Source organism: Poecilia reticulata, chromosome 8 (genome assembly GCF_904066995.2).
Source record: "Poecilia reticulata chromosome 8, P_reticulata-male-v2, whole genome shotgun sequence".
Lineage (NCBI taxonomy): Eukaryota > Metazoa > Chordata > Actinopteri > Cyprinodontiformes > Poeciliidae > Poecilia > Poecilia reticulata.
In genome coordinates, this window is record NC_088837.1 from 3847245 (window position 1) to 3919333 (window position 72089).

Here is a 72089-nt window from a genome sequence, read left to right on the forward strand (position 1 = left end):
ATCTTTTCAAAAACTAAATTTCTAGAATTAATTTTTTCTGTCAACCTCCTGTTCACACTCCAGTCCAGTTGGTGGCAGTAATGCGCTTTCATAGTTGGTCAGGCAACCGCCATTAAACTCCAGAAGAAGATCTGCACCGGCGTTAAACCTAACGTGATCGAAAATGTCCGTGATTTTTGTGAAATGGTGAAAAAAGTATTATTTCATGGAGTTACTTTTTCAGTATCGTATTGTAAGCAATGTCCCGGCGGCAAACAACAGATGACACCGCGATGACAAGGCCGAACTCACGGTAAGAAAGCTTTTTATAAATAGCGACTTGTCACGTATAGCACGAGCTTCATGTGTTTTTTGCTGAAAGCGGTCTGTTGTTTTAAAAACAGGAGAATAGACAACAATTTTTTCCCAGGTTGACTGTGAGCTATTATTGTTACAGGTTAGTTACAAGTACATAAAAGTAAATCTTAAAAGTGCACAAATTAGAAAATTTGGGCCGATACTGATATATAGTATCAATACTGTTGTATTAACCAATATTTTATCAATTTAATAATAAAGCAAGACACTTATAAAAATTCCATAGTTCAGTTTTTTATTTATATTGTCATATTCAGTCAACTTACTAGATGAACTGTCACTTTGCCCAGCCATTTACATCTTCTGTGTCCATGTGAGCGAGAGGATTTGGCTCCTACATAGAAACAGATCTACCAGCCATGTACACGCCGGTCTGTTGTGAACAGAATGGGTAGGCATAAATCCCGATCTTGGAAAAGTCTAGAATTGCCCCCCCCAAACAAAAAAGAAATAATTGAATAAACGTTTATATTTAAATAATATCAATATCAAGATGAAAAGGCAAAAGAAAGAAAGAACAAACTAAATCTGCCATTTATCTCAGAAAAAATAAATACATTTTTAGCTCCCCCCCCCCCTACCCTTATTAGAAAAATGGTTCAATCCAAGGTGTAGGAGGAGCAACAGCTGGGCCAATCTGCTCAGGCTCTAGAGCCACTGAAGTGAGGAGCTAGCTGTTAGCTGTAGCTCTGCATCACAAATAAAAAACTCTCCAGTAAGTAAATACTTAAAAGACATGGAACACCTTTTATTTACCGTATTTTCCGCACTATAAGGCGCACCTAAAAACCTTCAATTTCCTCAAAAGCCGACAGTGCGCCTTATAATCCGGTGCGCCTTATATATGGACCAATATTGAGCCACAACAGGTCTAGCAACTACGGTAAGCAACTGCCGATTTCATTTTGCCCGTAGGTGCATGCTGGGATAGTCTTCAGAATTCTGGTCTGTTAGACTGACCTATCTACCTACGGACCTGATTATCAGGTCGTCTGCAGGTCATTTAGCACCACGTTCTCCACCAACATGCTGTGCGCGAACGGAGAAGGGTGACCATCGTCCGGCCACGCCCTGGCCCAGTCGCGGAAGGCTCTCCTCGCCGACCGAGGAGGGGGGTGGGGCGGGGAAGAGAAACAGAGACTGCGGCGGCAGTGTGTCGGTTGGTCTGTGTTACCCAGAAAGCAGTTGGGCACAATATCGCAACACCAACACCGTGAGTGAAACAATGACTGGGGCAGACTACTATATAAAGTACTCGGGGACCACTTCTTTATTATTACACATCCACATTTGTACGGGACGGGTGGCAACCCTAATTGTAGCGTCTTTTCTATGCGCCTTATAATGCACGGTGCGCCTTATATATGAAAAAAGTTTTAAAATAGGCCATTCATTGAAGGTGCGCCTTATAATCCGGTGCGCCATATAGTGCGGAAAATACGGTACTTTCACTGCTCAATAAGAAGAAACACATTAACAATACTTTGGCTGAATGATAAGCTACCTCATTAGCAAAGCTGCTACACTCCTTTCATAGACTTAAGCTTTTTTTGTCAAAGGTAGCAAACATCTCATTCATATTTAACTCTTTAAGTTTTAGTTAATGAGAAGAATTTTAAACAGGAGGGAGGGGCTGAGTAAGTGGACCAGCTCAGAGTGTGGGAGCCAAGAACAGAAGAGAGAACAGATAGAAAAAAAGGAAAGCTATGTCTTTATTTCTCACTGTCTTCAATGAAGAGCCTTTAAAAGAACAAAATAAAATCTGAATATTTTTCTATATAAATGTTACGTTTAAGGTACAATACCCCCCCAGATATTAATTTCTATCTACCCGTTGGTTCTCTGTCACCCAGAACATGGCAAAACTAAAAAAAGGCTTAAAAATAAAGCAACTTAACAAGTTATAATTTAAATAGTCCATAACTTATATTAAGTATTTATTTCAATAAATCAATGTTTATGAGAAATTGTATTAAGAGCAGTTACTCACTAAAGCTTTTTTATTTAGAACCTTACAATTTTGCAAAGGTGTAGCAGAGGTTAGATCAGTCAGACTGAACAAAACTCATATAGAAGCATTTAAGTTTAGTTTTATTTCTCAATAGGTTACTTACTTAGAAAAACATGTTTGATGTGCATCACTAGTCATTTTTGGTCCTTAAGTTTGAATGTGGTTTAAAAACTCTTTAAACCACATTTTACATTACATTTCACTGTAACTTTGCCAACCCCCTCCCCAAAACTGGTCTTAAGAAATGTTCCTGTTTATGGTCCCCTCCAATAATGACATGGGATCTAAGCCCTTGCAGAATGGTAATAAATTTATTTTCCAGTTTGTCCATAAAGCTACTTTTACACTAACTACAGCAGGACGCTGTGCTCTGTCTATCCGCTTCACCTGCATCTTTGATATTTGCTCTGAACAACCTGTAGGCTGTAGTTCAGGGAGAAAAAAGGTTGTCGTAGTCTTTGCATCGCACATTTTTTAATCATTCATTTTAATAATGTCTATTGGTCTCCTTGGAAATAATAAAAACTTGGACATCAATCAGTGAAATCACCCCGTGTATGGCATGTTAATCACCTATTTCATAACATACTTTGGCACAAAATACACATCATATGCTACATTCTGTGTACATATTTTTTTTCCAAGTGCTTTTAATTTTTTTTTTCAATTGTTTCCAAGGGTTTTTTTTTTTTTTTTTTTTTTTTCATTAAAGTTTTTATTTTCTGTAAGAATGTATTAATAGGATGTCTTATGTGTGCATTCTAAGCTGGAAGTTGCCAAACAATTTCACTGTAGTTTCATAATGACAGCAAAGATGCCTGTAGCTCATAATGATTGTCGGTTCTGTGTTAACAACTGATGGAAGAACGCAGAGAGGAGGATGGCACCTATGAGGGGGAGTCAGGATGGATGTTGGTGAGGTGGAGACCCCAAGTTCCCTCAGCCAGGAGCTCAGTGACCTCAGGTCTACACTAAAGGAGAGGCATCAGGTCTACACTACAGGATAGATGTCGGGCCTGTCCTGAACGCAGCACAATGTTGGATCATGTGGCAGATGTTAATGCTATAGTACAAGTGTTACACAAAGAACATGCTGCCAGTGACCAGACTGTTCTCAATCTCAAGCGAAGTCTTCCCAGGAGCTAAGCTTTGATTTTGGAGACTCACCTTTATCCACTGAATGGAAAGAGTGAATAACAAAAATGCTAAACACCATGCCAAACGTTTTCTCTCAGAATGATCTGGATTTGGGCCATACTGATAAAGTGAAACACAGAATCAAGCTCAGTGATGAGACGCCTTTTTCAACAAAGAGCCTGTCCCATACACACCAACGATGTGGAGACAACATCTACAGGAACTCCTAGATTCTGGAGTCATACGGGAATCTGAGTCCCCATTCGCTTCCCCAATCGTTGTGGTTCACAAAAAGAATGGTTCTGTTCGTCTGTGTGTGGATTACAGAAAGCCTGAATATGCAGACCATTAAGGACGCCTATGCTCTTCCAAAACTGGAAGATGCTTTCACTGCACTTGCTGGTTCTAAGTGGTTCTCCATCCTAGACCTCAAGTCAGGTTACTATCAAGTCAAAATGGAAGAAGCAGACAAGATCGCATTTGTGTGTCCAGTTGGATTCTGTGAATTTAACAGGATGCCCCAAGGAATAACAAATGCGCCTTCAACCTTCTAAAGACTGATGGAAAAGTGTCCTGGCGATATGAACCTAAAAGAAGTTTAAGTATTCATTGACGACCTGATTATTTTCTCATCATCACTGGAAGAACATGAACAGCACTTGCAGCGTGTCCTTGAACGACTGATGACATGGTTTTAAACTGGCACCAGAGAAGTGCAAATTCTTTCAAACATCAGTAAAATACCTTGGCCACATTGTTTCTGAGAGAGGTGGTTGAAACTGACCCCAAGAAAGTTGAGGCTTTAAAGACATGGCCGATCCACACAAATCTTAAAGAGCTTCAATCCTTTCTAGGATTTGCTGGATACTATCAACTGTTCATTCAGGGGTAACCGGATAACCAAAAGTTAGTTCATTAAGTGGTTTATTGTAAAACCACTTAATGAACTAACTTCTGGTTATCCACCACTCAGAAAACTGAACAAGAGACAGAATATAAATCCAAGCTCAGAGTATCGTAACCCAAAGGAGTCCTTTAGTCAGCGGTGGACATCCCAATGACAGGAAGCCTTTGATGACACAATAAGAAAGCTAACATCCGCTCCAATCTTGGGATTTGCAGACACCCAGCTTCCGTATTTCCTACATACAGATGCCAGCACTGTTGACCTTGGGGCTGCATATATCAGGTTCAAGATGGTCAAACTCGAGTCATAGTTTTTGCGAGTCGAGGACTTTCAAAGAGCAAGAGAAAGTACCCGACTCATAAGCTTGAATTCTTGGCCCTTAAATGGGCAGTCACAGAAAAATTCTCTGATTACCTATATGGTACAGACTTCACAGTAGTGACTGACAGCAACCCACTTACATATATTTTAATACCGCAAAGCTTGATGTTGCAGGGTAGAGGTGGTGGTCCAGTCTTTCTACTTACTCATTCAGTCTTCAGTACAGAGCGGGGAAGCCAAATCTAGATGCTGACACACTCTCTCTCGCGACCTCATTATCCACCAAAGGATGATTATGCATCTAAGAAAGAAAGTGAGAGAATCTGGCAGTTCACAATGTAACATCTGAGTAATCCTGACAGTTCAGAAACTGTTCCCCAGGAGGTGAGTAAGGCCATTTGTGAACGTCATATGGTCACTTCGGCTGTAGCTGATGTTCAAGCCACTGATCCTGGGTTGACATTAGTTGAATCCCTCACTCACCAGTCCACGGCCATTCCCGACTGCTTCCAGCAGGAGCAAGAGGATGGGTCCCCTCTTGTCCATTCATTTTCAGAAGAAGAGTTGAGGCACAACAAATATTAAATCCTGCTATCAATGCAGTCATTGCATGGATCCAGTCATTGAGACTTTTGAAACTCCATGTCCCAGCCTCAGGTTGAAGTTGCCAGAACTAAGGTAACGGTTGAAGATGCAGAATGGAGTGCTCTATCGTAAGCGACAAGATGGGCCAAACATCTCACCTCAGCTTGTGCTTCCTGTGGAGTTAAGAGCTACAAAACTTATGAATCTTCATCATGATAAGGACCATCTTGGAGTCGAATGAACAGTAGATTTGGCAAGAACCAGATTTTACTGGCCGAAAATGTACATTACCATAGAGAAAATGGTTAAAGCCTGTTAGAGATGTATTCGATGAAAAACACATCCAGAGAAAGCCGCTCCACTTGTGAACATTAAAACCTGCCGACATCTTGAACTGGTGTGAATTGACTTTTTGTCAATAGAGCCAGATTGCTCAAATACGAAAGCTGTACTAGTAATAACTAATCATTTTACAAAATATCCAGTGGCTATACCAACTCCAAACCAGCGAGCACAGACCGTAGCAAAGTGCCTCTGGGAAAACTTCACTGTCCATTCTGGTTTTCCTGAAAAGCTCCTTAGTGATCAGGGTGCTGATTTAGAATCAAAAACCATTAAGGAACTCTGTGAACTTATTATCATGAGGAAAGTGTGCACAACCCCATACCACCCCAGGTAAAATCCGGTTGAAAGATTCAATCGCACTTTTCTTCAGATGCTTGGAACACTTGATAATTCAGATAAACTCAGCTGGAAAGACTTTGTTAGACCTCTGGTACATGCTTATAATTGTACAAAGAGTGCTGTAACTGGATTCTCTCCGTACTAATTAATGTTTGGGAGACAACTGTTAAGAAAATATATTTAAAATAAGCTATTTTTAAAATTTAACATGGCTTGATTGAAATAGCCTAATTATAGTTTTAAAATTCTAACTTATTTTAGCCTATTGATCTTTATTTTACCTGTAGTTGTTGGCCAAGATCTCTGATCTGCCCTTTGTCTGTCTGGGAAACAATCAGTAGGACGTTCCAGCTTTTCACACTGATCTGTGAAGGCCATGGGACGTGCCCGGAACACCTGACCAGGGAGGCGTCCGGAGGCATGGACCTTACCAAGCTCCGCCCAGAAACGGCCCTCGAAAGTCCCACGTGACTTCATGTCTCACATTAACCTCCTCGCAGAGCTTAGCTTCTATGGGATTTTTGGTTTCGACTGACTCTGCAGAGTATTTCTGAGTCGATTAGTTTAGCATTTCTGCCGGATTTTCACAAAATATCAGCCACGACAATGGACAAGGAAACCAACAAGTTCATGTCATCTTTTTTGGACGACGTCAAGATGTTTTAGCCACGCAATGCCTCTAACATTGTGCGAATTGCAGCTAAATGATACCAGTCGATGAGGAAAACAGCAGATCCTCAGACCCTCAGCATAAATGTAGCTGTGGACAAGATCACTGATGCCTATTGTTCTTGCAAGGCTGGGTAAGTCGGGCATTCATGGTTTAGAGGGTTCGAATGTGCCTAGGACTTATACACGGTACTCGGTGCTAGCTTGGCTAGCACCGAGTAAAAAGCCTTTTCAGGTGAAATAAAATCTTTAATATATGTCAGATACGGTATACATTGCATATTGATCTGTTCAGCTAACGTAAGGCTGTGTAACAGACAGGCTTCAGGATGTAGAAGTTGTATCAGTACTGCCATTATGCTGTACTTGGCTAAAAGGTTTTCATAATGGATGTGTTTATTATTGACTTTATTTTTTCATTCACTAAACACAAAGAAAGCAAAGCAATAATACTTACGCCAGCAGACACTTTGTTCTTATTGATCCTACGACGGTTGAGCTGCAAATGCGGTCGTGCACAAGCTTTGATCCAAGCAAGGCTTTCCGTTTCAGATTTTGGAAATCTGTGAATTTTAGTTCCACAAACACGATCAGGATACCTGACATTGTCTGTACAGATACCCCACTGACGGAGAACCATTTTTTTTTTGAGTCCTGACGCAAAAACTTTCTGTCGGTCTGGTAGTCCACAATGTACATTAGCATGAGTTTGTGAGCCAGTAACCCACGTGATAGCTGCGCTGTGATGTAAAATGGGCATTAGCCAATGAAAGGCGGGCCCTGTGGTAAGGTCCATTCTTACCAGATGCCCAAGCCACCTCAATTGCTCCTCTCGACGTGAAGGAGCTCTACTCTGAGTCCCTCCCAATAACAAAACTAAATGCAATCAAATAACCATTAATCATTATGAATGATGTGTGTGAGAATGTGGTTATTCTTATTCTTATTTATTAGTTTTATTTTATCACCTACTTGTTATGTATTTCTTACAGTTTATGTAAAGTGTGACACAAGTTTTTCTTTCTTTTAGCATATGCACTGACTTGTGGCACTTTTTAAATTTCGTTGTTCTTGTGACAATGACAATAAAGATTTATCAATTTATCAGATGACAGAGCGACCTCGTTCTTTTCAGTCATAACACAAAGCTCATGACCATAGATGAGGGTAGCAATGTCAATCGACCAGTAAATCGAGAGCTTCGCTTTTTGGCTCAGCTCTCTCTTCGCCACGATGGATGGGTACAGCGCCTGCTTAACTACAGACAGTGCGCCAATTCACCTGTCAATTTTCCGCTCCCTTCTTCCCCCATTCGTGAACAAGATCCCGAGATACTTAAGCTCCTTCACTTGGGGCAGGACATCCCCTCTTACCCAGAGAAGACACTCTACCCTTTTCCGGCTCAAGACCATGGCCTCAGATTTGGAGGCACTGATCCTGATCCCGGCCGCTTCACACTTGGCTGCGAACTGCTCCAGCTAGAGCTGCAGATCACGACCTGATGGAGCCAACAGGACCACATCATCTGCAAAAAGCAGAGATACAATCCTAAGGCCACCAAAATGGATCCCACTGGCATGTGTTCATAAAGCATGGTATTCCAGGGTTTCCCCCAGTGTAATAGGCCTGGCGGCCCGCCATCCTTTACTAGTGCCACCGCCAGGCTAAGCCTTTCTTGTTTATGTTTTTAGGAAACTAATAATTAAGAATAAAACGTTTTTCTTCTTTTTTTAAGCCGGACTGCTAGCGCCTCTGTTGTTCTGAGCCCTTCACTGGCGGAGCAGAATTATTCCTAAAAGATATGTTCATAGAAGATAGGTCTATAGTTTATGCATTTAAAGCCGGACCAATCACACCGCTGCCGCCTCTGCGCGTTGCCTCGCGCGCTGCATTGGCTGGATTAAGTTTACTTCAGCGCGGATCCCGCGCGCCTCCTTTCACTCAAACTGGACACAGGGATGTTTACATCAAGCCCCTATGAGGAATTATGATTCTTCCCAGAGTTTTTGATCAAGGTAGGACTTTAAACACCACTCTGGTTAGCTCTGGTTGCGCAACTCTACATGAACTGTAGGAATAACTTGTAGTCGCGCTTTCAGAGGTGCGTTGAGCGAGCGGTGAGAATGATTTATATTTGTGAACAAAGAATCTTTTGCGGCTTTTCCATCTCAACACGCTGCCCGGCGCCCAGCTCTGCCTGCGCTGTTAAAGTTTATCTATGTGTTCCCGGTTGGCCGGTGTATTAGTTAACGGAAGTAGCTCTAACCTGATCATGCAGGTTCAGTGTAAGGAATGTACATGCAGGACATTGCAGGAGTGCTTCTGGGATCAACATTATTTTGTTTTGTCTGTTTGGAGAATACATTTTTGAATATGATCAGACTTGTTGCACTCACTGAATAGTATACATACGATTATACTTGTTATTGTATGAAACTTGACGAGATATTTGATTCAGTTTGCACCAACCACACACACACAAACAAATACACAACCCTAGTTTTCATTGTGCTGAGGTGAGCAGAATTGCAATTTAACTGTACTAGCACTGATTTTATTGCCAGTCCCAACATGTTAATGTGTACACTCTTCTTGCACTTAATGTTGCTGGAGACCACAGGTTTCAGCACATTAAAAGATCAAAGAGGACCAGTGGTGAATGTGTTGCGATACCTGGGGAGTTTACTGTGCACATAAAACCCAGAACTTCTGACTGAGGACTTTCTGAGTAAGGTCAGCTTGAAACAGAAATCTAGAATTAAATTTACCCTAGTTTTCAAATACAATATGTGTAACTTCTAAGTATTTGTTCCTCCCTTACAATTATAAGGTTTTTCTTCTGTAATCTTCTGCTTTAGACCAGAAATAAAGATGCTGTACATATATTTGTAAGAATCATGAAAATTATTTATGTATGTAAGTTTTTCTAATATGGGATTTTAAAACTAATTTTGCGATCATGGAACCTACTAATTTAAGGGATGCAATGTAATTAATTAAAGCAATCTTAGTCATATGTTTTTATATGAAATGACATCAGGTCACTCAAAGATACCTTACAATGAAATTAGTCATTCTCATTTATGCACACATTTACATTGTTGATGACAAGCTACTGGACTATAGTCATAGCTATGCTTGAGCAGTCTGATAGCAGTGAGGCTGCCATATTGCCTCACCTGCCCTTCTGACCACCAGCAGCAGGCAAGGTCAATAAAATGAATCTTGCCAAAGGTCACAACAACAGATCGATGGGGCAGCAACCCAACGATTTTAAGACAAACTCCTACCTCTGTTGCTACCATCACGCCGGATGTTCTATCAGTGATTCTTGAGAAGAGGGACAAAATGGGTTCATTTTCTCTTTCTTTGGCTTTTATTTTGTATTAAAAAGTCTGTATTACAAAGTCATTTTTAATTCTGCTATGTAACACCAAGTCAAACACAGGCACACATTCAGCCTGAACATCAGCAGTTACCTGGCTGCCACGCTGGCTTCTTTCAAACCTCTAATTGTTTTTATGGAAGGATTTTAAATGACCCCCTGTAGAAATTTCCAGTATGACATCAGGGGGCCATAGGTCAGCTCTTCCCCTTTTTTCTTTGCGTTTCATGTTCCTCTCTTCCTTTCAGCAATTTTTAACAGTTGCTTCTTTCCATATTAGCAGCCCTGAAAGCCAATTAGCGTTACCCCTCTCTTCACCCCAAACTGCTGAATACCTCCAAACCCACTGCTGGTTTCTGTTAGTACTTAGCCTTATTAGCAGGAGGATGCTGATAAAGAGGCTGTACCTACAGAGGCCATGAGGTGGAACTGCTTACTTTGTATCTGCACATTTTTTGGAAGTTTTATGTTAGTGTTTAAATAGAATTTCTGAGGCTTTAGGTTACAGAATCAGTCGTTTATTTTAGTAGTTAATTTTAAACAGGCATTTAGCCTGTTTAAAATTAACCACTTTGTTTTTGTTTCCTCAATAAGGATGTTTGTTTTTTTTACATCATAAATCCAGCAACTCAAGCTCAAAATTCAAACTTGTTGGACTACTTTAAATTCACTATGATGTTGATTTACATAAACTTTAAGATTAAAAGTGTCAATTTACAAATTTGTGTTTTTTTCATTGAGTTTTGCTCATCTAGATATCAAGGTGGTGAAGAACCACCAAAGATCTCCAAAGATCTTCCTGAGTGAAACCCATACTGAGACTTGAATATGTAATTCCATCTAATTTAGGTGGAAGATAATGGAAGATTCCCTCTCCCCAGCCACTTGGGCCAGCGCCTCTACAGGAATCCCAAGGCGTTCCCAGGCCAGTTGAGAAACATCGTCCCTCCAGCATTTTCCTCTGGGTCTCCTCATGGTGGTCAGGAGGGTGGCTTGGGCACCTCAACTGGCTCCTTATGAAGAAGCAGTGCCTTAATTTCTAGATCTTCCCAGATTAACAAACTCATACAGATGAGACATTATCAGATTTCTGCACATTATGCATGTGCAGAATAATTACATGATCATTTTTATAATTAATTTAGCCTTTGTTGCCTTTAATGTTATTAATATAGTAGAAGAGGATGGTGATGTACCAGACTTTTTGTATGTTACATCACTGTTAATTAAAATGAAAATGTATATTTTTCAATGAAAACAATAGGCGATTTTGTTGTGGTTGTCAACAAAATCAAGTTATAGACTCAAGTTGTAGCCTCTGTTTCTCTTTTCAATCTACTAACATTCGGGGTTGACAGATGAGTCCATGACAATATCTTACAAGACAGAAGCTCACAGCCTTGTTGAAAAAAGAGACAAAAGTTGAAATCTTATTAAAACATATTTATATCTGCTTAATCCAGACAAAAGATTTTGGAAAAAAAACTTTTGTCTGTACATTTTCCCAGTCATACCTGCTGACAGACAATGGTAGAGGGTAGAATTAATGCAAAGTAATGTAAATGACCAGCCTTTAACATCCCCAGGTTGATTGCCAGGTTTGTTGAGAATTCTTTTGGAGCGTTGAGAGCTGCTTTCACAGAAATCTGGTTTCCTGACATTCAAATGGGCATGTTTTCGTCATTTCTCTTTTTTTCTTTTGCTTTTTTTATTTAATGTCACTAGAATCTATAGATTCTGGTTATTTAGAATCTATAGAACTTGCTTATTGCTTTGCTTCGGTTAGTCACATTCATGTAAGCCAAAATGTTCTGATATGTTCTCATTTGCACACAGGATTTATTTGTCTCCAATGAATCATATTTAAATTTGTGGTAAGCTACCACAAATGTTTAATTTGTGAAAAAGCTTAATTTGCTGTAGACCTTAGATAACTTTTAGCAAATAAGACATCTTATGGCTTATCTTCTCCAAAAGATAGATTAAAGGCTAAATTTCAAGGAAACAAGTGTCCTATCAATACATTCTCTGACAGCTGTACTTTTTTACTAAAAAGTTGACCTGAGAGGTTATTTAGTGGAAAAGGCATATTTTTAACATTTTTATTTGTTAAAAATGTTAAAATAATTTTTCTTCAGCTCCACATTTGTGTCACATATAATTGCTAAAAAAAGTTCAAAGAGTTTTAATGCTGATTAAAGTTGAAGATGAAATCTTGCCCGATGTTATGATGCTCATTTAAATGCCATATTTAACTTTTGAGTAAAATATCCTTAATTTTCTTTAATAACTTTGTAGTTTGAAGGATTTGTTGGACTTTTGGGGTTTGAAGTGAGAAGAAAGATTATGATGGTGTTTACAACTTTCGACTGAATGAGAAGCAAATAATACAAGATTAAATCGTTTTCCATGCTATCAAGGAAATCAAACCTTCTCACTGAAGACCATTAAAGTCTAAAATCTTTACTGTGCTTTCATAACTAGGAATTACTTAAAATTGATTTTATCATTGATTTTAAAAATGGCAGACTTCTTTCACCACTGTGCTTGATTCTTTCTTACCTTGGTGTTTTATTGTTCACAAGAAATATTTTATTGTATTATTTCCAATACAATACAATATTTATTACTATGTCATCAATAGGTTAGAATGGCCGTAAAATGAACTTTTACTGACAGAGAAAACCACAGAAGGTGGAGCAATAAGTTGAGTGGGTGTCATCCAGTCTTACTGGTACTGTATGGTTTGCATCATCATATATAACTGGCTGCCGTGGCAAAGACACATCTGAGCTGCTCGATCCTGACTTGGCTCTTGGTTGGTTGGAGCCACAGGAAGTCATCACACTTAGATAATGTGTTACTGATTACTGGATACAGCCTGAGCAGTCTCAGTTTTCTCTCCGTTTTGTTCTTACTATTGTCTTACTGTTGTACTTTGCTCTAAAAGAACAGACCTCTACAGATGAATTTAGACAAATATACATATTTCTATCAACAGGGCACTAATTACAGCTTTCATAATATCAGAAAAATTGCCTCAGGTTTGGTCTTTCCGTGTCTATGCCGTATCCATTCTGAATTCCATCTACAGACCCACTTTTCGGATATCCGACTGTAACTTCTTCAAGAAAATCTGAAACTATTACAGTTATATGAAATCAAAGTAGGTTTTGTAAATTACTTGCCATAGAAGGGGGAAAAAAGCTTCAAATCATAATAATGCATGATAAATCAGAAAAGTCCTATAATCCTCATCAGTTTCATTGAGTCTGTCCCCAGAATTCATTCTCTGAAAAATGATGTAGAGTTAGAATCTGTTTCTTTAAAACTTATTCTAGAGTTTTACCAGTTGAAGGAATCTCTGCTTATTACATTAGACATAACTGCCTCAGCATCACCTGGTGGTTGAAATGAAAAACTGCACTTTCCCAACCACAACTCCCGTTCACACACAGAGACCCTGACAAACTTACAAGTCGTCCAACCTGCTGCCTTACCGGTAATATTACAGATTTAACCTATAGAATAATACTAGGATTGCAGAAACAACAGCCTACAGATTTTCACAATTAAAAGCATTTAATAATGGTGAGAATATGCTGTCGATTTGGGGTGAAGCAGGGAGAGAAAGGTGACTGATAGTGGAGCTAAGCAGCAAGCAGAAGGAGTGGCTCACAAAAAGAAGGCGGGTCGAACAAAAGGCTCATTTGTTTCTGCAAGAAACAAGAAGAAGATATGAAGGACGAATTTCACTATGACTGATGCTGCCTTCATGTGTTACAAAAAAAGTGTCATTTTATATGTTAACATACACAAACAATACTAAACAGTATCCATTCCATATAGTTGAATATATAAACTTATCTGCTTATGTTACAGTAAAGTATTCACGCCACTTATTTTTCCTCAAAAGTCACTATTATTTTGGGGACATACACAAACTATATAATATAGAAAAAGGTGTTCTGGGTATACTAAATAAAACTTTTTGTTGTTTATGTAAAATGATGTATGTGGAAGAAAATCATTAATCCATCCATTATCTACGGGGCAGGGGGCATGGTGTCCATCTCCAGCGGTTAATACCTGAGGGGTAGAGTACACCCTGGACACGCTGCCAGTCCACCACAGGCTGAAAGCAATCTGGCACAGCATATAACCCTCCCTACAGCATCACTGTAAAACGAGCTGGTGGCAGCATCATGCCATTAGATTGTTTTTGTTTCTATAGTAGGGCCAGGGAAGCTGGTCAGAGTTGTTAGGAAGATGTAAGAAGGCAATGATGGAAGAAAACCTGATAAAGGCTGGAACATGCCTGAGATTTAAATCTGTAGTATGTAACTTCTATAAAAATAAAAAAAACACTGTTTCATGGTCTTGTTGAAACTGTCACTATGTTGTCACGGTATAGTGCAAACTATATATTTAGCTTTTAAATGAAATGTTTAGTTAAGAAACTAAATATTTAGCTTTCAATCTAAATATTTGGTTTAAAATGATTTATTTTGCTAACTCAATATTTTTTTCCAAACTAAATATTTAGTTCCAAAGTATTAAATGAGGCGTCTTGCTGAGGATGAGGAGGTGGTGACCTTATGAGCTTTAACACAGTGGTGGACTTGAGTTTGACGGATTGACTGTGTGTGTCCAGCAGCGACAGCAGAGCGAACACAGCGTTGCTGCTCATCTACTGATGAAAATAAGGAGGCGTAAATTCATTACCCTGGTTTTGTTCACCTTCGCTGGCTCTCTTTTTTACAGGCATAATTTAAGGTTTTATTGATTGTTTTTAAGTGTTTAAACTCAATGGGTCCTTCTTACTTAAATGAGTTCTTGGAGACCCACAGCCCACCCAGAACCCTCCGGTCAACTGACCAGCTTTTACTGGCAGTCTCTATAGGCTAAAAAGTAGAGGGGACAGAGCGTTCTCTGTGGAGCAGCCTCCCTCTCTGTTAAGCTGTTTAAGTCAGTCGGTCAGTTAAAGTCCAGACTGAAAGCTCATCTATTCTCCCTGGCCTTTAACACCAGTTAAAGAGAAATGGTAAAGGTAAAATTAAGCATTGTTTTGATTTTTATTTATACTATTAGTTTTTGGTATCATTGCAGATTTTATAATTGTCTTTTTATTTTTACTAAACTTAATTTTATTTTCTATTTCATCATTTATCTACCTGTGATGTTTGTTGTGAAGCGCTTTGGTCAGCTGTGTCTGTTGTAAATGTGCTACATAAATAAACTTTGACTTGAGTATAATAATAGAAAGGTTCTGTATTATATTAAATATTTAATAATATTAAATATATTAAATACCTCTGCTTTCCATTTTTGCATCAAAATTTACTTCTCCACCCAGTTGAATAGATGCACTTATCTCCCTTAATCTGCAGGAAGAACTGGTCATTGAATTCAAAGTTGTTTTTTCTTAAATTAATGTTGTATGTTCCTTGTCTGGCCTTTTAATATTGGGATATTTAATACATGTATTTTTATAGAATTAACATCCTAATTGACATCTACATTACCACAGAGTGTATCTGTATCTGTGGTAAATAATAATGACTCCCTGGGAGAAGTTATCTGTTGAATTGTATTGTATCATACATCACATGTAGCTTTAACACAACTACAATCTATAATAGATCATGGATTTAAATAACAATATCTGTTGCATAATACATGTTTCCTCTACAATTAGATGCCATGTTCCTCTCTGGAGGATGTCATGTGACTCACTCCAATTCTCTTCTCCCTTATTGGGCAGAAAATAGAACCTCTTTGATCTGGGCTCTGATGAGCCTTTCAAGTAAGTCCTTTGTTTGGTATTAATTTATTTTTATGTGAATTATCATTGAGTTTGTGTGCCATGGAACAGTATTTTTATATAAAGGTTTTTTTGTTTGTTTGTTTTTTTATAATAAGTGGTGCTCAATATTTTTTTTATTTCTAGGGGTACACCAACTGCAATTTTCTGGCCAATCACAGATTACCGATCTTTAAAAAGCCTGACCTGTGGAAGAGGTAGGTCAGGTGCTTCCACTCTGGCTCCAGGGAAGCTGTCCACCTGAACGAGAGTTGCTTCTGTTTGCTGACCTCTAGTCTGTGGCTTAATGGGACCAGCCTGATCTTCAGTGTCCTCTGCAGCTTCGTTATCTAATTTAGATCAGCTGTGTTTTGTTTTACTTTAGTTCAGTTCATCTTAGAGTTTCTAGTTGTATTTCCTTCTTCTAGTTGCTCTAGTTTAATCATTTCTTGTGTATAATTCTTTCGTGTTAGTTTTATTTTCTGGTACCTTGTGCCCTTTCCCTTGCCCCCTGTGCCTCTCTCTCACTTTCTCCCTCTCCTCAGTCTGCCTCTTAGTATCTCTACTCACACATGCAATCAATTAGCTCATCATAGGTCTTTTATTCAGCATTCAACCTCCCCAGTATTTAAGTGTCTCATTTTCAGTCACTCCCTGTCGAATCTTTTCGTCTACTCCTCGTTGCTCCCAGTGTTCTCTTTGTGACCCCTTGCTGGTTTCCTTTTTATGTAGTTTTGTTCTGGCTCCCTGTTCCCCCATGTATTCTTGTATATTTTTGTTCTCATATTTTCATTAAATTAGTTTTTACCATCCACTTTACGCCTTTGTCATCTGCATCTGGGTCCACATATAACTACACATCAATATCTGTGGTGCAGGTCGTTTGCTGCACAGTGTGGTGTCTCACACGGAGGCCCAGTCCCAATACTCACACTTCCATTCTCGTTCCGACCAAATATGAATATGCATTCATGTTGAAGGGTTTAAGTTTGTAGTGTGTCCCAATTCTCCACACAGCCTTTGCCCCGCTCCTTTTGGGTCTTATTTTGGCACTTCTGCTAAGCCTGTATCTAGGTGGACTTTGGCGAAGTATATTACCCACAATTCATTGCTGCATGTGATGTTTTGAGTTAAAAGGTGGAATATCTCAATGGGTGTTTTTTTTTTATCTATTAAAAATTCAAAGAAAATAGCATGACAAGACAAATATTCGTAATAAAAACATCTGATATGGTAAACTGAGCAGGAAAAAGCATAGTCACAAAAACAGATAAGATAGTCTGATAAGCATTTGGAAAAACATTAAATATATATTTAGCTCTGGAATAAATATTCCTGTTTCCACACATCTTTTTGTGTTATTACAATCATATGAATATATTTTAAGGTAATTGGAAAATGAGTTTCTTAATCCGTTTACATTCCAATCATTTTTCATTTTAAGAAGTCTTATGTCAACATTTACCTCAGGAAATATTCATAATCAGATCAGCTATGAAATTAAACAGCATCAAATACAAATCCAAAAAAAGTGCTTTAACAGTCAGTAAACTCTGATTTGCCCATGAGACAACTTTGAGTCATGACTCTATTTTGAAATATGCCAACTCTACTGTCCAGTTCAACAGCTATGAAGTATTCATGTCTCTGGTCTGTGACAGTCTTTAAAGCTGTACATGAGTAGAGACATGAAAAAGAAACATTATTTCCAGAAATTTACACTTAAATAGGCTATGGATGAACTTACAATGTAACCTCGTCTCATAAACAACACATATGATGTTTGTTTCTTTTTGTGTGAACAGTGTTATATTAAAATTACATATGTATAAGAATTTTAATTGTTTTTCTGATTAAATATTTTTTATTAATAATTGTATGGCTGGCCTGCACAGTGGCATAGTTGGTAGAGCTGTTACCTTGCAGCAAGAAGGTTCTGGGTTCGATTCCCGGCCCCGGTCTTTCTGCATGGAGTCTCCATGTTCTCCCTGTGCATGGTGGGTTTTCTCCAGGTACTCCAGTTTCCTCCCACAGTCCAAAAACATGACTGTCAGGTTAATTGGTCTCTCCAAATTGCCCCTAGGTGTGTGTGTGTGTGTGCATGGTTGTGTGTCCTGTGTGTCTCTGTGTTGTCCTGCGACAGACTGGTGACCTGTCCAGGGTGACCCCGCCTCTCGCCCGGAACCTTGGCTGGAGAGGCACCAGCACCGTCTGACCCCACTGAGGGACAAGGGTGTAAAGAAAATGGATGGATTGATGGATTGTATGGGTTTTAAATACTTTATTTTGGCTGGGCTTGCTTGAGCAGGCGTGAGCAAAGGACCATCCATTGTTCCAGGATGGTCCTTTGCTCCCAGCTAGTGGCCCAATATAGAAATTACACTGACAGGTAAAAGAACAGAATCTCATTCCCCGGTTGACTTAAATCTGTTTTTGCAGTTATTTATAAAGTGTCTCACAACCACAAAAAGAATCACAACAGATTTAACAGAACTTCACTAGTTCCTCAAATTTTTACCACTTCAGCTGTTTTTGCCTCAGTATGAGAGAACTCTGATACTGAGGCATTCTACTTATAGGCTTATTTACATACTGAATGGTGATTGGATGTTTACTTGAGGGCTGGGGGCACAAGATCACCATCCAGCTGCCTCCCAATGAGATGTGTACTAGACAGAGCTGCAGAAAAATGTTTGACCATTTTTGGCTGATTTGATCCCTGAATATAGTCGGCCTCACCAGTTAGATTCTACTCAATCCTTCTTGAAGGACTTCTATTTGGACTTCTATAAGATCTATTTTTCAGCTCACCTCTGTTCTGTGTGGATTCCAGGTTTCCCTCTGGCCACCAAACAATCTCCCAATCAATGCCATCGTTATGCTTGTGAATACCCAGATAGCACAGAATGATTGAAACAACATTGAATCAACATTGAACGTTGACATTGAAACACTGAAAGTGGTCGGTGACTTGAATGTTGAATCAACATTAGGGTTTCAACCATAACTGACATATCGATGTTGATTCAACCATCATTTGATTTGCATAAATTTACATGCATATTTGTGTTGATATTGCATTGAATCAGTTAGGAATCAACAATGATTCAACCTTCATCTGAATGTGGTTCTGCACACATATTTATTTTACATTGAATCATTGCTGATTCAACACTCATATGACTGTGGATCTGCATGCATATTTGTGTTGATTCTACAATGAATCAGTCAGGAATCAACATCGATTCAACCTTCATCTCAATGTGGATCTGCATGCAGATTTGGGTTGATTTCATATTGAATGAAAGCAAAGGATTTATGTACATTTATATTTATTGATGGGTCTACATAACATGCCACTAAAAGTTTCTTCACTGGTGTTAAACACTATATTATTGGCAGATCATGGGTAAACTGTGTACAAAAGTTTAAAAATGACAACATAGGTTTGATATAGCATTTTATTTAAGAAAAGAGGGACAGATCTTTAAACATATTTGACTCCTTTTTGACTGTCAGAATAACAGTCTATTGTCCACAGAAGAACAGAGTCCATGAGGTTAAGCTTTGTACTGTATGAACCAGGGAAACAGTACAAGTTGTGGTAACCCCAGTTTCATTCATATAGTTTCGCATGTGCACTCAGTTAATTTAATTTTTATCTTATTTGTTCATAAACATTTATCTTAATGTTTACGTATACAACTACATTTACCTATGAAGCTGCAGTCTAGTGTAGGATTTATGATGCTGCACTCATGTTAAAATGAGGGAATCAATATTTAAAATAAAGGCTGTTTATCAGAAAACCTAAAGATAAAACTCAGGGAGGATCAGGGTTTATTTAACACACCAGAGACATAAATAGAGCAAAAGGTGATTTATACTGTAGTTGGAAAAATTATTTATAATTTTTTTAATATATAATTAAAGTTTTTATTTTGTTTTATGAACATGTAACAAAAACAACAAACAAAAACAAAACCAGTGAGGTATATAAACATTGGTGATTGTAAGGCCGCATTCACATCCATCACACATTGTCCTGGTTCCACCCAATTAAATAGACTGGACACCTAATTAAGTCCAGCTTAACTTGACCAGTCCTGGTCTTGCCCGGGTTCAGTTCAGAATTTGGTACCCCTAAATTTAATATGTTTATGTGCAAATGTGAATGCAACCTAGATGTTATTCCAAGTTATCACTGTTGCAATGTAGTAGAAACATAGGCACTAAAACTGTCCCATTCTTCTGTTACAGCCTCAGAGTAGTTATTCAGTCATCCAAGCATTTTCAGTCATTCTCTCTCTCCATGTCTGTGGCATCTTCCATAGAGTCAAAATGAGACGGGCACAGGTAACAAATCCAGTGTTCAGTACTCTGACAGCTGCTTTATGAACACCTGGGGCCACACCTCTGTCCCCCAACAGGCACAATCTTGGTGAAATAGGTAGTTTACTTTTTAACCATCCCTCCATGTATTTTATAACACTATTCCATAGTGGAGAGATCAGCAGACATTCCCATGAAGCATGCAGCAATGTACCTCTTGCTCTTTGGCATTTCCAGCAAAAGTCATCTTTGCTAAAACCCATCTTATGCAGTCTTAATGGTGTAAGATAAAACCTGTTCAAAATTTTTTATTGAGTAAATTTCCCTTTGGCCTCTCTTATATAACGCCTGCTTTTAGAAACAATAGAGTCCCATGTTTCATCTTCAAAAGTGCAGCCCAAATCTCTTTCCCATACTATTTTAAGACTTTTACTTGTATTGTTTTTAACCCATGGACACATGTTGTACCATTTTGATGCTTTACTAAGTAAAGGTGGAAGTTGTAAAAAAAACTCTATCAAATTTTTCTCCAAGTGAAATTTTGTTTTGTCCTTCAAACAGTCTCTAATTTGTAAGTATTTCCAAAAATGGCTTTGTCCCTCTAACTTAAACTTTTCTTTCAGATCATTATATGACATAAATGTGTCTTATACAAATAAATCATCAATTATCCGTACACCTTCCTTTAACCAATGTGACCAATAAATTGACTGCTTGCCGATATTGATCTTAGGATTATGCCACAGGGACGCATACCTCTGGACATATGGAGAGAGCGCAAGTTTTTTGTGGACCGTTTGCCACAACATTTTTGAGAATTTTAATATGGGGTATTTTATTCTGTTTATTATCTATCTTTTGAGTCAATACCTCGATAGGGGTGAACGGAGAGGAAAGTTCCCGCTCTATTGAAACCCAGTCTAAACCTGATTTAGTTTCTGGCCAGTGTTTGCACATCTTGGACATTTCAAATGAAATGCTATGTTAGTTAAGGCAAGCCCCCCTTCTTTTTGGGTTGACATAGTTTGCCAATATTGATTCTAGGTTTACCACCGTCCCACAGAAAATGTTTAATCATATTATTATATTTTAGAAGAATTTGAGCTGGGATACAGATTGGTATCATTCCAGTATAATAATTTATCAAAGGAGCTATAACAATCTTTATTGTGTTTATCTTACCCCATAATGTTAAATGTAACTTGCTCCAGTTGTCCAAGTTAGATTTAATTCTAGTAAGCAGTTTTTCTATATTTTCAACCATGATTTCATTAATATCTGGATTAAGTGTTATTCCTAGATATTTCATGCCTTTTTGTAACCACTTGAAATTGAAAGTGGATAATAAGTTTGCAGAGCAGGCTGTTGATACAGGCACTGCCTCTGATTTATGCCAATAACCTGATAAATTAGGAAAGTCATCTATCACCTCTAACAATGTTTTAACGGAATTAGCAGGTTCCTGACATAATACCAAAATATCATCGGCATAATAATTTGTGTTCCCTCCCCCCTCCGTTCATCCCAATGATTCTAGCATCTTCCCTGATTTTAATGGCCAATGGCTCCAGGAGAATGGTGAACAGAAGTGGACTAAGGTTGCAGCCCTGACGCGTGGATCTGGAGATACGGAAATAATTGGACAATATTCCATTGGTAAAAACAGCGGCCTTTGGGCCCGAATACAAAGTGCTAACCTACCTACAAAAATTTTCACCCAGTCCAAACTTCGACAGAGCAGTGAACAAAAAACTCCACTCCACCCCATCGAAGGCCTTTTGAGCATCAAGTGATATTACCACTACAGGGTTTTTGTTGTCCTTATTTCCCCATAAAAGATGCAGAAGTCTTTGCATATTATCAGCTGAAGAACGACGCTTAATAAAGCCTACCTGGTCTTTGTGAATAATCTGTGGTAACACAGTCTCTAATCTCGTGGCTACAATTTTTGACAGTATTTTGCAATCAACATTGATCAAACTTATGGGACGATAATTGACTGGATCTGTAAGATCTTTATCCCCCTTTGGTATGAGAGTAATTATAGCCTGATTGAAACTTTCAGGAAGTGAACCACATTCAAACGCTTCTCGATAAACATCAGTTAAAATTGGTGCAAGTATATCTACAAATTTATGATAGTATTCGACTGTAATGCCATCTACGCCAGGTGATTTCATTTTCTTCATTCCAGCAATTGCTTTTTTAACTTCGGCCTCATTTATGGGTGCTTCCAGTCTATCTTTCTCATCCTGGGTAATTTTGGGTATCTTTATTTTGTCTAAAAAGGATTCCAATTCTTCTGTAGTTGCTACATTTTCTGATGTATAAAGATCTTTGTAAAATCTTTGGAAAATTGTATTAATATGAGAGGATGATATCAATTTGTCATTTTCTTTAATTGCTGTGATCATGTTCTGATTCTCTAACCGCTTCAGTTGTCTGGCCAAGAGCCATCCCGTTTTTTCCACCATTTTCATAGAAATTAGTTTTGAGCCTAAACAATGCATATTCTGCTTTGTTATTATAAATTTCATTTTGCATATTCTATTAAATTCGTTTTCATCGTAGTTTTCTGCCAGTTGTTTTTCCAATTCACTTATCTGTTTTACCAGTGTTTTGACTTTTTCTTTCCCCTCTTTTACTTTCTTAGAGCTGTATCCCAAGCATTTACCCCTAACAAAGGCGTGGTCTGTTAGGGCAATTACACCTATTTCACACTCCGCTACTAAGTCAACACTGGTACTAGAAATAAGAAAATAATTGATGCGGGAGTAACTTTTGTGGGCATGCGAATAAAACGTATATTCCCGCTCCACAGGGTGTATTAGTCTCCAGATGTCCACCAGCCCAATCTCTTCTTTATAAAGGGCTGTCGCGGATTTACCTCCACTACTAAAACTGGCACTCATTACACTTTTATCAATAAAGATATCTGAGACTTCGTTCATATCTCCTCCCAGTTAATGTGGCCTTTAAGATTGCTTATTATGTTTAGGATGGAATGAAAAAAAAGTGGCTCTTCCTTGTTCAGGGTATATATATTGCAGAGGACAACTTTCACATCATTTAAAAGTGCTTGTATGCATAGCATACGTCCCTCTGTATCTTTAAACTCTTGTAATAACACAAAATTAAGATTTTTGTTTATAAGAATCATAACCCCTCTGCTTTTCCTGGACACAGAATTGTGAAACACTTTACCAACCCAACCTCTTTTGAATTTTAAAGCTTCTATTTCACTTTCAAAGTGTGTTTCTTGTATGAACGCTATATCCGTATCATGAGATTTCAAATAGTTAAGAACCTTTTTTCTTTTGACTGGTGTACCACAACCATTAATGTTCCATGTTACAATATTTATACTTAATTTACCCATTATTCTCCAGCAAAAACAATATCAGACCTGAGTCTTGGATTCCACTACTTAGCATACATGAGCAAGTTGGTGCAAACACAACATAGATTCTTACCTCACTGTTTTCAAAACAATGGAACAATAAATCAAAGTAGAAAATGGACAAATAAAACACTGCTCTAAAAAAGAACAACGCAGTGAAGCCTTCCTGAATAAAAAGTCAAGTCTTATCTGGTCCATGTAGGTTCTGGAGACGACCTCTCTGCTCCTCCCGTCGTCTGGATCCTGACCACGCCGCAGTGTCCGTCCATGCCCCGTCAGATGTCGTGTTTCCTCCGCTCTCCTACTCGTTGATATCAGCAGATGCTGCCTCGCCATCTCCCGCGATCTGTCTTCCCGTTGTGGTTCCGCCGTCTTCTGCGCTCTCAATGTGCTTTCGTACAAAACTTTCTGCCTCCTTTGCATCCGTAAAGCTGAGCCATTTTCCTCTCCATGTAAACCTGAGTATGGCCGGGTGCGCCAGCGTGTGCTTCACCTGCTGCTGCCATAACCTTTCATCACTGTGGAAAACATTTTGCGCCGCACTGAGCGCCCCATGGTCATGTCCTCAAACAGTGATAGACGACAGCCATCCCATCGTATCCCCTTCTTCTTAGCAGCAGCCAGGACTTTCTCTCGGGCAGTATATTTGAGAAATCTCACCAGTATGATGCGCGGAGGCTGATTGGGATCCGGGCGAGGACCTGAGCTTCTGTGGCAGCGCTCAATCTCATTGTCACCTCCATTCAACTCTAGACCACCACAAAGTATTTTCTGCACATAGTTAGCTAGTGGCATTCCAGCCTCTTTCCCCTCTTTCAGTCCAACCAGTCTAATGCTATTACGACGGGCTCTATTTTCCTGGTCATCAACTCTCTCATAGAGTTGTTCAACTGCTTTGGTTAGCTTCATGTTGTTTCTTGTTAAGTTAGCTATAGTGTCCTCCACATCAGAAATGCGTCTCTCAGCTTCAGTTAGCCTTGTTTTCATTGCACTCACGGAGTTCTTGAGTTCTGTTGTGTCCGATTTAATCAGAGTCACATCACTTGCAACTCCATTTAACGTCGCTCCCACCATGGCAATCTCTGCAAACAGACCATTTATGTCCGTTACTTGGCTGTCTTCTTGGCTAGCAATGTTAGCTGAGTTAACTCCTCTGGTAGCAACAGTGGGCAGGCGTGTCTGCACACATCGTTTTCTTTCACTTACCGTCGTCATATTTCGGTCAAATTGCTCAAATATAGTGAGCGTGCACACAAGCTTCAAGTAGGGTGTTGGTAGGAGAAGTTTCAAAGTTATTTGTTTAAAATAATGTTGACGGGGTTAGCTCTTCTACAGCACAGCCATTCCCTTGCACCTCACCACTTGACTCGCCCAATTATTTATAATTTATACAGAATAAACTTTCATCAAATAGCTGGTTTAATCTTCAATCAGCTACAAATATTTCCAAATAAGTTTATTAAATTCATTACAAAGTGTCCATATGCTGATAAAGATCCCACACCAGTAATAATAGTCCAGTTCAGTTTAACCAGTTACCAACCCAAGAATAAACAGACTGAATCAGTCATTAGCAGGTTTAGTTCAGTGTTTCACCTGCCTTACATGTTTTAAGTGTTTCCTTCCTGCCTCACCTGGATTGAATCTGTGGATGATTAACAACCTTCTGCACTTCTTGATGGCTGCAGACGGTCATGCAATCATCTAACTCAGTTGTTCTGGAACAGAGGCACATTTAAGCACATCATACTAAAAAATGAAAAACAAGTGATTACTATCGCAACAATTTAAGGCCCACCTGGAGCAGCCAGCCTTACACTTCCTTGTCCACCACATGCTCTCCCAGACCAAATAATAGGCCCCGCCCTATTTTAAAAACTCAAATCTCACAAAATCTTGCAGGATTTCACACTTAGGCCTGGAGCGGTGGCAGGATGAAAATAATGCAAAATGAGACATGACCTCAATTATTAAAAATATCTGTTTTGCCCCAAAATAACCAGGATTACTATGGGCACAAAACAATGCCCTTATTTTTCATTAAACACATCTAAGATCAAAGTAATATTGAAAAACTTACCATAAAACATGGAGGAATTCAAAGGTGCTAAACTCATGAATTAAGAGACGATACACAAAACTCCATTCTCTCCGGCTCACTGACAACCAGGAAGACATTTAATGCACATCTGCGGAATCACATATTACATTTTCATCATCTCATTTTCATCGTCTCATTTTCATCGTCTCAGTATCCAAAATGTCTTGTCTTTTGCTTCTGGCTTCGAGCATTTATACCGTTTTCAGTCTGCTATTGTGTATTGGAAACCGTCTGACCAATGGCGTTCTGAATCTTGCTTCTGGCTCTGTTTTACATTGAGTGTGTGTTGGAAGTTCCGAGAATTCTGGGCCGACCTCGTGGTAGTTAAATCTGCTCCTTCAGAGGACCATTAGTCAAATTGTTAGTTCTTATCTGTCCAAACAGAGACTCTGGCCGAGTCCCTTGCATGCCAGGAATTTCTCGTACAACACCTTATTTGGTGTTGAACCAGCACAACATAATACATTCCTTTTCAGTAAAACATATCTTAATGTGAATTAACATAACTTTTAACTATTAACATAATTATATTCCTCAACAAAAACTGCTCAGAGGAGAATTCAATTCAGAAGCTGGTTGCAAACAAACCAGCAGCAAAGTGGCTGTTTGGTTGGGACAAACCACTAGTGTAAAAAGGGAGAGTCAGACTGTACAACTCCTAGTAGAGACTTTTGTGTCAACACATTATGTACAGTCAGTAATAATATTTACAGACAAGTAAGAAAATGTACATAAAGAAATCACAACCCACTGTTCTCAACATGTAGTGCGTAATTTGAAACATGATTAACCCCCACTTAGTAATAAAATGTTCTGACCCAGAGCTCAAGGATGGGGGAGGGAAGAAGGGATGAGAGGGGGTAAAGAGGGGAAGGCTGGGAGGAGCAAGTGGGTGTGGGGAGTTTTGGGAGGGAGTAAGGGGAGATGAGAAGGTGATGAGGGGTGCAACAAACTGCACAGATTGCACACAATCTGTGTGCAATCTGTGCACACTCTGCACGGGCTTGCCTTAGGCAAACCCGTGCTGTTTTATAACTGTTTTATAGTTGATCCACCGTCAGTTGTTGACCTCAACCAAAAATCAACCATTAATCAGACCTCGGCATTTCAGTCATCAGATTTCAACCACAAAACAACATTGATTCAATGACACAGTTTCAACGGTTTGATTGGATGGTTGTTTGATACATCGTCATTTGTTGACTTCAACCAAAAATCTACGATTCTAACTATTTTTCAGCGTTAATTTAAAATCATGTGCTATCTGGGTAAACTTTTTAGAAGTTACTGTTGTTTTGAGATTGCAGGTTGGTCAGAAAGACTACCTAAAACTATAACAAAGACTTAATTAATACAATTTAATTTGTAGCATACTCTTCCCTCCATGCTCCACCCCTTCAAATATTGGATTGAACTGAATGCTTTATTAATGGTAACCATGGTGACACTAGTTAAATTCTGTCTGTTTCATGCTTTAAGGTGCCACTTTTTTCACAAATAATTTTATTAGAATGTTTCTGTTATACAGACTCAAAAACATAACAAATAGACAAAAAATACCTTCCTCGTCCAAAAAAAACCCCACTCTGTCAGCAATAACTAAAATTGAGTTTACATGTCACTGTGTGGCTGCACAGTGGCGCAGTTGGTAGAGCTGTTGCCTTGCAGGAATAAGGTTCTGGCTTTGATTCCCGGTCTTTCTGCATGGAGTCTCCATGTTCTCACTGTGCATGGTGGGTTTTCTCCAGGTACTCCGGTTTCCTCCCACAGTCCAAAAACATGACTGTCAGGTTAATTGGTCTCTCCAAATTGCCCCTAGGTGTGAGTGTGTGTGTGCATGGTTGTTTGTCCTGTGTGTCTCCATGATGCTCTGCGACAGACTGGCAACCTGTCCAGGGTCACCCCCACCTCTCGCCCGGAACGTGAGCTGGAGAGGCACCAGCAACCCTCCTGACCCACTAAGGGACAAGGGTGTAAAGAAAACGGATGGATGGCTGTCACTGTGTTTAACAAGATGTAGGAAGCAGGGGTGAAAGTAGTTTTAAATTCTTGGGGGTACTATGACAAAAAAATATATATATATATATATTAATTTTTTTTGCGAAGCGATAAAAGCTGGGTATCTCTTGAATTGCTACAAAATAAAGCTGTATTTCCCTTAGGACTCAATGTTGACACCTTGAGTCCTAATGAATAACTTTGACTCCTTCCAGTCTGGTTTTCGTGCTCACCACAGCACGGAGACGGCCCTTGTAAAAGTGTTCAATGACATCCATATAAATACAGACTGTGGGAGAACCACAGTGCTGGTTCTGTTGGACCTCAGTGCAGCTTTCGACACTGTTGACCACGACATTTTACTGAATCGACTGGAGAGTTGGGTTGAACTCTCCGGTCCAGTGCTCCACTGGTTTGAATCCTACATAAAGAACAGGGATTTCTTTGTTTCAATCAGAAACTTCTCATCAGAGAGGTCAAAGGTCACGTGTGGGGTACCCCAAGGTTCAATCCTAAGACCCCTTCTCTTTAATATTTATATGCTCCCACTGGCTAAGGTTATAACAGGACATAGGATTACCTACCACAATTATGCGGATGATACACAGCTCTACATCACGATGTCACCAGGTGACTCTGAACCCATCCAATCACTGAACAGATGCTTAGAACAGATCAATGTGTGGATGTGCCAAAACTTTCTCCAGCTGAACAGAAACAAAACTGAAGTTATTATCTTTGGACCTAAAGAGGAGCGAACCAGAATCAATGCGCAGCTTCAGTTATCACATCTAAAAACCAGCGATCAGAACGAAACCTGGGAGTAGTGATGACCTCTGACCTGAACCTTCAGAACCACATTAAGACAGTCACAAAGTCGGCCTTCTATCACCTGAAGAACATCTCCAGGATTAGAGGACTGATGTCTCAGCAGGATCTAGAGAAACTCATCCATGCGTTTATCTTTAGCCGCATTGATTATTGCAACAGCGTCTTCACAGGTCTGACTAATAAATCAATCAAACAGCTGATCCAGATGCTGCTGCTCGCGTTCTCACTAAAACCAGGAAGATAGAGACATAACACCAGTTTTAAAGTCCCTACACTGGCTCCCTGTAGCTCAGAGGATAGACTTTAAAATACTGATGTTAGTTTATAAATCACTGAACGGTTTAGCACCACAAAACCTTAAAGATCTGTTACTGCTGTACCAACCGTCTAGACCCCTCAGACCTTCTGGTTCTGGTTCTGCTCTGCATCCCCAGAACCAGAACCAAACGAGGAGAAGCAGGATTCAGTTTCTAAGCACCACAAATTTGGAACACTTTCCAGAAAACTGTAAAACAGCTGAAACACTGGGTGCCTTTAAATCTCATCTTAAAACCCTCCTGTTTAGAGTTGCTTATGGCTAAATTGAGGGTTTTGATGTCTTCGCTTTACTTTTCATCTAGTTATTAACTTCTTTTCATTTCTCTTTCACACTGTCTATGTAAAGCCCCCCGGAAAACGTCCCAGTTAAACGAATTTATATCTATGGGTGTGAGAATCCTTGTTAAATGACATCTTAACTAAAACTCTGAGGTGTGAGAGGCAGTGCACAAAAATCCGTGTAGGACAACGAAAGTCCTAGCGTAAAAATATTTTGTGTAATAGGTGGACGGAGCCTGGTGCTGCAAGGTTCGAGACCTTGTCCTGTTAGGCGGCGGGGCCTGGATAATACCCGTGATAAACGGACTGCGGAGTCCGGCGAGGACAGGAGCTTAAATTCCGTGAAAAACTTTTAGGTGTGAGACATTTAACTGAAGTCCTACAAGGGTACGGGTTTTAATGTTTTTATCTTTTTAACCTTTTTTCTTTTTCTTTAAAAAATAAAATCTCTTTGTCTTTCTAACTGTTTATTCACTGTCACATGCTGTTTTTATTTTAATTATGTAAAGCACTTTGAAATGCCTTGCTGCTGAAATGTGCTATACAAATAAAATTTGATTGATTGATTGATTTTTGGTTTTTCTGTGTCCTCCCAGTTCTGAAGGTGCTACTTTGTTGAGAATCTCTATTGTACAGGGATATGGTCCTACTATGGGTATAATTGGTTTATCGTCTAGATAGTATATAATAGTATATATCATCTCTAACAGTGTTTCTTTGACATCTTCTTTCACTTCAAGATGGGAATTGTAACACTATAGCCATCTCTCCCACCATGATGGTACTTTTCTTTTAGTATGGTTACTCTCTTCTTAATAGGATGCTGCATAGCATGTAAACTTTTGAAACAACACAATATGCACATTTATCCTCTGGTATATCTTGTGCCTTCATAATTTCATATAAATAATCATGGTGGGCCACCATGGCCAAAAGTACCGTAGGTGTTTTGTGGCCCAAGAGTCCAGCCAAGGTTACAGCAACCTATAATGAACAACTTATAGCCATAACAGGCTATTATAAATAGTCTCTGTATGAGGGTTAGAAGAAGATGTATTAATGATACGAAAGAAAACTGAAAAAGGATTATTCGTGGGTCTGTAGTGCAACGTTTTACTGTTGTAGTAAACAGAGAACCCAATAGGAGGCGGTAGTAAAACTTGATGGATATCATGAGTCGTAACAGACCAAAGAAGAAGAAGAAGATGTGTAGAAGGAGGAGGAAGTAGTAGAAGAAGAAGACGGAAAAGGTTCGTTTGTTGCTGAGGCCTGCACATCTCATCTTTTGCATTCTTTCCCTTTTCTTATCTATCCCAACAATAAAGTAAGAACACAGACGAACATCGGAAGATGCCTTTGCCTGTGCAAGTGTTTAACTTTCAGGTAAGTGAACGTTAGAAATTACGATACTCAACGTGGTTGTATTTGGTAATGTTCAGATGTATCCATCATATTTCGTACTTTATAACACTCAACATGAAGATTTACTGAAAGGTTATGTTAAATAAAATCAGTTATTACTGCAAATGAAAAAAGTTATCAATACAATTTTTTGGTGCTTGGGTGACAACACGCTGAGCAGATTACCTTAAAAATGGCAGCCGACATAGAAAAACGGATTTGTTTGTTAACAATTAGCATGAAAAAAAGGCATAATCCGTTCAGCTACAAGAACGGAAAGAAAAAACTATTCATAAGGCATGTTCGCAGCGAGACCCCGGTAATTAAGAAGAGGGGTTTTAGAATACTAAAAACCGAGTGGTTTCCCGTTTGTTGTAGAGGCAGAACTTAGCTTCTTTCTGAATACGACGTTTACTACCTTGTTAATTAACTTTAGCTAGAAACCTTAAATTCTTAGACTGTTCACCACAGAACTGAGTTCTTCTCAAAATTATGCAGAATAGCCCAAAAATGTGCGTAAGTTACAGTGTCACTACTTCAAGGATGTTTTACTGAAGAAATTACTGAAGAGTAAAATAGTATTTGGTAGAAAGGCTTCTGAAGTACTGATCAAAATCCTATTTTAACATGTACGAGATAATGTATTCAGACAGCCAAAAAATAGTTGTGTGCAATTGTGATATTTTTATTATTTTAAAGACAAAATAAAAAAAATATGAATAAATAATATGATTACAAAATAACAAATTCAGAGCAAAGGAAGCCTTTTAAAAATCTTATTTTTTGAAGGTAACTTTATATATATATATATATATATATATATATATATTTGCACAGCAACTGCTCAAAAAAAATAAAGGGAACACTCGAATAACACATCCTAGATCTGAATGAATGAAATATTCTCATTGAATACTTTGTTCTGTACAAAGTTGAATGTGCTGACAACAAAATCACACAAAAAATCATCAATGGAAATCAAATTTATTAACCAATGGAGGCCTGGATTTGGAGCCACACACAAAATTAAAGTGAAAAAACACACTACAGGCGGATCCAACTTTAATGTAATGTCCTTAAAACAAGTCAAAATGAAGCTCAGTATTGTGTGTGGCCTCCACGTGCCTGTATGACCTCCCTACAACTCCTGGACATGCTCCTGATGAGGTGGCGGATGGTCTCCTCAGGGATCTCCTCCCAGACCTGGACTAAAGCATCCGCCAACTCCTGGACAGTCTGTGGTGCAACGTGACGTTGGTGGATGGAGCGAGACATGATGTCCCAGATGTGCTCAATCGGATTCAGGTCTGGGGAACGGGCGGGCCAGTCCATAGCTTCAATGCCTTCATCTTGCAGGAACTGCTGACACACTCCAGCCACATGAGGTCTAGCATTGTCCTGCATTAGGAGGAACCCAGGGTCAACCGCACCAGCATATGGTCTCACAAGGGGTCTGAGGATCTCATCTCGGTACCTAATGGCAGTCAGGCTACCTCTGGTGAGCACATGGAGGGCTGTGTGGCCCTCCAAAGAAATGCCACCCCACACCATTACTGACCCACTGCCAAACCGGTCATGCTGAAGGATGTTGCAGGCAGCAGACCGCTCTCCACGGCGTCTCCAGACTCTGTCACGTCTGTCACATGTGCTCAGTGTGAACCTGCTTTCATCTGTGAAGAGCACAAGGCGCCAGTGGCGAATTTGCCAATCCTGGTGTTCTCTGGCAAATGCCAAGCGTCCTGCACGGTGTTGGGCTGTGAGCACAACCCCCATCTGTGGACGTCGGGCCCTCATACCATCCTCATGGAGTCGGTTTCTAACCGTTTGTGCAGACACATGCACATTTGTGGCCTGCTGGAGGTCATTTTGCAGGGCTCTGGCAGTGCTCCTCCTGTTCCTTCTTGCACAAAGGCGGAGGTAGCGGTCCTGCTGCTGGGTTGTTACCCTCCTACGGCCTCCTCCACGTCTCCTGGTGTACTGGGCTGTCTCCTGGTAGCGCCTCCAGCCTCTGGACACTACGCTGACAGACACAGCAAACCTTCTTGCCACAGCTCGCATTGATGTGCCATCCTGGATGAGCTGCACTACCTGAGCCACTTGTGTGGGTTGTAGAGTCTGTCTCATGCTACCACGAGTGTGAAAGCACCACCAACATTCAAAACTCACCAAAACATCAGCCAGACAGCATAGGTACTGAGAAGTGGTCTGTGGTCCCCACCTGCAGAACCACTTCTTTATTGAGTGTGTCTTGCTAATTGCCAATAATGTCCATCTGTTGTCTGTTCCATTTGCACAACAACAGGGGAAATCTATTGTCAATCAGTGTTGCTTCCTAAGTGGACAGTTTGATTTCACAGAAGTTTGATTTACTTGGAGTTATATTGTGTTGTTTAAGTGTTCCCTTTATTTTTTTGAGCAGTGTATATATATATATATATATATATATATATATATATGTTAGATATTAAATAAAAGAACGTCCAATGAAAAGGTTTCCTACAGTGGAAATGCAACTTTTTAGCAGCTACTCTTCTGACTTTTTTCTTCCTATGTTTGTTTTTTGGATCGCAATATGGACTCTTCGCAGCTGTGCTTGCCTTATGTACATCTGCAAGTAGGGCAATGCTGGGCTATTTTTAAAATAACATTCACATTCTGTAGTAGGGTGGTCAAAATAATACAAATTTGGCCATTTTAATCCCATAGTAATGTTGCAGAAACATAGGAAGCATCCTCTCTCCTCAACTTCCCAAAGGCCATAACAGCTGAGAATCAGAACACTGAAATATTATAACTCCAGTAACATGGCAGGACATCTAGGGAAAGAGCAGTATTCTATGAAGCAGATGAACAGTCACACCTGAAGAATGCTGGGGAAAACCTGCTATTTATTTTATTTTTATTTTTTTTAATTTTTTTTTTTAAATGATTCTGTTGAACTACAATTTAAAAGCAATGTCTGATTTTCATTGGTTAATTTTCAGTAAAGTTTTGTGAGTTTTTAGTAATTTCAGTAAATATTACAGGCTTTTCATTCATTTACAGAGCAGTACCAGCAATTTTGTCCACATGTGTACATTTTATAAATGTTACGTGTTATTGAGAGTTTACCTCTTGGTTGAATTTAAATTCCCTGTATGTGGTTTTGTTTTCCAGGGTTCTGTTGAGCCCATGCAGATTGATGCAGATCCTCAAGATGACCCGCAGAATGCTCAAGATATCAGCTACATCGTAGAAAACCCAACACTGGTATTTATCTATTTTTTCTATGCACTCCCTTTTTGGGAAGCTTTCATTACAAAGTAGAAAGACACTTAATCACTTCATAGCTCACTAATTACAGAGACGAGGAACATTGAGATTACTGAGATTTGTTAGAATTTAAGTTTTAAATACTATGTCCATGTGAAACTTGCACACACCTGTATTGCCAGAAGAATTGGATTAGTCTTCAAAATCACTGAATTCTGATGTTCCTATCACTTCCTTGTCAACAGGTAGCCTGTCATAATAACACATTTTGCTGAGCGATTAATTGTCTCAAAAATTATTGTGATAAACAATAATATTGTTTGAAGACCATTTAAAACTGATAAAATTCTAATGACATAATAATGCAAGCAACATCCTGCCAAAAATAGATGCACTTTATTTACAAAAGAACATTTAACACTGGAAGCTGGTAAACACAATAAACAAAATAACCAAAAACAAAATAAAATGGACTCTGTCTCCATTAACAAAAAACGCACTTGAATAAAAACTAAACACAACATAAAACCAAAATGGAAATAACTACATTTAACCAAAAGAGTACAGATTATGAAGTCTGTATACTATACTGCCCTTCAATAATCATTAGATTTAGATAGAGAAGATGGGCACATCCGACTACCTGATCCAATAGTTCACCCCTTCCTTAAGCCCAGTTCACACTACATAATTGTTTTGCCCCGAGTTTTCCCCTTACGACAATCTTAGGACGTCCAATAATCATAACCGATCATCCTGTAGTGTGAGATGTGTTAGAACTGATTGGGTCCAGTCGGTAGAAGGTCGTGGACGTTCCGATCTAAATCAGGCATATTCAACATGTTGAATTGTCTTGGCCGATTATCGCAACGTGTGGGATTTTCCCTTACTGGGAGCGACAACGCAGCCTGTTGAATCACAGGTAGCCAATCAGAAAGCGCGGATTCCTCTCCGTGCTTTTCCCTCAGAATCCCAAACAGCTGACATGGCGCAACCCAAAGTCCAATGGACATTGGAGATGATATGTGGAAACAACATTAATCTTTATTCAACATTTTGCGCAAAGAATATCCACAGAAATGAGCAGGAGAGGAGTTGGAGCGAAATTGCTAAGCAGTTGATTTTCAGCTGTTCATTGTTAACGTGACACAAATAGGTTATAATAATAAGGCTATTCATTCAGCCATGTTTGTTTACTCTAAATTCATGCGTAATATAGTGGGTTTTTATGGGATTTTCTGTCTGAAATCTGAATGTCGGTGAGAGAAATCGGTTTGTGTGTGTTGCTTTGCTCTTGTCGTGTGGCTGGACACATGGCACAATCGAACCCATTATACTTACGATTTTTTGTTGGGTAGTGGCTCTCAGGTTTTGAAAATGGGCCGACCATTGGCCGACAATTTCAAAATTAACTGAGCATTACACTGAGGAAATGAGGAAGGGAGGGTCAGTGGAGAGCACCGGAGTTGAACCTTTTTTCATTCAGTGTCAACGGACTGAATGATGTGATTTTAATGTAATCTTTGCTCGGCTTGCGGGATGCAGGCAGTTGCCATGGCAACGGGTGTGCTTAAATGACAGAGAGAGAGAGTAAAAAGGTAGAAGTGGTTTTGAGTTGATCGTCTTTTCGGATTGTTTTACCATTGTTTACCTTTGCTGTGGCTCATCACACCTGCTGTAGTTTCTGAACGTTCAATAAATGACAAACTTGGACTAGTTACCTCTTTAGTTTGTGAGTATTCACAACAAACATCAACATCATATTTCATAAAACTTTATGAAATATATTTTATTAAGTTTTAACAAATTCTACCGCGATAATTATGTGAAATTAAATTAATTATATCCCGACTAAAGAAGATTTGCCTTCACCTTTACTGGGCTCTTTGGTTCCTCCCATCTAGGCCTGTCACAATAACAAATTTTGCTGAGCGATTAATTATCTAGAAAATTATTGCGATAAATGATTTTGTTTCAAGACCTTTTGACACTGATTTAATGGAAATGACTAATAATGCATGCCATTTCCTGCCATAGATAGATACACTTTATTTTCAAAAGAACACATAACAATGAAACTGATAAACTAAATCAGTTCCAGTGTTAATGGATTCTCGGTCTCCATTAACAAAAAACGTACTTGAATAAAAACTAAACATAAAGCCAAAGTGGAAATAAATACTGCATTCAACCAAAAGAGTGCAGATATAAAATCTGTATACTATATTGCCCTTCAGTAATCACTAGATTTAAATAGAGAAGATGGGCACATCCAACTACCTAATGCAATAGTTCACACTACACCATTTTTTTGCCCCTATTTTCCCCCTTGTGACAATCTTAGATCGTTGGCCGATCTAAGATTGTCACAGGTGATTTCGTAACTGACCATCCTGTAGTGTGTGGTGTGTTACGATAGATCGTCGTGGCCGCTCCGATCTAAATCAGGGGTTTTCCCAGACTGGGAGCTTAACGTTGAATGTAACAGGTAGCCAATCAGAAAGCGCGGATTCTCCTCCGTGCTTTCTGAGGGGAAATTACAGAGGAAAATCCCAAACAGCTGACACGGCTCAACCCGAAGTCCAGCGGACATTGGAGATGATATGTGAAAACAACATTAATATTTATTCAACATTTCGTGCAAAGAATATAGAAGTGACCAGGGGAGGAGTTGGAGCCAAATTGCTACCGCAGTTGATAAACCCGGCAAGTTTTCAGCTGTTCTTCGTTAACGTGACATAAATAGGTTATAATGATTTTCATTCAGTCAGGACTTTACGCTGACTCTAGCCACATGCATCACAGGTAGATTCTAGTAAAGCATCGATTAATGCCTGGTTTTAAAATTAGTTAACTGGACTTGTAGCCATTATTTAGTGCCCATGTGGCTGGACACCACACGGCACGAATAACCCGATCGAACCGTTATAGATTTCTGTCAGGTTTTGAAAATGGGCCGACAGTCCCGCCGACAACTCATATAGTGTGCGCTGGACATTACACTAAGGAAGGGCACCAGAGCTGAGCCTTTCTTCATCCAGTGTCATCAACGGAAAGAAAAAAAGGCAGGAAGAGACGATAAAGCCGATCATTAAAATGAGGTCGATAGGTTTAATTTATTGTGCGATTAATTGATTTATCGTTTATCGCGACAGGCCTGCTCCTATCAGTCTGTATTTTCTCATACTGAGGTCATCAAACCAAATTTCAGATCCACCATGACTGACTGGTACCTGCTGGCGTCAGGTTTGCAACCAGCTTCTGACTGAGAAACCGGTAATCTCCTCCCAGTGTCAGAATCTCACTGAGGAAGAAACTGAATTAGGTTTTCTGTCACTTTATTATTTCTGCTATAACTGATGTATATTCACATTTAAAATGCATCAATAGAGTTTAATTTGCAATTTTGATGTCTTTGTGTCATGAGGTAGATCTCAGGCGGCTGGTGAGAGAAAAAGTAGATATTGTTCTCAAAAGGTTTGGGCACCCATGCCCTATCACAATAAAAAATTTCAAATCAGTTTGTAACAATCTATATCGGCTTTACGCTACATGCAGACTCGTTGCCATAGCAGCTGATAACGCCACTTTATGTATCAGGATTCAGCACCAAAAACACTGAAACATTTCCCCACAGAGAACAGAACATTCAGCTTGTTTAGACTTGATGTGTATTTTATGATTATTAAGTGATCGCTGTGGTAGATTAGCTATCACTGCTATTAGCCACACTAACACAGTGGTGGCTGATTAGCTAATTTAAACACCTGCTCTACTGATGATCTGTCAGTTTGTGTGTAGGTTGCCTTTTTTATTTTTAAGTTGAACCAGAACACACCTTATTCAACAGCACATCTATATGTTAAGTTTGTCAAAGTCAAGCAAGTAACTTTCCTCTCAGACACTATTTTCTTTCTTAATTAAAACTTTTTTCTGACCTTGATATGTAGTCATAGTGTAGACAATTCACAGCAAAAATACTGCATCCCTTTTTATTTATACATTGAGCTTACATTTAAGTCTAGCAGTTACGTCTTGCATTTAAGTCCCAACCCAAATGGGGTTGGGAACTTGTGTAGGTGACATCATTCTGCAAGGGATCTGCAGTTTAAAATAACATTGAAGCTCATTTAAAAATGTCTCAACATATATTGTGTATCGTGATATAGCAAAAATATATCGGGGATATTAGATTTTCCTCATTCAGCCCAGCACTACCCCACTGTTGCCATCTCAGTGACTTTAGCAACATTTCAAATTGGTATCGGCCAGAAAACTGCAACTGGTGCACCCCTAATGATGTGAAAAACAGACCAGTTTCTCAAAATCTCTTTTGCATTACATCTTAAATACTAAGAATAAGCAATGAAAAAGAAAATAAAGATATATAAAAATCATTATCAACACATTGTTGTATCAATGTTTTCTTGCGTATATAAACAAAACTTTCCTCATGTTTTAATTTTTTAAAAATGACAACTTTTTATTGGAGCTGTTTGGATAAGATCTCTTGTTTGTGGATTTCTGTAGGACTTGGAACAATATGCTACTAGTTACAGTGGATTAATGCGGATTGAGAGGCTTCAGTTCATTGCTGAGCATTGTCCTCAGCTTCGAGTGGAGGCACTGAAGATGGCTCTCACATTCGTCCAGCGAACCTTCAATGTGGACACATACGAAGAGATCCACCGCAAGCTAACAGAAGCCACAAGGTACAGATACTAAAATTACATTTGCATTTCAATATTTTTTCTTTTCTTGTTAGATATGAACTGAAACCAAAACTGTGAATCTGTCCAAGCATGTATTTAACCAACTGGCGGTAATCTAAGTTAGTTTAAATATCAAATGTTTCTGTATGGCTTGTAGTAGTGTCAGGTTGGGGAAGAGACTTGAGACAAAAAAGAAATCCAAAAAAAATGTTTTATGCCACTCCATTTTTGTTTACGTTTTGTCAAGAAGGAAGTTGCACTTATGTCATCTTCTGAGGTTTTTGTGTCGTTTCCTTCAGCAGTTGTTGGTGCAGCACCACCACAAGTTAGTGGGTGAACAGGATTTTCGAGGGGTTTGGCTCAGTTCATAAAGTGCAGTGTGACAGCAAACCACACCGCCTGAAAATGTTGTAATTTTGGTCCCTAATTGTACTAAATCTACCGGACTCAAGGTTTCCCCAGAAAACCCGCTAAGCCCGGTGGTTGGTGTGCTGGGAGGGTCCACCAGCGGACCATTTTCCTTTGGTATTAAAAAATATAAAGTTTACAGGAAATATAAAAATTAGGGATGCTCCAATCAGATTTTTAGCTGCCCATTCCGATCACCAATGAGGGCCGATCACTGCTGATCACCGATCATTGCCGATCACCTGGATTTAGATAAGATTGGCTGTTTGTTTCGCTTTAGGTATAAATGCTACTATGTTATCTGGTAAAACGGAAAAATTATCTGGCAATAAATTCACCTAATTGATACAGTTAGAAAGTTTTAATACATATGTAAAATCTTTTTTCTTTTTTTATAAGTTACGTGCTGCAGCTTTAAGCAAACGTTTGGTGTGAGAGTTCATTGCTGGGTGGAGCAGAAGTGGCGCTACATCTGTAAAATATTCTATCCCAGTAGCGCATAGTGGCGGTCCAACAACGAGAGCAGAATCCAGTATCTTACACCGCTAGTCATCGAAGACTTAAATTATTTTTCGGGTTATTTGCTTAGCTTTCTGACCGTGATGCTAATATGAGTGAATGTTGTACGCTGCTTTACCTGCTTTCCGACCGCTCCAGATGTCTTTTTTTCCTGCAGTGAGCCTTGGTATAGTCATGCTCCGTCAAGTTCTTGTTTTTTAAATACCATATTAGATTCGTTGTTTTAATGCATTTTGTCGTGCTTCACCTCTGAGGTCTTTTTCCACGCAAACTTTCCCATTCACTCTCAGAGCGTTGAAGTTTCACACCACTTTGCTTAGGAATTGTTGCCACGTGCTTGCACAGTGTGAAGGAAAGAGGAGATGAGCTGCACATACAGGCTGCGAAGGGAGATGATACAGGTTTTGGTGATCAACAACAAGAAGTATATAACCGGTCAATTTTCGTAAAGAAGTATGTACTTCTTTACGGAAATTGACCAATTATGATCGGTAACTGATTGATCGGCACACCTCTAGTAAAAATATTACTAATTTATATTAGTAATTATGTTACTGGAAGACATTGCCGACAGTTCTTACACCTTAAAAATCGGCAATAAAAAAATACAAATTAAAATAAATGTCAATCATTTACACTTCTGTTAATTCCAAATTAAGTTATCAGTTAGTGGATCTACAAACACAATGTAATGCTGATCACATAATGCTGATCAGCATAAATGAACTAGGAGAATATCAATGCTGTTAAATCTGATTTAATGGTTTCAGCATAGATATCTTAAATACTTTAAATTGTTTAACATTTAAATTTAAGATTTTAAGGACCTGGCAAGTTTACTTTGTAAAAATTCAAAGAACAACTTTCATAGTTGGATTGTTTTGTTGACATAACTACAATATGTGAGTTCTGTTCTCAAATACATCTTAGTAAATTACAATTATAATTGACTACTTTTAAGATTGGTCAATTAAACTAGACCCCTCTCCCAGATTTCACAAAATTTATGTTGAAATGCTGTTAGTGATGCTGATGTTCAAGAGGGGCCGCTAAATCAGATTCTGTCATATTTTGTGCATCATGCCAATCATTTTAAGGATGCTCATTGATCCCTCGAAAAATGGTAAAAGCCGGACATCATCGTCATCAATTAATGAAATTAATCCTAGTACCCCAGACCGAACTTGAAAATGCCAAGAGTTGACTCGGCATTCATCAGCAACTATTGGGAAGTGAGCGTGTTGCGCAACACAAATAATCTCCCTGCTGGAACAAGGTGCACTAAATAGTAAAACATAATTTAATGAAGTTTCAATCCAGATAATTTTCCTCGAGGAATTTTAAGAATCAAGGTACTCTAATCATTATAGGAATCTTTACAGCCCTAATTTGTTTACTCAGAATGACATTGCTGTTAAATTTCATTTAATGTTTTCATTAGGGATGAATTTAAAGCATTTAAAAGATTTTTTTAGCTGGCAAGTTTACTTTGTAAAAGTGCAAATAACAATCTTCATAGTTGTATTGTTACCATAGCTACAATCAGATGCTGTTTGAGCTCTGTTTCCTAACAAATTTAATATATTTGTGAGTATATATTTATCTTAGGAGTGTGACAGCTCCTCCATGACCTGAACAAACTAACGCACCAGCCAACTGAGGAACACAGACATAAACTTTATCAGCACAGACATAGAACCAAACACTGGACTGCATGTTGAGATGTAAAAACACATAAATCATTCTCATTGCACGGCACGCTAAACATGCATTTGTGCTGGAAGTTCGAAGTGTAGAGAGTGAAAAGGAATTGGGAGAGTACAGTGCCCTGTGGTGTTCTTGTGCTTCTAACCACCTGGTTAGACACAGTTTTTCAGTCTCACAAACTGTGGTCCGTTTGTGAGACAGTCATAGATCCAGGTGATTGTTGAAGCCTCCATCCGTGTCTTCTGGATTTTCTGAGACATCAGGCCAAATTGTGTTAAATGCAGTAGATGCATCTAAGAACATGATCCTCACAGTAAAGCGTCCTTAGTTTGGGGCAGGGTAAGAGTCCAGAACTTAGTACAGTGGAGGCAGTGCTAGTTTGTTGGTAGACTTGGAGACAGTGTCTCTTTTGGGCAATCTAGATTTCAAAGATTCTTTCTGCAGAATTTAGAATAAGTCAGGGTCAAAACTTATACCTCTCCAGGAATACAGTTACCAAATGCCCCGACAGTAGACTGAATATTTACTTTGGATCTACAGTTAATTCGAAGATGCCATACATCCGTTCTCCTTCCCAGGAAAGAAGTTTTCACATTCTTGTCTCCCCTCTTTGTCTCTATTTTGTCACCACTTTATCTCCCTTGCAGGTTATGAGGTGGAAAAGAGGACAACTTCCTTTAAGACAGAGCTGTTGTTAGAAACATGATGTCACATAATCACGGTGAAACACCTCTTCTTTCTAGAAACTCAAAAGGAAATTTAATGCAGTGTGTCCTGGGACTCTGAGGATTTCTATTAGTCTCTGTTCGATGTGTTTAGTTCAGCCCTTCATGGCTGGAGACCCAACAGTACATAATGGCAGATTGTGCGCTGTAGCCAATTTGAATGGACATGAAGGGTCATACCTAATGAGCATAGTAAAGGAGTGGAAAGTAACGTCTCTCATAGAGGGACTTCCAGCTTCAACTTGGCAAAGTGTAGGGAACTTTTCAGGGTAGCTGACAATAACAGATCCTATACAGTTTATATTCTCATACACACATGTGACAGTAACCAAATGATGACCAATTGATAAATGCACTGATCCCAAGGTACAGTAAAAGCAAGAAGAAAGAATCTGACAAGCTAAAACATTACTAAGAACTCAGTAAATAGAGATAACAATTCTTCTCTTCTTGTGATTTTAGGGATGTTCAGGGCGTGCCTGACACTGTTCCTGATGGAGGGGTTCTACCTCCACTGGACTCAGCCTGGGCAGAATCCACTAGGAAAAAGGCTCTGCTCAAACTAGAGAAGCTGGATACAGATCTGAAGAACTATAAAGGCAACTCGATCAAAGAGAGCATCAGGTGATTTTTACTATTATATTCAACTTGTATTTAATTAACATGAGCACTGTTATTAAAAGAAAAAAAATAAAAACTCATGATCAAGTAAACATCTGTCTTGTATCTGAAAGTTACAAGACATCTTCAGCTTTCACTGACTGAAACATATAAATCTAGGTACTAAGTAAATGGTTTGCAGTGCTATGAAGTTTGCTGAATTGTTTTACAATTATGAAAAATAACTCGAGCATTTGATCAGCAAGTACTTGTATTTGGGGAGAGGAGGGTGGCATTCATGTTGAATTGGAATAGCCCCTCACAGAAAGAATGCACAGTGCATCTGGAAAGCCCTTCAGTTTTTTCACACTTTATGTTCCAGTCTCACAATAGGGTAATACAAATTGTATTGGCCTGTTCTTCTTCCCCAGCCACGTCCAGCTTCCTCAGTGTTCAGTTGAGAGGTCCGAACTAAAATCTGGACTGTAGCTTTTTTTTTTTTTTAGATTTACTTTTATGTTCAAAATTAAAGCTCAGTTTATCTGTCGGCTACTTTAGTAACGTGTTTTCCATTACTAATCCTTGATGATTAGTTCTCACATTTTTTCCTTTTCCCACTTCAGAAGAGGCCATGATGATTTGGGGGACCACTACCTGGACTGTGGTGACCTCAGCAATGCTCTGAAGTGCTACTCCCGTGCCAGAGATTACTGTACCAGCGCTAAGCATGTTATTAACATGTGTCTGAATGTCATAAAGGTATGAGAGGGATTACAACTCGCTTCTGCTGCAAAAACATTGTAAACAATGTCAAAATAATACAATTTCAAGTTTTGAAATACCAAGAACATGGTACAATGAATTTGAGAAAAAAATTTCAAACAAAACAAGGAAGAAAATCCAACTTCTTCATTGTATCTCACTTTATTTACATTTCTGCTTTTTTTTTTTTTTTTTTTTATAAAAATTTTTTTCAATGATCAGATACAGCCAGCCACCAGGTTCTACTTGTCCCCCCACCAGGCTATGAGTAGTTTATTTTAAATCATCTTTTTTATACAGCACTACCAGCATTATGAAAGAACAGCATCTCTGATGAAACGACTGAAGGTGAAATTGTGACACATTATGGTCATATTTCTAACACATAGGGGGTCTGATATCTCCCTACCCTCCAACAGCTTCTAGGCTCATCAGCCTGAGTTTTCTACACTGGGGCTGGTGTTAAAAGTTCTCCTTCCATGCTACCTTGCCTTTTGTTTCCTCATTTGACCTGGTTGGAGCAGGCAACAGTGCTTGTTGTTTATGCATCCTTATCCTTGCAGACAAATTCCACATTCCACAAAGTTAGAATTTTTTTGTTAGAAACGTTTGTCTGTCTCGGTTAGAAGCTGCCATTTTGTTGGTTGCTTTCAGTTTTTATCTTAAAGTCGTAGAGGTTTTAGAAACAATCTTCCTTATGTGGAGATAATTTTAGTATTACTAGCTAATAACGCATTATCTCAAAGCAAAGTCTTCTCTTTTGTTTTTGCTAGGTGAGTGTTTACCTCCAAAACTGGTCGCATGTGCTGAGCTATGTGAACAAGGCAGAATCCACACCAGAAATTGCAGAGGTACACTCGGCTCACAGCTCACATGTTTCTCTATAAATTTGTGTTCACCGTGTTTCTGTTCCTCCGATGTGTTTTTTTTTTTTCTTTTGTTTTTAAAGAGACACAAATGCTAAACTTTGTGAGCTAAATGCATTACCCTGCATCTGTTTCTTTGACGGAAATTATGTGAAAGAAAAAAAAGTTTTTTCTGCATTTTATCCATTTCCTTGGAAAGCTCCTACCATTGTCAAGTATCCTTATTTATTGATTTGTTTTCTTTTTTGTAGCAAAGAGGGGAGCGAGACAGCCAGAATCAAACAGTCCTAACCAAACTAAAGTGCTCAGCAGGTATTGCACTGTTTTATTTAATTATTATCCATCTAAACTTTATAATTTATTGTTGTCAATCATGTACATATGTACATAGTAATGTTTTTAGCTACAAAAATCCTAGGTTTATCTTTTTAACTATGAAAAGTGTCTCTTGTGGGGTTCACATACACAAAAGTAAAAATGTTTAGCTTTTCTTCTTTTAGTCAGAGAAAGTTTCATTTCTTTATAGAAATTTGAATTAAGATCATTTACTACAGAACACTAACCCTAGTCCAGTGGTTCTTAAACTTTTTTGAGGTACTGAACACCCAATTTTATATGCGCATTCACCGAACCCTTCTCATTCCTCCTCCTCCGCCCCGCCGACACACAGAATACTTTGCGTTATTCTGATTTAGTAATGTAATTATATTAGCTGTGTTACCACCCCCACGCCACTAGAGGCAGTAGCAACCCCGAAAAGATGCGACTAAGGAGCAGATTTGAACTATAGAATTTGGTAAAAACGATGAGTTTTGCTGAAGTAATTAAAGACAAGTTCAAATCCCTGCTGAGAGTGGAGCTCCTTCAATCAGGGCTCCTCCGCAGCTCTGATTGGCTAAGCAATGTAACGTGATCCTCTGATTGGCTAAGCAATGTAACGTGATCCTCTGATTGGCTAAGCAATGTAACGTGATCCTCTGATTGGCTAAGCAATGTAACGTGATCCTCTGATTGGCTAAGCAATGTAACGTGATCCTCTGATTGGCTAAGCAATGTAACGTGATCCTCTGATTGGCTAAGCAATGTAACGTGATCTTCTGATTGGCTAAGCAATGTAACGTGATCCTCTGATTGGCTAAGCAATGTAACGTGATCCTCTGATTGGCTAAGCAATGTAACGTGATCCTCTGATTGGCTAAGCAATGTAACGTGATCTTCTGATTGGCTAAGCAATGTAACGTGATCCTCTGATTGGCTAAGCAATGTAACGTGATCTTCTGATTGGCTAAGCAATGTAACGTGATCCTCTGATTGGCTAAGCAATGTAACGTGATCCTCTGATTGGCTAAGCAATGTAACGTGATCCTCTGATTGGCTAAGCAATGTAACGTGATCTTCTGATTGGCTAAGCAATGTAACGTGATCCTCTGATTGGCTAACCAATATAACGTGATCCTCTGCAGCAAGTGATGGCAAAGCGGGGCGTCATCACGACTTTACACAAGTGTGTCTTTACCTCCGCGGCAGAGGCTCCACCGAACCCCTGAGACCGACTCGTCGAACCCCTGGGGTTCGATCCAACCCAGGATAAGAACCACTGCTCTAGTACAGTGTTTTTCAACCACTGTTCCGCGGCACACTAGTGTGCCGTGAGTGATCGTCAGGTGTGCCGTGGAAATTATTCAATTTCACTACGGTACCGTATTTTCCGGACTAAAAGCTGCTACTTTTTTCCTTAACTTTGAACCATGCGGATTGTAGCCCGCTGTGGCTTTTCTGCGGACTTTTCTTTAACCACCAGGGGGCTCTCTAGCAGGAAGTGAATCATTAGAAGTCAAAATTGTAAATCAAAGAAGAACGGCTAATTTTCATTTAGAACAAGCACATGCTAGCAGCAGGCGCGACGGAGAAATGTTTTCAAACTCATATCATGCAGCTTTTAAGTTGAGGGCTGTCGATCTGGCACTACAGGAGGGAAATAGAGCCGCTGCATTTAAGCTCGGTGTGAACGAAACCATGGTTTGACTTTGGAGACGGAGTGCTGCGTCCAGTAGATTTATTAGGACGAGGCATTCTGCTGGGTCCTAATGGAAAACCGAGAGCAGCTTCCAGTTTTTATTTTATTTTTTTAATTGAGGGTGCTAGTATGGTGCGCTCTATAGTCCGAAAAATACCGTAATTAGTTTAAAAAGATTTTTTGAAACTGAATTGTCTGCAAATAATGCCATCTTCGAGTATCTGCTGTAGTAGTAGCAGCGGCGTAATCATGTAATGTTCTTACCACTAGATGGCAGTAGGTACAGAGCATTTTACATTAAAACGAGAATTAGTGATGCACGAATGTTACAGGTAGCGGTGAGAGCACTGAATCTAGAAAGACTGATGACAGTGATGGAAAAGACAGTGAAGCTCAGCAGTAGTTGGAAAGAACATGAGTCCATTTCCCACAACATGTCTGTGTGAAGTGAGCTTCTCTAGTCTGGTTACTATAAAAACTAAAAACAGAGAGAGACTGAGATGTTGAGGAAGAGCTTTGTCTTTCTTCAATTTCTGCCAGGAAATCAGATCTGTTTTCATCCAAACATGCACAGGTTTCACACTAGGTGGGTAAAATATACAGATATTGACATTTTGTACATGCAACTCTTCATATTGTAACAGTGAATATGAAGTGAAATGTTTCCCAAATATTATTGCTTCTTTCAGAATAAGAATTATTTTCTGTATTCTGGCTATAAGATGCTTGTGGATTAGTTTGTAAAACACTTTGATGTTTTCTACAACTTCTTTAAATGTAACACCACAGTGTTGTGGCTGTTCAGGTGTATTTTTGAAGTGGATATGTTAGGTGCAGTTTGAAATAAGAAATGTAAAATGTGATAATACATTTTTGTGTTTATTTGATTCCTATTCAAGAGACTTTGATAAGAATGACTATATATAGGCGGCTACAGAGTATCTTTATTTCCATTTTTAGTTGGTGGTGTGCCTCGAGATTTTTTCAATTAAAACGGTGTACCTTGACTCAAAAATGGTTGAAAAACACTGCTCTAGTAGAATAAATGTGAAGGATTAGATAACTTTGCAAATTCATTTTCCTTGAAAGGTTTCTACTCATTTCCTAGCTATCATAACTGTATACCCAGAATAAATAAAATAAGCTTTTTTGTCACCTTTATACTCATTCAGATTTTCTTAGTTTTATTATTCATTGACAAATGGACATCCAGCAGATGTGAGACATTGTGACCCCTCATTCCTAAATAACTCCAGTAGATTTCCTGGAGTGAGGAATTCTTTACTAACATCACATAATAACATTTCCTTAGGAGATCACAGATACATACTTACTCATAGTGGAGTTTATTGTAGGTGACTGGGGCGGTCAGGGTCAATTTTCTGTTACATTTCCAGATCTTCTGATTTTTGTCATTGCATTATTTTTTATTTTAAGGACTTGCTGAATTGGCCTCCAGAAAGTACAAACCAGCTGCTAAGTGCTTCCTGCAGGCTTCGTTTGACCACTGCGACTGTCCAGAGGTGAGGTGCCTTTTTCAATTCTGGAAGTGCTGTGCTGAAAACCTACATATTTTACAAGGTTCATTGCTTAGCAACAAACAGAAATGTGGTTTAATTAAAAAATGATGAAGTATGACTGACTGGTTGAAAGAGAAACATATGTATTTGTGTTGAATTTCACATATAGGTTTGAGAAGCACAATTATAGAATACAATGGAAATTTAAACCATTTGCTTGTATCATTTGACTAAACCTCTGCGAATATATAAATAACTGTTGTAGAATTGCGGCCTCAGCGTGGCAGTCCAAACATTGAACTCATCCATATTATTTTCCAAGAGTTGACCGGTGTTATTTTGGCAGCTGATTTACATTCCATTCTCAGCTGTTGCTGACAATGTATATAAAATGGTACCCAGAGTTAATGAACTTTAATTCTGGGTACTGTCTCCACACAGTCCCTGTTTATGCAGACAGGCATAAATAGGTCTTCCTTCCACAATCAACTCCTTTGTCTTGGATGTTTTGAAGAGTCATTCAAAACATCCAACAGGGTTTCCCCCAGAAAACTTGGTCGGGGTGCCGAGGCGGTCTGCCGTGTTTTTGTATTAAAATATGTTAAGGTGACAGGAAATTTAAAAATATCGCTCAGTAATTATACATTACGGGAAAACATCGCCAGTGAAACACCACTTAAACCCACAACTAGTCTTAAAAACAACAAATCAAAATATACAATTAAAATGAATATCATTATTTGCACTTTTGTTTAATCCAAATTAAGTCAGCAGCTCCATCAAATTGTTTAACATTTAAATGTTAAGATTTTAAGGAGCTGGCAAGTTTACTTTGTAAAAGTTCAAAGAACAATATTCATAGTTAGATTTTGTTACCATAGCTACAATCTGATGCTGTGAGTTTAATCTTTAAGTTTGAGCTCTTTTTGTTCACAAACACAATTTAGTAAACTGCAATTATAACTGATTGCTTTTCAGGTTGACCAATTAAACCAGGTAGAAGCCCCCAGGGCTTCTACTCCCCCTCTCTGACTAAATCCAACACATCTGTTAGAGGTGCTGATGTTTTTAGCAACAAAAGTGGCCCCTAAATCAGATTCTTCTCAAGGCCTCATTAGCCTTGGACCGGCCCTGCATGATGAGGCAATCTGCTGCAAACGGGAGATTTAATTCAATGCTGCTAATGTGACTTTAGTAGCTCTTTCATTTCATGTCTGTCGAGTTTTAATAAGCGTCACAGAAACTATTCTGATTGGTCGAGTTTCTCAGATCTCTGTTTCATTAACTCTGTCTGACTAAGTGGACAAAACATTTGATACGGTTTGATGCATTGTGTAACCAGAAAAATAACACTAAAAATAATACTATAATAATAAAATCAGCATTATGTGTTACAGACAGGAGAGCGTGAAAGCTCCTCACCAGGCTGAACCTGCATGATCAAGTTAGCACTAGTTCAGTGTCTCTCAACCTTTTTCAGCCCAGCGCCCCCCTAGTCTTTATCCAGGCCCCTCACCACCCCCACCAAAGAATTTGCAGGCTACTTTGCACTGACTATTATTTTATTATTAATATTACTGTCACTATTGTAGATGTTTTGACTTTTATGCTTGTTTCTGTATTTATCATCAAAAATAATTTCCCAGAGAACAAAAAGGTCATGGGAATAGAAATTATTTTCACAGGCGTCTATGAAAAATGCAATGAACAAAAGTTAAAATCTGTAGGTCTAACAGCAGCCAATCAGAGTGGAAACAATATTCTTATTTTGTGCCATTTTCTAGTTGTTAAATATTCCACAAAATGACCAGATAAAAGATGTTCAACATGCCAGTTTAAACTTTGAACTATTTGCAAAACGACTGAGCTCTGCAACATTAAAACATGGATAGAACTGTAACTACATTAATCATAACTCTTCTTCTCTTCAGTGTTTGCCAGTTTCTGGTGGTGCAGCTCTGTGCTGCCTTCAGGAGAATGGGACATCAGAGTATCATCCATAAAACTTCACCCTCATGGCATTTATTGTGCAAACCAGAGCTTTCAGTGGAAAAACAAAAGTTTTTAATGCCATGGAAATATGAGACAGAAACATGGATTATATCTTTATATAGACATGTCTATTGATTATAGATTAATAGTTTTACTGGACAGAAATTACAAAGAACAAATCTGGTTCTTAATCAAATCCTAATGAGTCAAACTGAAAGTGTCATGGAGTCATCAGCCTCATGACATTAACACTGACATGAAAAATAATATTGAAGAAATAAATATATCAAATTAAAAACATAAATAAGTGATAAGTTATTTACTGTTATGGTCTGTAAGATATATTTATTCTCAGTACTAGATGTGGTCTCAACAAACCCATGACACTTCAACAATATTATTTAACCTTTTATCTGGAAATAGTGTCTGTTAATTCTTGAAATACAGTCCTCTGTATTAATTATTGCTCGAAAGGTCTTGCCATACCAGTTTATTCCTCTGTATTTACTTTAGTTTCTTAGTTTATTCTTGCATTTTGTTCTTCATTCATTTCCATTTAGTTTCCTTTGATTAGTTTTATCCTCTCTTGGTTTATTGCTATGTCCACTTTAGTTTCTTTCCTGTTGCTAGATTTATTTTATCGTTTATTGACCATCAGTAATCTTCACTCATCACCTGCTGCGCCTCCTAACACATCATGTGTTGATTTTTCACTGTTCAGCGTCGGATTCTCTGTTTTTATGCCATAATTCACATCTAGTTTGTCGTTCTGTTTTATGTCCCGCTTCTCCTGTTTCAGAGTTTTGCGCAATGTGCTCGTCTTTTTTTTTTAAGCCCCTAAGGTGCAGGGCGGTCGGGAAGCGTATCGATGGGGAAAAGGCAGACTGACATAAACCTTTTAAAACAACGGAAACAATTTCTGCATTCTGATTATTGAAATTTAAAAGTGCTGTGTTGTTCTATCACCCCGTTTCATGTCGGACTACTTGCAGCACCGTGTTAACGCTATAAAATGAACGCTCTCTATCGAGGTATCACCATGGAGGGATTTCTTGATTTAAATGGGTTCATTTTTCAAAGGGATACACAGGGAGGGTATCGTGATTTTAGCTACCAGTAGCAGGAGAATGGAGCTGCGCCAAGAAGCTAACAAACACTGAATAGAAGAAGAGCTGCCATCGATACAGTTGCAGCCAAGCATGATTTAATGTTACACAATACAGTTTTACCAAGTTGCTCAAAGTCTAAACTGGTATTGTTGTGGATTTAAGGTGTAAAGTTTACCTTCGACCAAACGCCCCCCAAAGGCATCCCAGCACCCCCCTTTTGTAAAAATGTCCGCCAGCGCCCCCTGCCATCCTCTGAACGCCCCCTGGGGGGCGGTACCACCCACGTTGAGAACCGCTACACTAGTTAACTAATACACCGGCCAACCGGGACCACATAAATAAACTTTAACAGCGCAGGCAGAGCTGGGCGCTGGGCAGCGTGTTGAGATGGAAAAGCCGCACAAAATTCTTTGTTCACAAATATAAATCATTCTCACCGCTCGCTCTGAAAGCGCAACTACAAATTATTCCTGCAGTTCATGTAGAGCTGCGCAACCAGAGCTAACCAGAGTGGTGTTTAAAGGTCTACCTTGATCAAAAGCTCTGGGAAGAATCATAATTCCTCATAGGGGCTTGATGTAAACATCCCTGTGTCCAGTTTGAGTGAAAGGAGGCGCGCGGGATCCGCGCTGAGGTAAACTTAATCCAGCCAATGCAGCGCGCGAGGCAACGCGCAGAGGCGGCAGCGGTGTGATTGGTCCGGCTTTAAATGCATAAACTATAGACCTATATTCTATAAACATATCTTTTAGGAATAAATCTGTTCAGAGCAGTGAAGGGCTCAGAGCAACAGAGACGCTTAAAAAAAGAAAGAAAAAAAAGAAATTTTTTTTTGCGTTATTATTTTTCTAAAAACTTAAACAAGAAAGGCTTAGCCTGGCGGAGGCACAAGTAAAGGATGGCGGGCTGCCAGGCCTATAATACACTGGGGGAAACCTTGTCCAAGTTAAATAACAGATGTATCTTCTGCATCCTCTGCTCTGTCCTTCGAAGGAGGAGGAGGTCCTTTCTCTGTCTCCCTGCCCTCCCTATCTTCTCTGCTCAGTGTCTGTGTCCTGTGTTTTCAGAGTCTTTCTTTTGAATAGCTTCCGAAGTTTTGTCTATATGTATTTATATGTGCTCAAGTGCCGAGGTTTTTTTCTTCATCTCAAGCTCTGCCCTGCAAAGAGCAGAGCTATGTTTCCTATTTCCTCCTGCAAGGGCGGCGCCTGTCGGGCTGCGAGGCCTCAGCCAACTATTCCCCAAACTCCCCTCGTGTTGTTACGTAATAGATGGTTCTAACTGAAACTGCAATTTTGTTGTCTTAACTGACAATGACAATAAATTCTTTTCATTCTGATTCTTTTTAATCTGAGGTTTCCAGCTAACTTTTTCATCAATTATTATCCCTAAAAATGAAGTTTTATGTATTTCATGACTTGGAAATGGAATGATGCTAATGGACATTTATTAAAGACAAAATGTCCATTAGTATTTACACTAATGGTTAAGCAATTAACAAGTCAAACCTTTTTTCAGTTCAGTTTATATTTTGTTGATTCACAACAAATGTCATCGTAAGGCTGTTAAAAAGACATCCAATTTCTAAGCAGAAATCTACAGTCAATAAAAATCCAAGTTCTAAAGTCATTTCAGTTTGTCAGCGTCTTCTACAAAATAAAACCCCACAGTTGCTTTGATTCATGCTTGAAGACAATTTTTAAAGCGTGGGATAATGAAAATCGTCTATTACACTAGTTGTAGAATGTGTTCAACAGTTTTTGAAAAGAATCAAGTAAGTTGAAGACTAAACCAGAGATGCTGATTACTTAGTTTAAGCTGATTAAAAACATCTGTCCAATAAAATGTTTGTCTGGATTGCATTTCAGCTCTTGTCTCCCAGTAATGTAGCTGTTTATGGGGGATTGTGCGCTTTGGCCAGTTTTGATAGACAGGAGCTCCAACGTAATGTGATCTCTAGCAGGTAGGGTGTTGTTGATGGATGTTATCTAAATGTATGTATATGTAAATTTGATGAAAATAAGTGTTATTTCTGTCACCAGCTCCTTCAAGCTATTTCTTGAATTAGAACCTCAGATTCGTGATATCATCTTCAAGTTCTACGAGTCCAAGTATGCATCCTGTCTCAAATTACTGGATGAAATAAAGGTAAGAACACACACCAATGTTTTAAACTATAACTGACCTGTTTGAGAGTTTTGCAAAACTTGCTTCTAACTAGTCACATGCATGATTACAGTTTAAACTGAAAGGGAACCAAAAACTCAGTTTCCAGGAAAATTTGAATATCACACAAACCAAATCATTTTTATCCAGAAATGTCAATGATGAGGAAGACCATCTGTTCAATGACTGGAATATCACCAGTCAATGGCACCCTCGACAAGGCAGTTTACCTACAAACTGTCACTGCTGAAGAAACTGTCTCTTCACCCTGTACTGTCTTCACACATGTAAAGATATGTTAAGAGAAAAGACAAAATGTTAGAAAAAGTTACACAATTAGAGATGACTGTGAAACAAACCTCACTCAAAAGGTTCAGAGAGTTTCATAAGTTTTTGACTGAGAGGAGTCAGACCCAAGTATGGTGCAGTTTTTGAACACATTCATATTTAAATTAATTGCCCTTAGTGTCATGTTGCATATTGTCTGAATATGGTTGTCTTTGCTGCAGCAAATGTGTGCTTTTACATGGCCAATTGACATGAGTCTGTCAATCAATACAGTAGGTTTGTCAGCAAATGACCAACTGTGGTCACAATTTGTTCCAACGTAAACAGCCCTCATCTGGAGAACCTGTGGGCTGAAGATGTCTCAGTGGGACAGAACCGCTGACATTTATTCTTACATTCTTTATCAAAAAGAATTATTCCCCTCAAAGTTCCTTTACAAGCTCGTATGAAATATAAATTTTTTTCTTGCCAATGTAATTTAACGTAATTTAATTCTTGGGCTTTAATGTCAATTTCTCTGGGATTCCTCATAAATAACTTCATGGACCTGATGAATGACTTCTTTAAAATCTTTTGCCTCTCTTCTTTACCTTGGTTGATAAGGCAAAAATGCCTCACCAAATGGCTCATGTAAGGCATTGAGCTTCACTACCTTTATCATAATGATTGTTTGTTGGAGGTTTGCTCTACTTCAGTTATACTTCCACATGGGGTGGAGCCATCTTGTCTTGGCATCACGTCCATTGCAGCCCTCAATGTATTAATTGCTCCCACTGCATCACAGTCTGAAGGATTTACTCATGTTGCTGGCCACTATCTCAACAGTAGTCAATGACCTGCTTTGTGTGAGTTTGCAAGAGCCTATAAATCCATTACAAATGTGTATTCAAATTACTACAGCAACAATTTTGGCATTTCTTTCAGGATAACCTGCTGTTGGACATGTACTTGGCTCCTCACATCAAAACCTTGTACAGTCAGATCAGAAACAGAGCCCTAATCCAGGTGAGACATCATGTGCGTTATTATAGTTTAATTTTTTAGTGTAAATATCTTATTTGTTGTGTTTAAGTCATTGATATTTATCAGTCAGTCTTGTGCAGAGCCAATGTCCTCAACCAGAGAAAAAAGGGGAGGGAATGGTAAGCACCACTGCTCAGTTCGCCAAAAACGATTTTGAAGAATCCTAAGAATTTGGTGAAAATATTCTGTGAACTGACACAACATAAGCTGAACCTTTTTTGGGTAATGTTTGTTACATTACCAGGGGTAATGTAACAATGGACCAGGGGTGACTGTGGCTGCCACATGTCGATGTGCCCTTGGGTGTCGATCAGTGTATAAATGTGAGTGCGAATGGGTGAATGTGACTCTAGTGTAAAGCGTTTTGGTCAAAATGACTGGAAAAGGGCTATATAAGTTCAGTCCATTTGCCATTTACATTTGGTGTAAAAAATAAAAAAAACTTTGTCATATGGTGTGGGCCGAACCTCTTGCAACTCAATGTGACAAAGACCAAGGAACTGGTGGTGGATCTGAGGAGAAGGACTAGGATTCTGGTGACCAGGGCGTCGGTGTGGACATTGTGGAGAATCATAAATATCTGGGACTCCACATTGACAATAAGCTGGACTGGGACAGCAAATTGGCCCCTCTGCTTTCTGAGGTGGCTGAGATCCTTCAGTACTTTACTCAAGATGTTCTCTAACTCTGTGGTGGCCTCTGCTGTGGTGTGCTAGGACAGCAGGCTGAGGGTCCGCTAAACAAACTGGTCCACAAGTTCAGTGACGTTATTGGAATGGAGCTGGACTCTGGAAGGAAAGAAGGATCCTGTTTAGGTTCAGGTCATCTTGGATAAAGGCCCCAATAAACTCGGGCGTATAAGTACTGTGCGCATTCCATGAACCACGCGGACTCCCTGTCTTCATACTCGAGCGTACTGATTACCTGAAATTCTCTCGTGATAAAATTCCTTTATTTCACGCAATCTTAATGAGTACTAGCAAGTCTGATTACCTATTTGGGCGCCTAGCTTTGTTTCTTCATCTGAGAAGCCTTAAGTCACTTCTCGCTGAGGGACAGAGAAAGGCAGTGACATGTCTGTTCATCCGGCAAAGACAGTGAACCACGGCCTGCAGCAGCACAGCTTCCTACTGAGGAATTTTATCCAGAGGAACAGCAGGAGGCTGTGCTGGCTTTACCTATAATCAGGGATCCATTCAATTAGCTCTGTTTATTATGTTCCGAAAGCACAATTGTGATCGGTGTAACAATTTGTGCACCAATCAAAAATGGTGCACCTTGCACATGGTGTGGGCCTTGCCGTTGTTGGGAGAAAAAAAAAAAGTCAGACTCAACTTATCGGACCACCTCTCTGCTCCACTGCTGATAAAGAAGTCTGGGATGATGTCTTGTTTTTTGTTCTCATAATTCTGCATAATTCACCAAGTCAATATTTGCGTGAATATATAAAGCCTGTTGCTGTTAAGTATTTTCGCTTATATGTCTATCACGTCCCCGTGACAACTTTATGTTGACTTTTATCATGTTGATCTCAACATTGAAACAAAATGAACTCGTATAACCCTGGGTTATATGAGTAAAGTTATAGTTATCAATCTTATCAGCCCTTTGTCACATGAAAACCAGTTCGATGTAAACACTGTTTCCACCAGGCAGTTTACTGTGCGACACCGAGTACTCTGTCATAAAAATCTATCCTTGCGCGGACATGTCCGGCGGACTGAAGTACGCCTGAGTATATTGGGGCCTTAACGAGTTTCATCCACTTTGTTGTGCTGGCTGGATACAGGACCCCTTCAACCAGAGACTCATTATACCGAAGTAAAGTTATTTGTATTATTAATATTAGAGATGTGCCGAATGCCGATCACCCATGAGGGCCGATCACCAATACCGATCACATAATTTTTTTATTTATTTTTTTTATCATAAACACTACTGGCTACATTATGTGGAAAAAGGAACCATGAATTCACCTTAATTTAGACAAAAACTAGTTTTTAATAACTTTTTCCAAGAAGAAAACTCAACAAAACAGGCATTGTGCAAATTGTACTGCTATCAGTAATACTATCTTCAACAGACTGATAACATCTGAAGGCTCTGAAGAGGCTAAATAATGCAAAGAGTCAAAATAAAACCTCTCAACATTGCCAAAAAAATTCAAGTATAAAACTTAACATTCAAAGGCAAATACAGGATCCATTACAATAAACAATCCAGAGTTACTGAATAAAAACTTCCTGATAGCATGGCGGCTAACTGATTACTGCTAGTTCTGAGTGGCTGTTTCTGACTGAGTGGAGTAATTATGCAGAGCAGGGAGGAGATCCATTATTTTTTCAGAGATTATCTGTCTCATGTTAGGACAGCGAAAGTTTTAATACGTATGTAAAATGTATTTTTTTAAGTTATACGCTGCAGCTTTAAACAGAGGTTCGGTGTGAGAGTCACTACCAGGTGGAGCAGAAGCGGCGCTCCATCTGTGAAATATTACTACCTGTAGCGTAGCAGCGGTTCAACAGCGAGAGCAGAACCAGCGTCTTACATCGCAGCTCCAAGACTTAAATAATTTTGCGGGTTATTTGTTTAGCTTTCTGACCGTCATGCTAATCCAGGTGAGTGTTTGTAGCTGTGCTGCTTTACCTGCTATCTGATCCTCCATATGTCTTTTTTACTGCAGTGAGCCTCGATGTAGCCAAACTCCGTCAAGTATGGCATTGTTTTTATGTCGTATTAGCTTCGTTGTGTTGATGCATTTTGACCTGCTTCAATTTTCCGCAGCAACACGCAAACTTCCCCATTCACTCAGTGCGTTATAGTTCCACATCGCTTAGGATTTGTTGCTGCGCGTTTGCGCAGTGTGAAGGAAAGAGGAGACCAGCTGCACAGGCAGGCTGCGAAAAGAGATGCAGGTGATCGGTATCTGCAGGTGATCAGTATCGGCAACAAGTGATCGTGATCACCGATCATGCACTTTTTCACAAAAATCGGCCCGATTATGATCGGTGGCCGATCGATCGGCACACCTCTAATTAATATTTAACACCTTAGATGGAGTAACTTGTCAACTATTAACCAATCCCTCCTTGATAAATAAAGTATAATCTGTTCTATTCTATTCTAAATGTATTACTGCATTTCAGCAAAGAAACGTCATAGGTGATGATCTGGAGCTGGTTTACCAACTCCGAGACTTGGGCAAGTTGCCATAATTGATGTAGATATGAATTATGCACACTGGCATCCTTCAGTCCTTAACCTCACAAACACTTAGATTATTTCTGAATCTGGACATCCGCTTGCATTGCTTTGACATGACCTGAACCATTTCTTTATGCCGAAAAACCTTCCAGTATGGCAAAATGAATATAATCCCTTAAAAATGAGTTTCTCTTGTGAGAAAACTGACAAATTCTTCTCTCCTTTCTCAGAAGAGACTGCACTGAAAAGGCTCATTGCCAACCAGTTAGGTTTATTGATCAATTTTATCTCATAAGATCAGATCGACTACAAAACCCCAGTTTTGTATTTGCTCTGGTTATGTGATATTAAAAGTTGATCTAAAACATTTAAGTCTGAGAAATGTCAAAACAAGAAAGTTATTGGAATCCAACTGTTTTTCACTGCACTTTAGATGTAGAGGTAAATATTTTTTGTGTGTGTGTTCAGTATTTCAGTCCCTATGTATCGGCTGACATGACAAAGATGGCACAGGCTTTCAACACCACAGTAGCAGCTCTGGAAGATGAACTCACACAGTTGATACTGGAGGGCCTCGTCAACGCACGTATCGACTCCCATAGCAAGGTGAAAATTTATAGAGTCAGAACCTATGATTTTGTGATTTTTGGTTCAGTTCTGAAAATCTGCTGGTGTTGACAGATTCTATATGCGAGGGACGTGGATCAGAGGAGCACTACATTTGAAAAATCTCTCCACATGGGAAAAGAGTTCCAGAGACGGGCAAAAGCCATGATCCTCCGTGCTGCGGTGCTTCGTAACCAGATCCATGTCAAGGTAAAAACTACAGATCAGATTTTTGCACCTTCCTATAAAGTTCAAGCTCTAAATTGCTAAAACAAAAACATTTGTAATAAACATTTAGTTTATTCATACACTGTGTACCCTGACTGTATTTACAGTGCTTCATTTCTTCCAGTCTGTTCCAAAATGGATGATTTTTTCCTTCATGACTAAAGTTTAGAGTAAATTATTGCAAATATATAGTTTATAGCACTGACACCAAAAGCCTGTGGTTTAAGTATTTTTCTCCTTTTCAGTCTCCACCCAGAGAAGGGAACCAGGGTGAGCTGACACCAGCCAACAGCCAGACCAGGATGAGCACCAACATGTGAATACTGTCTGGTTATGTCCAACCATCCCAGCTCTTCCCAATTCATTTACAAGTTGTGTTCTCCTAATATGGAAGCTAAAAAATGATGTGGCATGGAAACTTATTGTGATCACTGTTGAAATTAAAACTGAAGATATCAGCTGTATATTATTACTGAATGAAATTCCTCTGGAAACGCTTGATGTTTAACCACATCATCAGAAACAATGTTTTAAAATAAACCCTGTTCAAAGAATGTGTGGCCTGTATTGTCTGGAATTTGCAGCCTCTAATAATTTGCATTATTTGAGCTGTTTGTGCTATAAAGTGCTACATTACACATGATTAAACCTATATGTAGCTTTAATTAGATATAAATCAATATAGAAGGAAACTAGGGAAAGCAGACCAGGATGAGCTGCATCTAAATATATACATATATATAGATTGTTATTTTGGACAACTATAAAAAATAAAGATTTACATAATTTTAAGCCCCAAAGTTTTTTTTGTTTGTTTTTTAACCATGTCTGGCCATGAAGGTGTCAGAAATGTTTGACTGCCAAGAAGACCAGCAGTTTCTTTCACAAGAAATGAAAGAGATGATTTGTATGATTTGATACCAAAGAAACCTGCCGTTCATGACTGATGTTTGTAGACATGCAAGGGAGGAAATCCTGTTTCATTATTCAGGGGCACAAAGGGGGACATTTTTTAATTTTGGGGAGTCAGCAAAGTTACAGTGAAATGTAACGTTTTTTGTGTTCAAGCTGCAAGACCAAAAATGACTAGTAAGTGGTAATACTCAAACGTGTTTTTCTCAGTATGCAAACTATTGAGACCCATAAAAGTCAAACTGAAATTTAAATGTTTAGATAGGAGCTTGGTTCAGTGGCACAGATATAATCCCTGGTACAACTTTACAAAAATTTAAAAACATGTTTTAATGAGTAATTCCACTTGATAAAATTCCTCAAATATTGTAAGTTATGTGTTATTTAAATTATAACTTGCTAAGTTGCTTTATACTTACATCTTTTTTGGTTTTGCCATGACCTGGATGCCTGAGAACCAACAAGCAGATATAATTAATGAAGCTCTGGGAAGTATAACTTAAACTTAATGCTCAAAGGGTTTTATAGAAAAATATTGCGATTTTTTTGTTTGTGGTTTTAGAGGCTCTATGTTGAAGATGGTAAGAAATAAAAGCATACATTCCTGTTTTTCGTCAATCTCTGAAACCGAAGGGACTAAGCACTGCAAGTAGCTGACAACTCGATGTGTGGGAGCCGAGCAGGGCCGGCCCAAGGCATAGGCAAACTAAGCAGTCGCTTATGGCCACTAAGGGGCCCCCTCAGTGGAGCTGATTTTTTTTGTAATAATTTCTGTCATAATATCAGAAACACAATTTAACTGAAGTTAAATACGAGTTGCGGTGCAATGAACAGAGCATCCAAACGTCTAAAGCTCCCATCAGAAGTTAGCAAAACTGTCTCAATAAAAGACTCATCTTTCAGGGAAAGAAACAAAGGCGAAGAATATAAATTAAGCCAAGCTAAAGGTTTGTTTTAATGTGCCTTGGTAATGTAATGTTTATCAGAAAGATTAGTGGAGCTGCTAATAGAAAATTAACCTGATAGCGACCTTGAACGGCCCAGTTCAACAGCCAAACATTTATGGTTGGGTCTTTGTGTTTGTGTGAAGCTCAGTTTTAACTCTAAATGAGTTGATTCTCCTGCTTGGTTCTGAGGTATTTTTGGCTTCAAAACGCCGTGTTTGATAACTTTGAATAATTAAAACTTCTCATTGTTTGATATTGTCTAGCAAAATGTTTTTACGTCAGGCTACATCGATGAGCTATTCTATGCCGTAGTTGGGGATATGTTGTTTGCTGCTGAGCAGAATCATTTTGTGGCTAAAACAAACATTTGTACATCAGCTTCTGTTATGTGAAACTACTGTTAAAATCATTTGAAGGCTCAGAATCAGTCCAGTACCAATCCATATTCTCAGGGGAGAAAGACTCCCCTGGTATAAAATCAATATTTAGTTACACTTAAGAGAAATTTATTTAATCAAAGAATGTCATGAATATGTGTATAGGGCTGCACCGATTGCAGTTTTCTGGCCGATCCTTTGTTACCGATCTTTACCGATTTTTAAACCTTTGCTGACGAAGATAAGATTAGTGGATAAGATGGGCTTCACAGTATCAGTAGATCACGATTCCCCAAAATTAAGGAAATCTGCACTCAAAAATCAACTGTTTGATAAATCATTTGACCAATAAATATATCCTATATTATATATGTAAACAGCACTGCCAGAGATGCAATAAGTTTATAGCAGGTGTGTGAATGATCAAATTTTATTTGTATAGCACATTTCAGCAGCAAGGCATTTCAAAGTGCTTCACATAATTAAAAACAGAAACAGTCATGTAACATTGAATAAACAGTAAGAAAGAGAAAGTTAAGAAAATAAAAGAACTGAAAAAGAAGAATAGATAAAAAAAAAGTAAAGATAAAGACATTAAAACCGGCACTCTAACCCTAATTTAGCCATAAGCAACTCTAAACAGGTGGGTTTTAAGTTGAGATTTAAAGGCATCCAGTGTTTCAGCTGTTATACAGTTTTCTGGAAGTTTGTTCCATCCAATGATCGGACTGCTGCTTGCAGCCAGTCCACATCATTAGCAGAACTACAGGGCCCCAAAACCAAATTTAGCCTAGGGCCCCATGGAGGCTTGGGCTGGCCCTGGAGCCGAGAGCAAATACTCTTCTCATTAACATAAGAGTTAAAAAGCTGAATATAACAGATATTTGCTACCTTTGACAAAAAAGTTTAAGTCTAGCAAAGCAATGTAGCCAGTTTTGATTTCCAAGGCATAATGAGGCAGTTTATCATGATCCAGCTCCTCACCAACAGAGCCGGTGCCTTTCAGCTCTGCTGTTGCTCCTCCTACACTTTGGACTGAACCATTGTTCTAATTGTAGGGGTGGACCTACAAATTCATTCTTTTTTTTTTTTTCTTTGATGAATAGCAGATGTACTTCATTTTGTTTCTTAGTCTTTTTATATTGGTAGTTTAAAGACAACGGTACCAAAGAAACCCGGCGTCTTTTATAGTTCTAGATTTTTTCAAGATTGGGGGGTCCGGACACCCCTTGCATTTCCGCCCATGCATACATGTAAGCAGGTGTGTCTCAGATTTAAAATCTCTTTAAAAAGGGACCTGGCCAAGAATGGCAGCAGCACACAGACTATTCCAAATCAAAACTATACATATTGAAATACAATCTGGATAAAATAACTAATCGGACATGGCAATAAAAATAAAATAAGACTAAAATACAACTTTATTAGTCAAAGCATTTACAAAAAAAATGGCCTTAAATCATTAAGAGACCATTTTGTTCAACTATAAATGCACTTGATTTGAGACAAAGGGAGCAGCAAACTGGAAGGATTTATTTATTTTTTTATTATGATCACTGTGAAATTTAGGAACACAAAACAAAGTCGGAATGAAAATTTAACAATAGGACAGGAGATGGGCTCGGGGAATAAGTGGATAAAGCAGTCTTAAACACAGGTATAGAGTAAAGGCTCTCAGACCAGTGATGGGACATAATGCTCCATAACATACAGAAACCAGCGTATGCAACCAGTAAAAACAAGATGTTTCCTCAAATGATAAGTTTGAAATCAAAACAACTTTAGCTCCTTTCCAAGCTGTTGAATTTTGGGAACAAAGCCCATTGAATCAATGACAAAGCCTGAATATTTATACTAAGACGACCTCCATCCGAGAACCCTGAGAAGTAATGGCCTTCATAAACTAATTTACATTTGTGCCTACAATTAGAAAATGATACTTTAGATTTCCGAGTTTTTAAACAAGCTTTAGATCATCCAAATCGGATTGAATAACATCAAAAGCTGCTTGTAGCTTCTCAAAGCACTTTTAAGGTATTGGCAGCACAACACGAGTATCATCAGCATAAAATGAAAATGAGCACATGAACATTTTTTATCTAAACTGTTAATATAGACTGTAAAATTGGGAAGGAGGATGAATAAGAAGAACCTTGTGAAAGGTCAGTATGTGCAAGTGGAAGGTTTTTTTTCCACCTGTCAAAGTTTTTAAATCAATTGATCGGCTAGAGTCCGATGTCAGAAAGTCTTTTCAGTCCATATCAAAGGCTTTTCATAAGTCAATAAAAAGTGTTCCAGAGTCGGGTTTTTTACCTACAAAGCCAATTAAACCGTTTAATACTCATCAAGTTGCTGTATTAGTACTGCACCTTGCTCTAGACCCAGACTGAAAGTCACTTAAAATACTATTTGAGTCTTTATTTGTTAACCAACGACTCAAGTAACTTTATATTTTGAAAAATTATGTTTTCAAGTTATGTTTATCCCTCCCTCATCGAGAACCAACTAAAAAGTTCACAGAAAGGCAGAACAGATAAGATTATAGGATAGTTTATTTTGGATGAATACTAAAAAACAAATGACCCAATAAAAGCGAAAAACACACACGTAGATTTTCCAGTTTTTTTGCAAAAATATTACTGGTAAAAGCTACAACAGCTAAGAGCAAATGTGTTACAAAGAATTCTAATATTTCCATTTATTCAAGCAAAATAACTAATAAGGCTTGAATATATACAACATAACCCAAATTACCACAAAACAATCACAATTCCACAACCAAATGAAATAAAATATAACACACGTCAACCTTATATATATTTGCAGGACCCACTGAAGGAGAAAAAAAAAATGGTGCAGCTCAGCAGATTCTGCTGCAGTGTAAGTCTCCTGCCCTAGACATGCTAAACTTGAAAGCAAAATATGTTATCTGTGATTTTAATATCAGACATAAAGATTGAGACAAGTTTAGTGGGAAAAAAGGGTTTAAACAAAAGATCATTTGGTTAATTGGTTTCATTGTTGCATCTCCCCTGTACGTTTTTTACAAAAGATGAATTGATGTTTTTATAAACAGATTCTAAATGTAATGGAGCGAACACACAGTCTGCGTTTGTCTACAGAGCATCACAGTGATGTGCCTCACTGGATTCATTTCATGTCTTCAGTATTCTACCACAAGTCTAGATTTTCAGTCTTCGAAAAACCTGGATCTTGGCGAATCTTCCAGTAAGTTCCGTTGTACAGCCACACCTCTCTGCCAGCCTCATCAACCACTTTTCTGGAAAACAAAAACACAAAACTCGTCAAGAAATGTACTCCCAAAATCGATGTTGTATTAACATTTTTGTTCTGATCTGAGAATAAAGTTTCTTTTCCTTTCATGTCAAAAACTCATGAAGATGTTTCCTACACCCTTCTGACCTCAGACTGAGGTGTCAGCTGTAACCACTTGAAGCAACTTTCTTAACATCTACGGGTAAATATTCACATCAAGAAAGCCTTGGCAATTTTTTTAAAAATGGGGCTACTCTGAATTCTTATTACTACTTTTATTTCTGGGTCTTGATTTTTTTTTAACAGCTTATAAAACAACTCAATTGGAATGTGTAAATTGCTAAAAAATATCATTTAAATTAATGGTTTTGTCTCCCTTTATTGGGCCCTGGCACAAAACCTCTAACACATATTAGGCCTGAACATTGTAGAATATGAAAAGTCCATGACCCAATATGACCCAAAGAAAACGATCCAGTTTGATTAAGGAGAGCACAGGTTTTTAAGATTGCATGTTGAATCTTTATCATTTGAAACTGTACTTAACAACCTACCAGCTGGAACAGATACTCGTCCTTTTCTCCGTCTTAAAATACCAAACAGTCTTCAAGGCTACAGGTTAGGTCTGAACGCTGATGTCTAAATTTCATTTGTTTATTTTTCTCTGTTTCATTGCAATCCTTTGGTACTAGTTGTCATTAATAAATAAACTATACTTGAATGATTATAAATCAGAATTTTTGTTTCCACCTGAAGAACCTCGGGATGTGCTCCTCTCCTCTCTTGGCCATTTCCTTCCTCCTGTCCCTTTGCTTTTCTTCCACCTGATCTTTCTTTTTATCCGCCTCAGCCACTTTCCCCTCCTCCAAGAGCCTGTATGACAATGAGTGGAATGGAGGTTGTCAAACTGCACAAAAGAACTTCAACAATATATGTTTTGAAATGAAATCTAAAAGTTGCTCATTACCTCTGGTCTGGGCGGAAGCGTGCGTCTGTAGGGGGGAGGATGATTTCCAAGTCCGCACTCATTTCATTTAGTTCTCTGGCATAGCGTGAGAAACCATAGTACTGGAAGTGGTCATCAGGCTGTACATCTGAATGGAAAAAAAACATTGCAGACTTAACCAATTTTGATAAATAAAAATGTGTTTAGTTCAATCTTTTGTGAAAGAAGCACTAGGTAGAAGAAAGTTAGTCGTCTAAATATTTCTTTGTAGCTCTAACAGTACTTTCACCACATCTTCAGGACTTTATTGCAAACACTTTGTTCTCACTAGGTTTCCAGATGCATGTTGGTGTGGCCATAGTGTCACAGAAAATGCCTTCATGCCAGAAGCCTCCAAAACGATGAACCACCTCTCCAGCCTGGTCCAAAACGACTCCCTGGATCTCATTCTTACTGCTCTCTGAGCCCCAATACCGAGACTAAAGGAAAAAGAAGAGGAATCTGATAAGTCGTGGCTAGAGTCAGTTACAGGAAACAGAAATGTGCATACATGACAACATCTTGCCTTGACAAAGGTCATCTTGCAGGTGCATTCATCACTCTTTGTGTTTCTGATGACCACCTCCCCATAATGCTCCAACCAGCGTTGTTGGCTCAGTACATTGTGGATGCAGGTGACGGCCTTATTCCACTCATAGTGATCCCCATACCTACGTGCATTTAATTTGGTTATCGATATTTCTGCAACATTTTTGACTTCATGTACATTTCCCCTAAAATGTGCATCTAATAATGAGATGCTGCACAGTTGATCCATTAGGTTTAAAAGTGTAGGCAGCTTTAATCAAAGTTTCAGAGTCACTCATGTCTTCCTCCTTACCTGCCAACTCAAACATTTTCATCATATGAGCTCAGACTTATCATCACCCTTCTTTTTGGGAGGTTTTTTTATGCCAGGTTTTGGAGCTACAATGCCAGGTCAGCCATGTTCAGCTGTGGCCCCTCGTCAGTGTCCCCCCCCCCCCCCCCCCCCACCCCCACCCACCACACACACTTTTTCCTCATGTTGTGACAAGACCTTTTGTTTCTTTCTGAAAAACCTTCAAGTAAACCTCACACAGCAGTTGCCTATGAATTTAGCAGATTCTGGTCATTCAGAAAAAACTAAAAAAATCTGATGCAGTGTTAGTAAAGATTTGTTAAAAGAAATCTAATATACTACTAAGGATATTCGACCCATGAGAGTATGGAAACCTACTCTTGCCTCTGCTAGATGTGACCACCAATAAAAATGATCAAGATCTTTTTAAACCAACTTGTGTACTCACACCAGAATGTTACAAACCTTTTACAGCTTTGTTCGAAAACTAAACTTTATTAACTCAAATATATAGCTAGTCATTTGAAATGGCAAGACAGGTGATGAATGCCAGCGAAAACTCTGTAGTTCTACCTGTGATTAGTTGGTTGCAAACTAACACAGCTGTGTAAAACAGAAGAGCCACATAGGGTCACTTTAGTTAGTCACATTTCTGATCAGCTGTGACTCACTTTGGGAGCGTAACGTTGACCAGACCAGAGGAGATTATCTCCACCGACTTTCCCCAAAACTTGTTTTTCCATCTCTGATCTATGAACAGACATAAAAAAAAAGTTTACTTCTTTAATATGTCAGGTATATTTATCACACAATAAATACACAGCTCCTACCTTGCCAGAAAGTGAAATTTTCTGACTCTGCATGACAGGCTGAGATTGGTGGATGATGGCTAACCTAACGAAATATAAAAAACAGCATTGTAATTTTTTCTTAAACAGACAATAAGTCAGTTATCACTTCACTGATTATTACTTGTTCACTGATGTAGTAGAATCCTCTGTCTTCCCTGTGATTCTCGTAGGTTTCTCCCAGGACGGGGTTGAATGGCTTGTAGCGATTTCTCCAAGATGCCCAGGCATAACCGGAAATGGAAAACGCTGCCACATACACCTAGGAACATTTAGAGCTATTAATCAATCATTTACTTTCATGAATTGAAGAAAACTAAACTCACCATTCTTTGATATGGGTCATCGGTAGTATTGGCAATGTCCAGCAGCTCAGAGTACTCCAGCTCTTCACTAAGTCTTTGAAGCAATGACAACGGCTCATTAAGAGCCACTGGCATCGACACTCTGGACAGGTCCTTCCCAATGTTATTGTACAGGATGGTCATAATGCCAATGTGACTGTTGTCTGCGCAGGGGGAAGGGAGAGTGGTGCGACGCCCTGGAATGTTGGAAGACAGGAACGGCAGAAAGGCAGTGACTCAAAACAAAATTGGAAAAAAAAAAAAAAAATCAGTTACATTGACAAATTGTTGGACCTCCAGTCATGGTATTTAGATTAGCAGATGAACGAATGCAACATGTTAAACTTTCTCATGTTTTTACTGCTTTTGGAAAGAAGCAAAAGCAGCATTTTCATTATTTTCAATTGTTCAGAGCAGTTTAGTGTAGTTCATACAAAACAATGCTTGCCGTCTACAGCAACATCTACATAGGTCTTGGGAAGTTCCACAAATTTCATACCTCTATAATAAAGTCAGCCAATTGAGGAAAGTGTTTGGCTGAGGGATTTGTGGAGCCATTTCTAATGAGACAAAACTAATTTCATGCAAGATTGAACCAAATTTGGAGAGTTTTCATTCATACTTAGACTTCTAAAAAGTTACTTCATTTTCAGAGAAAATACATTTTCACCGTTTACAATAGATCTAACTACTTTCGTTTCTAGGGATCAACTGCAATATAAAAATACAGATAAAATTTTAACATTTTTCATTTTTCCAATGAATAAGTTATTTGTACCAAATGACCAACAAGGGAAGAATATTTTGTATCAATTGGAATTACCTGAATGCTACATGGGAAAAACACCTGTACAGTACATGTGCCAAGACATTTTTGTATCTACATTAAACTCAGTTTGTCATTTACAAGCTCTAAGTGCACTTCTGTTTTGAAATTACAATTACTGCATAGCTAACATTTTTTCTTTGGCAAAAACAAAAAAGAAATAAACTGAAATAAAGTGTCCAGATGGTGGAATCCAAAACAGAGAGAATTTTCTGTAAGGTCATTTTGTCTATAGATGACATTTGAATATTCAAAGTGCTGTGAGCTCACATCCCGTTTAGATGTGAGCTCACAGCACACATCTAAACTTTAGATTAAAACCTGTTTTCCATTTGTCAGTGAGTACAATGCCAGTATGCAAATATCTCACTATTTTGCATTTCGTTTTAGGTTGAAAAACAAAGTATTTGAAGCATTTTGATATTTCTACTGCAAAGATCATTTTTCAGACCTCACAGTTTTAGGGTTAGAGTTGGTTTAAAATGATAAACTATTAGTTTAAAATGAAGTAATCAACCACCTCTGTTCATGAGAGGCTTATTAATGATTGCAAAATAAATATCAAGCCTGAAAACCTGATATCGTAACGGACTGAATATTATGTTCTTATGTAATCTCTGGTCGGCTTGAGGAACGGAGGAGGTTGCCATGGCAACGGGTGTGCTTAAATGTCAGGGAGACGGAGAGTAAAAAGGTGTGAATGGTTTTGAGTTGATCACCTGTTCGGGTTGTTTTACCTTTGCTGTGATGCTGTAGTTTCTGAACTGAACGTTCAATAAACGACAAACTTGGACTAATTTAGCTCGTTCGTCTGAGTATACAACATCAATCACAAACATCAAACACGGTAAATATGTTTCATTAAGTATTTAACTAACAAATGGCTTCTACCGCGATAATTATGTGAAATTAAATTAATTGTCTAATATATAAAAAAAATTGTTTGGTGCTTTGAGCTCAGAGTCTGAGAGGCTTTTCATCTATCAAACTTGTTTTTTTTGTCTCTTATTTAGTGGAAATATTTAGTGAGACTTTTTCCAAAATAATAACCTTTTTCAACCTTTATAGCTCCACTGTTGAAAATGAGGCTCTAACATTCACAAATGACATTGAAATAAAATCCAGTCCAACATCTGGTTTGAGGTGATTCCTCTGGAACCTGTTGGAGGAAAAATATCCCAACTTCAGAAGATGAGCTTTAACCTAACAGAGCTCTGTGGTTCCTCCTGTCAGTATGAGAGTCAGGGTGAGGAGGCGCCATGTTAGGAAGAGAAGTGGAAGCTGCAGGATCTTCAGAACAAACAGGTCATGATGCTGGGCTACTGATTATCCCTCTGTCTGGACACAGGACCAATAGAACCAGTTTAAAATATAAAATGAATGGTTATATGCCAGACATGGAAAACTGGGATGCACTCCATGCCATGATGTTCAGGATTTAGGTCTCATGGCATCTCAAGGTGTCAGCATTGCAGCCAGTGGGCTGAAGGAGGAAATACAGATTTATTTTGTAGCAATTCAAGAGCTACCAGCTTTTATCGCTTCGTAAAAAAATTAATCAGCACAGAAACTCCAAAGCACACAAAGAAGCAACTGTGTGTGTTGCTTAGGTTAAAGCTCACACACACACACACACACACACACACACACACACACACTTTTGTCATAGTACCCCCAAGAATTTAAAACTACTTTCACCCCTGGTCAAAGACAACACAAGTAAACACAAAAACCATTTTTAAATGAATGTGTTCATTTTAAAAAGGGAGGAAAAAATATCCAAGCCTCCTTTACCCTATGTGAAAAAGTGATTGCCCCTCCGTTGTCAAGACAACTGCAGAGAGTCAAAACCGGTTTGGACCAGGACTGCACCATCTGAGGTAAAGGCCAAACCAAGACCAGACCTTCTGACACCAACACCACAAAATGCAAAAATTAGTGGAAAAAGTTCATTTCTAAACCAAAATTCCTTCTTGTTGTTAAATTGTCACAAAGTAATATTTAAGCTTTTAAATGCTGCCATACATTGTCTAAAGCTTAAATTGCACAATCATGTATGATAAATAAAAAAAACTGTAAGAGTAAGCTACTGAAGTTGTCATAAAAAAAATATCTATATATGATCTGAATAAAGGCAACAAAAAACAAACAAACAACAACAAAAAAACACTTTAAAAACTTACTGTTCCTAAATGCATATCCTGGAAATAAATTAGGCATTTTAATATTATTATTAGTCCATACAGACATGCAAATTACCTCATAAAAGAGAAATTCCTAAAACCTTCAATATCTGAGGGATTTCCAAAAATCATGTTGTGAACAAGTGACAGAAAAAAATCACATGGACCAGAGATGGACATGGATTATGACCATAAAACTTTAACAGCAAGAGTGGATTTATGTTTTTGACTTGGAAAAAAAAAAAACAAGCTTCATTTTTCCTCGTCATCAGCTGCTGGCTCAGTGAATTTTGTTTCTATGGCAGTAACATTGGTAAACTTGGAAAGAGCAAAGTTTGTGCCTTAAAAGGTTACATGTGTGGCTAAATCAGTATTGCTGTGAGTTTTTTCAGGTATGCAGGTTTAGCATATATGTCCATGTTTGTTTTTTCCTTTGAAACTTTACTGATTTTGTAGGTGGATATGCTGAATTGCCCTGGTTCCAGGAATGCTCAGGCTTTAGGAGTTAAATAAGTATTTGAACACCGATTAGTTGTTACATTTGCCCAAAGGTTGATGTTAGTAAATTAGACACTGCTACTCACTTTTCCTTATGTCCACTATAAATGCCTAGTAAAACTAGATGTCATTCCACTCACTTTGCACGTTCACATTGTTAATCCTGACGGTGGAAAAGATGTAAAAGTTCTGTGGTCAGGTTTTTGATTTGGAATAAACAGGAATTGACAATTGGAGATTTTCCTGTCTTACATTGGAATTGCTGAAAACTTTGCATTAAGTTCCTTTACAACCAATTTACTCACATTTAGATCTTAGTTTCATATTTTATGGATCTATATCATGAGCCAGCTGTAACCACGGCAACAGAAGTCATCTCGTTACCTGTATCTGAGGGCACCAGACTGGGTTTGTCAGTTGCTGTTTTTAGACTCTCTCTGTAGTTTAGAGTGGCAGCAGCTACAAAGAGGAGAAAAAGATTAAAGAGAGGGGATGTTATACTGTGGTTCTATTACCATGTAGATTAGCCATGGCAACAGTAGCATTTGTTTGAGAAGGGAGTGGGGGGAATAAATAAACTTACAGTGACCTTCTTCAGGCTCAGAGTTGCTGGTAGTAGTGATGTCACTCAGTCCAGACTCGTCTGATGCCTCTGCCTCTGAGGACGTCTCACACATTATCACCTCACTGGCATCGAAATATTCTGCTGTAGATTCTGCCACTGAGGGAGCACGACGAATGTGACGAGCCATAGATGGTGTCCTCTGGAGGAAAGGTCACCAGTTTGATTTTCAACTATAATTTTGATTCAGTGAAAACTGATGGACTAATGATTATTGTGATTCTTATGAACAAAATGAAATCATGACGCGACATTAAGAGGATATAACTTTTTCTTCTGTGGTTAAAACACGTGCTGTGGTGGGAGGGAACTAGAAGGATTTGATTTCTGCAATCAGGTTCTTGTGAAATGCAATTCATACAAAGACAAAAAAAATCCAACTTCCCTGTTATTTTTCCCTCAAGTAAATAAATAAATAAAATAAAATAACACACAAACAAAAACAATGGGCGCATTGTTACACAGATCCTTTATTTAGGCATATGTGATTCATGTGAATCAAATATGCCTAATCTAAGCTTTGCACTTACTGGAAGCCATAAAAATGCTCCAACCCATTCTTAATCTTAACCCTAGATCACCATTTATATTATATTTACTACACACGTGTTTGTGCCCCCCAGCATGACCAATACTTAGCCTAACAACCTGTTCATAATTTGAGACTTGTATTCTGCCATCTACAGGATTATCATTGCACTGCAGGCGGTAGAGCAGTTTCTCTTTTCAAAATGTCTGCTCCCATGAGATTGGTCACAAATTTTATTTCCTGGAAAGTCTTTGCCAATTTTAGAGTAGTTATGGTAATAATAATATATACATTGTTATTCGCTTTTTTGAATTAATGTTTTATATTTTGAGACAATGCACAGTTATTTAGGAATGCATTCGTTATATTACAGTTAAATCATTAAAATATATGCTTCATATTTGGTACTGCAGGTATTTAAGGTGCTTCATCACAGAACAGTAATATAACATTTTCATAAAGTAATCCATTTCATGCCAGTTACAATTCAGCCACAATTTGTTGACTTGGTGGAACATTCTACTGATCAACAGTTTTCTGTTATGTTTTTAGTAGAATATTGTGGTTGATTGTTTTGGATGTTGAGTTTGAATGATAATATTGACAGTAGAATTGGCCATTTGAAAAACTAATTATACTAATAGAGTAACGGTAAATAGTATGAAGAGAAAACGCTGG

General features: G+C 38.6%; 2 protein-coding genes across 5 annotated transcripts in view; one reads left to right on the forward strand and one right to left on the reverse strand.

Annotated features, from left to right (window-relative positions):
• The first annotated feature begins 30316 nt into the window (after nt 1–30316).
• gps1 (G protein pathway suppressor 1) lies at nt 30317–58777 on the forward strand. Its single transcript, XM_008414979.3, has 14 exons — nt 30317–30501; nt 33676–33768; nt 38302–38483; nt 42305–42466; nt 43066–43201; nt 43978–44055; nt 44322–44382; nt 47525–47610; nt 52577–52671; nt 52751–52856; nt 54087–54167; nt 57858–57995; nt 58071–58205; nt 58469–58777. The coding sequence occupies exons 1-14, from the start codon at nt 30469–30471 to the stop codon at nt 58541–58543; spliced, it is 1461 nt and encodes a 486-aa protein (XP_008413201.1). The 5' UTR covers nt 30317–30468; the 3' UTR covers nt 58544–58777.
• Nucleotides 58778–61990: 3213 nt separating this feature from the next.
• The window catches only part of LOC103468128 (oxysterol-binding protein-related protein 6-like), a 19695-nt gene continuing 9596 nt past the window's right edge, over nt 61991–72089 (reverse strand). For all 4 annotated transcript variants that reach the window (XM_017306193.2, XM_017306195.2, XM_008414980.2 and 1 more), the window contains 11 exons: nt 70844–71024; nt 70645–70719; nt 66736–66950; nt 66534–66671; nt 66392–66455; nt 66233–66311; nt 65247–65391; nt 65010–65160; nt 64703–64829; nt 64486–64608; nt 61991–63739 (listed from right to left, as the gene is read on the reverse strand). In XM_017306193.2, the coding sequence (XP_017161682.1) occupies nt 63631–63739; nt 64486–64608; nt 64703–64829; nt 65010–65160; nt 65247–65391; nt 66233–66311; nt 66392–66455; nt 66534–66671; nt 66736–66950; nt 70645–70719; nt 70844–71024 (1407 nt within the window). In that variant the 3' untranslated portion in view covers nt 61991–63630. The remainder of the gene's footprint in view (nt 63740–64485; nt 64609–64702; nt 64830–65009; nt 65161–65246; nt 65392–66232; nt 66312–66391; nt 66456–66533; nt 66672–66735; nt 66951–70644; nt 70720–70843; nt 71025–72089) is intronic.

What these genes read in the sequence shown, in the direction of transcription:
- gps1 (XM_008414979.3), top strand. Translation starts at nt 30,469, where the DNA reads ATGCCTTTGCCTGTGCAAGTGTTTAACTTTCAG. An exon ending in TCGTAGAAAACCCAACACTG is followed by an intron (nt 33,769 to 38,301) that starts GTATTTATCTAT and finishes GGATTTCTGTAG; the next exon opens with GACTTGGAACAATATGCTAC. An exon ending in CCACACCAGAAATTGCAGAG is followed by an intron (nt 44,056 to 44,321) that starts GTACACTCGGCT and finishes TCTTTTTTGTAG; the next exon opens with CAAAGAGGGGAGCGAGACAG.